Source organism: Malania oleifera, chromosome 11, assembly GCF_029873635.1.
Source record: "Malania oleifera isolate guangnan ecotype guangnan chromosome 11, ASM2987363v1, whole genome shotgun sequence".
Taxonomy (NCBI): Eukaryota; Viridiplantae; Streptophyta; class Magnoliopsida; order Santalales; family Ximeniaceae; genus Malania; species Malania oleifera.
Window position 1 is genome coordinate 20,086,888 of NC_080427.1, and position 72,089 is coordinate 20,158,976.

The 72,089-nt window shown below is 36.1% G+C and overlaps 2 protein-coding genes across 3 annotated transcripts; one reads left to right on the forward strand and one right to left on the reverse strand.

The window, feature by feature from the left end:
• The first annotated feature begins 7,281 nt into the window (after positions 1-7,281).
• LOC131167420 (pentatricopeptide repeat-containing protein At2g32630-like) lies at positions 7,282-22,994 on the forward strand. Its single transcript, XM_058126226.1, has 6 exons — positions 7,282-7,521; positions 7,813-7,916; positions 8,148-8,263; positions 22,137-22,385; positions 22,436-22,460; positions 22,541-22,994. The coding sequence occupies exons 1-6, from the start codon at positions 7,282-7,284 to the stop codon at positions 22,992-22,994; spliced, it is 1,188 nt and encodes a 395-aa protein (XP_057982209.1).
• Positions 22,995-25,016: 2,022 nt separating this feature from the next.
• Positions 25,017-47,282, reverse strand: LOC131167912 (RNA polymerase sigma factor sigF, chloroplastic). Of its 2 annotated transcripts, XM_058126980.1 has the most exons (9): positions 46,923-47,282; positions 41,893-42,041; positions 41,351-41,475; positions 40,982-41,188; positions 40,611-40,881; positions 40,284-40,514; positions 38,985-39,125; positions 38,335-38,535; positions 25,017-25,526 (listed from the first exon to the last, which is right to left on the reverse strand). In XM_058126980.1, exons 1-9 carry the CDS (start codon positions 46,996-46,998, stop codon positions 25,239-25,241), a joined length of 1,689 nt encoding a protein of 562 aa, XP_057982963.1. In that variant the 5' UTR covers positions 46,999-47,282; the 3' UTR covers positions 25,017-25,238. The 2 variants fall into 2 exon arrangements, with proteins under 2 accessions (XP_057982963.1, XP_057982964.1); XM_058126981.1 differs by lacking the exon at positions 46,923-47,282 and having other exon boundaries at positions 40,982-41,172; positions 41,893-42,026.
• Positions 47,283-72,089: the final 24,807 nt, after the last annotated feature.

Sequence of the window (72,089 nt, forward strand, 5' to 3'; positions counted from 1 at the left end):
AATTATAAGCAAAATACATTTTGGAAAGCTAAACAAAATTGAGATTAAACGACTATAACTTGAAGAATTCTAAGTCTTAATCCTAATATGTCTAACATGCTTCACATTGCTTATTCTTATGTTTATGCATATTGTGAGGAGGAGCCTTGTAAAGGTTACCTCATTTTGCTCCTTGTTTGTCATCATCAAAAGGGGGAGATTGTTGGCTTTTCTAGGTTTCATCCCGTTTTGATAATGACAAACAAATGCATCTAATTGTGCTACTAAGTGTGTTCAAAGGTATTAAGGTATTAAACACAATAATATATGGAAATTGGAAAGTCATAAAGTATACAAGATGATGTTATTTAGCTATGAACATGGATATTATTAAGACCAAACATGAAGACTATGGATATGATTATGAAGCACATGAAGTCCAAGCTTGAAGAATTAAAAGAGATTATGTCATGTATTTTGCAAATAGAACCTATGTGAGTACACTATCATTGATTATGTGAAAAAACTCATAGGTGACCTTAGTTGGATCCTAGGTAATCTATATTTCATTTAAAATCATTTTATAAATTTACAAAAAAATATTTAAAAATGTTAAAATCATTTTTGAAATTAAAAACCCCAAAACAAGATTCTCCAAATCTTCTTATTTTTTCTACTATCGCATTGATGTGTGATTTTCTCTATCAATAACTTCGCATCTTCAATAATCTTCAACACAAAAGTTGTGGGATTTGTTCTTAGCTTTCTGTTGATACTAAGATCGTCCTATTTGGAGTTCTCTATCAAAAGTTATGTCATAAATACTAAAAGGTATTTTAGGAAAATCGCGGCTGAAATCTCCAGGCTATTCGGGCGACCGAGTCCCCAATTTGATCGACCGACCCAAGCAGCAAAAGCCGCAATGGCTAGAAAACGACTAGTTTTCAAAATAATTAATTACTTTCAAAGTCCAATGACCATAAAACGGCTAGTAGACCATCTTGCCTATAAATATAAGGTTTCTAACTTGTTTTAGCAAGAAGCAAAGAGAGATATACATCCATTACGCACTTCAAAGTTTTTTTATCTTGATTGAAAATCATTTTCAAGCACTTTGCTTTTATAGTTCATTTTTCATGTGCACACTTACTCTCTTGCTCAAAATCATTCATGAAATTCATTGATTGAAGAGAGACCTTCTAGTTACTCCTTGAGTTTCATTTATAATTATTTGAGTGTATTAGCTTGCTATATTTATTGTACTTATTTGCTCAAGTTCAGAGCATTTTTTGTACATCTACTTCTTTGATTTCACATTGTAAAGGCATCTCCGCCGATTGAAGGAGAGAGGCGACTCTACCTAGTGAAGAAAAGAGGCATCTCTGCCTATTGAAGGAGAGAGGCTACTTCGCCTAAGTAAAGGAGAGAAGCGACTCCGCCTAGTAAAGGAGAGAGGTAACTCCGTCTATTAAAAGAGGGATTGTAAAGGCTTCTTCGCCTACTAAAAGAGAGAGGCTTTCTCCACCTATTGAAGGAGCACATAGTGGAATCCTCAAGTGTATTACTTGAGGCAAGGACGTATGCAAGGATTGCCAAACCTTGTAAAAATACGGAGTTATTCTCTCTTCCCTAATATCTTTAAATTAGCACATTTACATTTGTTCATATTTGTTGTGAATATTGATTGTATTTGCTCACTTAGATCATGTGCTTAAATTGTGGTTATAATTGTTGAAGCATTAGCATAAAGTTTTTAAATACCCAATTCACCCCCTCCCCCCTCTTGGGACTACACCTTTTCTAACATAAATACCCCGGAAGGGTGAAAATAAGATTATATGATTATCTCAGTTTTATTTCAGTTTTCACATTTGCCTTATTATTGTTAATTTATTTAGATATCAAACCTAATCAAAGTTGAATTTGTTCCCCTTGATATCAAAGACAATAATTATTTATCATGTATTCTTGATGTTATATCCATCTAAATGCAATGAACTTGAGAAACTGCATCCCTCCAAAATTGTGCAAAAGCTATGAACTTCCTTCGTCATCATTTAGATGAAGAATTAAAGACTAAATCCCTCACTGTTAAAGACCCACTTATCCTATGGAAATATTTATAGGATAGATTTGACCACCAAAAAACTGTGATTTTACCAAAATCTCAATATGAATGGTTGCACCTGAGGTTGCAAGACTTTAAAACAGTTAGCGAATATAACTCAAATCTGCATAAGATTAGCTCGAAACTAAAAATATGTGGTGAAAATATTACCGATGAAGACATGCTAGAAAAAACTTTTACTACTTTCCATCCCACTAATGTGTTCCTACAACATCAATATAAAGGGAGGAAATTTACTAAATTTTTTGCAGTTATATCATGTCTTCTTGTCACCGATCAAAATAATGAGTTTTTGATGAAAAATCGCCAAACTCGATCAACTTGAAAGTTAGGAGTTGTCCCAAGAGGGGGTAAATTGGATTATTAAAATTTCTTTTAATTTCCTTTTGCGAATTCTTAACCTTTTGTTAATCTAGCAATCACACAACCAAACCTTATTTGGACAATCAATCCACAAACCAATACTTCAACACAACACAAACAAAATTGGTTTATAATCACAAGTTCAGCGGAAAATTAATTAAGTTATAAACCTTTATAAATAAGTGTAAGAATGGTAACTTGAATACTTTGTAGATTTTCAGATATTCTTCCAACAATTCAATTCAACCAAAATGATCAAAACAAGATACACAAGTTAGATTGATTCCAGCAATGCTTTCAAGATTCAGTATTTTAATAACTCAAAGTAATCAATCACAAAATACAATATGCAGCACTTTAGTAATTTTTAGCTTTGTTTGTAGATTTGTGTATATGATTGATTTAAGCCCTGCATTGATGGATTTAATTTCTCAATATGATGCTCAATATGTAATCCAACACTCTTTCCAAAAACTTAGACCTTCAATAAACTTTCAGTTAATAAGTCTTGGGTGTTGAACCAATCAACGCACTCCCTTACGGTTTCCACAATTTGTATTGATCAACTAACGTACTTCCTTTCGGTTTCCGCAAATTCCCAAAAACAAATTAAGCTTTAGTTTATTTAATGTCTAATCCACATAGTATATATGATCAGAAATTAAAATACAACCACACAGTTAATATTTGCAGGAAATTAAAGAAAATAGGGAAAAAGAGTGACACCATGTTTTTTACGAGGTTTGGCTTATCCCCAGCCTACGTTCTCGCATTTGGCCAATACTACCAAAGGATTCCACTATACCGTTCCTTTTCGGGCGGAACAAACCTTTTACAAGTGATACCCCATACTTAAACACTCATTAAGTAGGCTAGAGCAACACCTCTCCAAGCGATAACCCACACTCGATCAACGATCCAACAACTTGGAATCGTCAAGAAACAAGAAAGAAGTAGAAGAGAACTTGTGTACAAGAGACACTCTTAGATAGAGTAGGTTAGTACAATAATTAGCACAATATACTTCAATGTAAATTCAATGTAAATAAATTGAAGCTCAATGAAATTCTATCACTGGATTAATCTTCCTTTGATCAAAAGATCCAGACTTTAAAGCACAATTTCGTGTAAGATGGTCAATAAGAACTCAGTTGAGTAAGCAGCAAGATGTATTCAAGAAAGCCTTTGAGAGTTGAAAACACTTAAGAGTATTAGTTTACTGGAAATATTTCTTGGTAATTAAAATCCTTGTCTTGAGGGTTATTTATAAAGTTCAAAAAGTTAATTCCTTACTTCCCAAGTTTACTTGGAGTGTTGGTCAAGTTTAAAAAAAGATTGGAGCCCAAGAAACTAATTTTAAAAATTTTCCCATTGGCAGTTTTTAAAATTCCCTCGAGTGGCAATCGCCTGGCACAACTAGTCAGGCGCCTGTCATAGTTATTTCTGAAAGTCAGAATACTGGTAGTCGCCTATCAAAACACAGGAAGGCGCCTCAAATGACAAGGCAGACACCTGTTAGACACCCATCAGGCGCCTAGCACCTTTCTATCTGTCAGTTCTTAAAAAACCAAATATAAGTAGTCGCCTGGGAGTTTTGGGCAGGCGCCTGGGCTTTCAAAAACATTGTTTTTTAAGGTTTTGACTTTGAAAACTCTTTTCATTTGAGACCTTCATTATTTTTAACTTTAAGGTCTTTGAAAAATGGTTTCTTAAGATTTTAATTTATCCTAAAGAGCTTCAATCCATTTTATATTAAGCTTTACTTGAAGTACTTACATAAAGACTTCCTTAAGACTCTAAATTCTTCAGCACTTGGAGTTTTCATGCATGTCCTTGCTTTGAGACCTTTTTTTGAGCTTTAAACATACTTTGAACTTCCATAATCTTTCAAACTTTAAGCTTTCATGCTTTTTGCCAATCTTTGAGCTTTAACATCCTTTTTGCTTGAATAACTTCTTTGTACATTTCCATTGAGCTTTCTAACATTTGGTCCCTAAAACATTTCAACTTGGAAACACATTAAATTCCTTTGATTTGTTATCATCAAAATAAGAGTCGTAAGCCTTGTTAGGCCAACACAACTGGTTCGACACCATTCGCTGAAGTGAATATAAACACATATCGTGGTCGAGGACAGGGCCGCAGGTATGGTCATGGCTGTGGTCGAAATTATCACTAGCATCAATGTGAGGTTACAATCCCCCGGAAGAGGAATGACCCCCAGAAGAGGGATGGCCCCCAGAAGCATGTTAATGATCAAAATCAGCGACCCAGACATCATGAATGTAGAGACTCGGTGAATTATAACAATTAAATAATAAAGAGAGGAAAGAAAGGAAATTTTAAAGGGGGAATTCAGCAGGGTCTCATCGACGAATGCAGCGCGTTCATCAACAAACAAGCTTCTTGGGCTCATCGACGTGGACTTACCGAGAGATTGTTTCCCAGGTTCTGAATTCTATCCACGAGGGGTAAGCGTTCGTTGAAGAAACTCCTTTTTGGACTCGTCAACAAGGTGACGTGGCTTGTCGACGAGGCCACGTGGACAAGCACTCTATAAAAGGCCAAAAATCACTTTTTGGAAAGAAACATGCAGAATTTACCTTTCTCTCTCTAAAAACCCGTTTTCTCTACCTTCTCTCTATAAATCTAGCCTCATTTCACACCGGTTCGACGATCTGATTCCGCCATACTACTCCTAAGAAGTTTCTCTTCATATTTGCAGGAGTAGATCGTTGGTTAGGCCAACTTGGGCACCATCCCAAAATTTGGGTAAGTTAATTATTTTAAGTTTTATAAGGTATTTAGTATTTCTGGACTGAGGAGATGAAATAATTCTAAAGTTTTGCTAGGGAAAAATGTGAATTTTAGGGTGTTGTGCTAGGAACACCACATGTGCAGATTTAGTTAGATTTGTGGGTTTTTCAGTAGCCAAGTAAGGGGATAAATTAAGTCAGTTTATTTTTATGAAAATTTATTATTTTAAAACAACATGTATTTACAGTAATTATGTATGTTATATCAGAATATTTGGGAATACTGCTGTTGAACAAGAAAATAATTTTAAAATATTTAATTAGAAATATATTCAGCTTAGGTATTCAGTTTTAATACTATTTAAAACTATATGGCATGAGTATCATTTAACAAATATTACGTTATGTCAGATTTCTAGTAAAAGCATGTTTACAACAATTTTTTCAAAAAAAACCATAAATAGTACTGGAAATTATGGTTTCAGAATTTTATGATAAACAGTACAAATTTTAGTTCAGTATGTTATAATATGCTCGGCACAAGGTCATGATTGATAGCCGGCGTAAGATCGTGATTATGTATGTTATTTAGCGCAAGGCCGTGATTATATATGATATGTCAGAATTCAGTAAAATGCTATCAATCTAGTTTCATGTTAAATCAGTATATGTAAACATGCTATATGTTATCAGAACCCGCATGGTTTAGTTTAGATCGGTATTCAGGGCTTGATACTGTAGCTATTTAGTTCAGTTCAGATTAGTGCTACCACACTTGCCAGTAGAGAGTGTGGGAGACGGATAGTCGATGTGACTTCAGTGTAGTGTTGTAGACATCCCCCTAGTAGCCCGGACCAGGGTGGGGTGGGTCCATCGTACTTACACACATTTGACTTGGTAGTGGTCGGTCAACCATTGTCAAGTCCCACCTTCGAGTTGCACAATCCAGTCATAGAGGGTAATACATGACATCAGCTAGCTATCCATCCTGGGTAATATTTCAGTACTATTGGTTATAACATATGACTTTATAATAACTGAAATTCAGTATAATTTAACATGGTCATGATTGTGTATTTTTTATCCAATATTATATCACCAGTTTTTATCCAGACATGTGTTATATATTGTTTAACTATTATGGTACGAATATACTCATACCGCCACACTACTGATATTAGTTTATTTCCCTTACTGAGAGGTTTCTCACCCCAGCTCATATAACATTTCAAGGAATCTAGATAGACAGGCGGACCGAGCTCTACATCAGTAGAGGCAGTTCATACTACCCCGATAGGAGGGTGAGTTACTGAGCTAGGGTTAGAGGGTTTTTTTTGGATTATGATCCTAGTCCCTTTTGGTCTTTTGGAGGTTGTATATTTATATTTACAGAAATATTATGGATTGTAGTAAAACTCTGGTACTGTTTGTTGTGAATGTAATCTATATTTTCCGCTGCTTAGGTGTCCACTGTGTATAACAGGTGCAACTCTGGCACCCACGGATTCGGGTTGATTTTACTATATTGGTATGAGGGTTATTATTAAGAATGATATTTATGTATGTGAGGGGAAAAAAATTTTGGTAAAATAAGCAAGTCAATATAGTTTGGTATTAGAGCCTAGGTTGTTAGGTTTTGTAGACTCTAAAATGCAGTGGAAACATTACCAGAGTATAGAACAAAGGAATTTGAGGTTTTTTTTTTTTTTTTTTGTATTCTAGATGCAGGACTTCCATGATGGTTTGTGTGTCTTTCCTTGGGTGACGATTTCAGAAAAGTCGTAGCAAACTATTGTCTAGTTGGGTGTCTAGGTTGTAAGATTGAACCTTGAATTAAGAATAGAGATGACAAATTAATTATGGATATGATATACTAGTTAGATGAAATGTGTTGGACATGTTATGGTAATAGGGTCTTAAAGCCAAGTTTACTGTCTTTTCAAAATGGACCCAGGAGGTGGTAGCGCGCATGCAAGTGGTAGTGAGGGTGTTGGACCCTCGGGTGCAGCTAGTGGCGACTCAGACGTAGTATTACGCAACATGGCTCAGTAAGTCATGGCTAAAATTGCCAGAAACTCCATGGAGCAAGGAGGTCTATCTGCAGGCCACGGATGTACAATTGAGAAGTTTACAAAGATGAATCCTCCGGCTTTCTCGAGAGGAACTGATCCTATAGTTGCTAAGAATTGGATGCAGGAGATTGAAAAGGTGTTGGCAGTGTTGCAATGTATAAAGGAGCTTAGGGTTCTATTTTCCACGTATAAACTGACAGAAGAGGCTAAGAGATGGTGGATGGTAGTGAAACTCCTGAAATGGTAGAGGTCAGTGCCTATAAAGATGACATGGGACCAATTCAAAGAAATATTTTTCAACAGATACTTTCCAACCTCGTCTAAAGAAGCCAAGGTAAATGAGTTCCTGAATCTGAAGCAGGGACAACAATAGTGCAGCAGTACGCAGCAAGGTTCATTGAATTATCTCGCTTTGCCCTGTACATTATCCCGGTCAAGATGAAGAAAGCAAAGAAAGTTTGAAAGAGGCCTGAGGCGAGAATTATATAAACATGTGGCAATACTAAAACTGTAGGACTTTGTCAAGCTGGTAAATAGAGCAGCTGTGGCAGAAGCCGGAGAGCGGATGGATGTTAAGGAACAAAAACAGAAAAAGAGATCTACACCTTCAGGTTTCCAGTAAGGATCCAGTCGAGGTTCGTGGAAGAAGGGTGGCTACTATAAGGATCGAAAGTAGGTGTCGGGGAGCCGTGGGATTCATGGTACGTAGTCATACCCAGCCTGTCAGATTTGTGGAAAGAAACACTCGAAAGAGTGTCGTGCCAGGCGAGGCGTCTGCTACCAATGCGGGGAGCCAGGGCATATAATAAGAGACTGTCAAACTCATACTAGAGTTGCTCTCGCTCCCAGACCTGCTCGGGGAGGTTATCAAGCGTCCCGTGGAGGTCAGAAGAGAAATACGGCTCTGGCGAGAATTTACACCCTAAGGCCAGGTGGTGCTAAGACAGCCAACGATGTGGTGACAGGTATGATTAACATACTTCATTTAAATTATGTGGGGCAGAAACACAATTGTTAGACATCGAACTGTTAGTAACTACACCAACAGGGTCAGTAGTGAGGTGTAGTAGAGTGCTCCGAGGTTGTCCAGTTGATATTAAGGAGAAAGTCTTGCCAGCTGACTTGATAGTGTTGGACATGCATGGGTTCGATGTAATATTTAGTATGGACTGGCTGGCAGTTAACTACGCCAGTATAGACTATCGTTTGAAAGAAGTGATATTCAGACCTCCGGGAGGACCAGAATTCAGGTTCATGGGGTCACAAGTGCAATCCCCGCCTCAGTTAGTACCAGTCATATATGCGAGGAGATTACTCCTAGACGGTTGTCAAGGGTTTATGGCCTTTGTAAAGGAAATATCAGAAAATGAATTAAAGCTTCCTAATACGCCAGTGGTGAAGGAGTTTTCATATGTCTTCCCAGACGAGCAATCCGGGTTGCCTTCTGATCGCGAGGTAGATTTTTCTATTGATCTATTTTTGGGGATGACTCCAATTTCTAAAGCTCCTTATAGAATGGCTTTAGCAAAGTTGGAAGAACTAAAGAATTAGTTGCAAGACTTGCTGGATAAGGGTTTTATTAGGCCCAGTGTATCACTATAGGGAGCTCCAATGTTATTTGTAAAGAAGAAAGATGGGTCCATGAGGATGTCCATAGATTACAGGGAAATTAATAAGGTGACAATCAAGAACAGGTATCCTCTACCCAGTATAGACGATTTATTTGATCAGCATCAAGGTACACGAATCTATTCCAAGATTGACCTTAGATCAAGTTACCACCAGGTGAAAGTTAAAGCAAAATACATCTCGAAGACAACCTTCAGGATTAGGTATGGGCATTATGAATTCCTCGTTATGCCTTTTGGTCTGACGAATGCTCCTACTGTATTCATGGATTTAATGAATAGAATTTTTCACCATTATTTAAACCAGTTCATTTTAGTTTTCATTGATGACATATTGGTTTACTCGAGGATATTTGAGGAGCATGAGACGCATCTACGGCTGGTACTTCAGATGCTCAGGGAAAAGAAATTGTATGTCAAGTTTAGAAAATGTGAATTCTGACTAAAGAAAGTTGTGTTTCTGGGGCATGTTATATTAGGGGATGGAATTTCAGTGAATCTAGCAAGATTGAGGTAGTGGTAAATTGGGAAAGGTCGAGGAACGTTCAGGAGATCAAGAGTTTCTTGGGACTGGCAGGATATTACCGTTGGTTTGTAGACGGATTCTTGGAACTATTAGGGCCTTTGACACGATTGACCAGGAAGAATTCCAGATTTGTATGGGATAATGAATGCGAGCAGAGCTTCCAGGAATTAAAGCAGCGGCTCGTCACTACACCAGTACTGACAATTCCATCGAGGGGTGATGGTTATGTAATTTACAGTAACGCGTCTTTGAAAGGGCTAGGTTGTGTATTGATGTAGCATGGTAGGGTTGTAGCTTATGCCTCCCGGCAGTTAAAAGAGTATGAAAAGAACTACTCTACCCACGATCTGAAATTGGTTGCAGTGGTACACGCGTTAAAGATTTGGAGGCATTACTTGTACGGTGAGAGATGCGAGATATTCTCCGATCACAAAAGTTTGAAGTACTTTTTCACTCAAAAGGAGCTGAACATGAAATAGATGAGGTGATTGGAGCTCATTAAAGATTATGAATACACTATCAGTTACCACCCAGGGAAAGCAAACGTGGTAGCTGATGCTTTAAGAAGGAAATTAGTGGGACCAATACTGGTGGCCATGGAGGTTTAGCATCCAATCCGGATGGATCTGGCGAGACTTGGTATAGAGTTGATAGAGAGTGATCCTTAGGCATTTACTACCAACTTAGTGGTGCAGCCTACATTATAGGAAAGGATTAAAACTGCTCAGAAAGAGGACCCAGAATTAGCAGAGGTAATAGCTAGAGTACGGGGTGGTTAGGGAGAGGAGTTCAATATTTCGGATGACGGAATTCTGAGGTTTCGCACCAAATTATGTGTGCCTGCAGATACTGATATCAAGAGAACGATTTTAGAGGAGGCTCACAGATCTCTATATACGGTTTATCTTGGCAGTACGAAAATGTATAGGAACCTTCGAGAATTTTTTTAAGGGAGATTGCTGTGTTTGTAGCTCAGTGCTTGACATGCCAACCGGTTAAGGTTGAACACCAGAAACTGGTGGGTCAGTTGCAGCCACTTTTCATTCGGGAGTGGAAGTGGAATCACATAACTATGGATTTTATTACGAGGCTGCCATCGGCATTGCATGGTCAAAATGCAATTTGGATTATCGTGGATCGTCTAATGAAGATTGTCCATTTTCTTTCCATTAAAATCAACCACTCCATGGACAGACTAGCAGAGATTTATGTCAAGGAGATAGTCCATTCTCATGGTGTGCCAGTGTCTATAGTATAAGACCGAGACCCATGTTTCACATCACGATTTGAGAAGAGCTTGTAGGAGGCTCTGGGGTCTCAGTTATCTTTCAACACTGCCTTTCATCCTCAGACAGATAGGCAAACTGAGAGGATGATCTAGATTCTTGAAGATATGCTACGGGCTTACGTGCTAGAGTTTGGGGGTAGTTGGACCCAGTATATGCCATTGATGGAGTTTGTGTACGATAACAGCTATCAGACCAACATCGACATGGCACCTTACGAGGCGCTATATGGTAGGAGATGTCGTTCCCTATTATACTGGGACGAGATGGGTGAGTGGCGAGTTGTGGAGTCAAAGCTAGTGCAGCAGACATGTGATAAAATTTGGCTCATCAGAGATAGAATCAGTACAGCTCAGAGTCGGCGGAAGAGTTACGTTGATACTCGCTGCAGGAAATTGGAATTTGATATAAGAGATCATGTGTTTCTAAAAATAGCTCCATTAAAAGGAGTTATGAGATTTGGAAGGAATGGTAAGTTTAACCCTAGGTTTATTGGCCCGTTTAAGATCCTTGAGAGAGTGGGGTCGGTTGCTTACATGCTAGCCTTACCGCCCATTTTTTCCATAATACACAATGTATTTAATATTTCCATGTTGAGGAAATACGTCTCAGACCCCTCTCATGTGATCAGTTATGGTGTGTTAGAGTTCAGGGATACTTTGGCGTGTGAGGAGGTACCAGTGTAGATTCTGGACAGAAAAGATCAGGAATTGCCCAATAAGACGATTCCTTTAATAAAAGTCTTGTGGGGAAATCATACGGTAGAGGAAATTTCATGGGAGCTCGAGGAGCATATACGACAAAAATACCCGCATTTATTTAAGGGGGTTCAATAGTAATTAGGAAAAGATGCAAATAAGTATGTAATGTCCCTTTTGCAGGTAAATCAATACATGTAATAATCTTTTGGTAGTAGGTAGTATTTTGATTTTAGGAGAATTTTAGTTTATATATTTGTAATCTCCTAGGACCCTAAATGTAACCACGGTATTCCTCCACCACAAGTGAGGGTAAGTACTAAAATAAGTAGTCCATTTTTCTTTAAAGAATGGTGTCAATACAGACAGGGCCGGCTCTTCACAATATGGGGCCCTAGGCGTATGATTTAATCAAGGACCCTTAATATTTTTTTTAATTTTTATTTTTATTTAAAATTAATTTTTCTAACTTTTTGAGATGCAAAATCACTAATTAAAGTTTTATATTCAAGATTTTTAAGTATTTCTTTTTCTATTGATAACATAGCCAATCCATTTAATCTTTCTTGTGACATAGTTTCGTAAGGGGACTAGAGCAGGTTCATTTATATTTTGCTTAGAATTAAAAATAAATTTATCAAGAGCTCCCTTTTGAGATGACACTAATTCTTTTATTTTATTTTATTTTCTTCATTTTTCATATTCGGATTCATATTTTTTCGTTGACATAGTTAAATTTCAAAATTAACACTATAAATTGACAAATTATGTAAACAAATAAAAATAAATTTAATAAATCTATAGAAATAGTAGATTGAAATAATATAATCTGATTATTATTATTATTACAAATCGATCGGTGAGCGAGACTTTAGAGATATCGGATTCTTACCGGATACAGCGTTCTAACCTCAAAGCTTCCAAAATCTAAGAAAAAATAGAAAAAAAAAAAAAAAATTTAGAGTGAAAATAATATACAAAATTGAAATCAAAATTAGAGTTGAATAAAATTATAGAGAATCGGAGGCCTGAAGATGATGAACACAATAGTTGGAGCAAAAATCATAGAGAGACCAAGAGATGAGAGTGAGAGAGTGTGAGAGATGAAAAAAAATTTTTAGAGAGACTAAGAGAGAGAGATGGGAGTAATAGATAATTTGAAATACAATAAAGTTGTTAGTTGGGAAGTGTAAGACTTGAAAAAAAAAAGAATTAAATTGTATTTATTTTATATTTTAAAATATAATTTCATTTATATGTTAGTTGGGAAGTCAATTATGGGAATAGAGCATAATAAATAAAATTAATATTATTTAATTAAAAAAATTTTGGGGCCTAAAAAGTATATTATATATTAAAAAAAAATTGAGGGGTCCCAAAAATTTGGGGGCCCTAGGCGGGTGCCTCAATGGCCTAAAGGCAGAGCCGCCCCTGAATACAGATAGTAAATTTCGAGGACAAAATTTTTATAAGGAGGGGAGAATGTGGAGTCCTGGTGAATTATAACAATTAATTAATAAAGGAGAGGAAAGAAAGGAAAATTTAAAGGAGAAATTCAGCAGGATCTCGTCAACGAACGCACTGCGTTCGTCAAAAGAAATGCTTCTTGGACTTGTCGACGTGGACATGCGTCTCATCGACGAGAACTTACCGAGAGACTGTTTTCCAGGCCCTGAATTTCGTTGACGAGGGGTAAGCGTTCGTCAACAAAGCTCCTTTTTGGACTCATCGACGAGGTAACGTGGCTCATCGACGAGGCCACGTGGACAGACACTCTATAAAAGGCCAAAAATCACTTTCTGCGAGAGAAACATGCAAAATTTCCCTTTCGCTCCCTAAAAACCCATTTTCTCTACCTTCTCTCTAGAAATCTGGCCTCATTTCACGTCGGTTCAACGATCTGAAGCTACTACACTGCTCCTGAGAAGTTTCTCTTCATATTTGCAGGAGTAGATCATTGGTCAGGCCAACTTGGGTACCATCCCAAAATTTGGGTAAGTTAATTATTGTAAGTTTTATAAGGTATTCGATATTTCTGGACTAAGGAGATGAAATAATTCTAAAGTTTTGCTGGGAAAAAATGTGAATTTCAGTGTGTTGAGTTAGGAACACCACAAGTGCAAATTTAGTTAGATTTGTGGGTTTCTCAGTAGCCAGGTAAGTGAATAAATTAAGTCAGTTTATTTTTATGAAGATTTATTATTTTAAAACAACATGTATTTACAGTAATTACATATGTTATATCAGAATATTTGAGAATACTACTGTTGAACAGGAAAATAATTTTAAAATATTTAATCAGAAATATATTCAGCTTAGGTATTCAGTTTGAATACTATTTAAAACTGTATGGCATGAGTATCATTTTACGAATATTACGTTATGTCAGATTTCTAGTAAAAGCATGTTTACAACAATTTTTTCAGGAAAACCATAAATAATACAGGAAATTGTGGTTTTAGAATTTTATGATAAACAATACAAATTTCAGTTCAGTATGTTATATATGCTCGGTACAAGGTCGTGATTGATAGCCGGCGTAAGGCCGTAATTATGTATGTTATTCGGCGCAAGGCCGTGATTATATATGATATGTTAGAATTCAGTAAAATGCTATCAATCTAGTTTCATGTTAAATCAGTATATATAAACATATTATATGTTATCAGAACCCGGATGGTTTAGTTTAGATCAGTATTTAGGGCTCGATACCATAGCTATTCAGTTCAGTTCAGATTAGTGCTACTACACTTGTCAGTAGAGAATGTGGGAGATGGACAGTCGATGTGGTTTCAATGTAGTGTTGTAGATGTCCCCTGGCAGTCCGGACCAAGGTGGGGCGGATCCATTGTACTTACATACACATTTGACTAGGCAGTGGTCGACCAACCATTGTCAAGTCCTGCCTTTGGGCTGCACAACTCAATCATGGGGGGTAATACATGACATCAGTTAGCTACCCATTCTAGGTAATATTTCAGTACTATCAGTTATAGCAGATGATTTTATAATAATTAAAATTCACTATGATTTAACATGATCATGATTATGTATGTTATATCCAGTATTATATTACCAGTTTTTATCCAGACATATGTTATGTATTGTTTAACTATTATGGTACGAATATACTCATACCACCACACAACTGATATTAGTTTATTTCCCTTATTGAGAGGTGTCTCACCCCAACTCACATAACATTTCAGGAAATCCAGATAGACAGGCGAATCGAGGTCTGCATCAGTAAAGGCAGTTCATAGTACCCTAGTAGGAGGGTGAGTTACTGAGTTAGGGTCAGAGGGTGTTTTTTGGATTATGATCCTAGTCCCTTTTGGTCTTTTGGAGGTTGTATATTTATATTTACAGAAATGTTATGGATTGTAGTAAAACTCTAGTACTGTTTGTTGTGAATGTAATCTATATTTTTCGCTGCTTAGGTGTCCGCTGTGCATAATAGGTGCATCCCCGACACCCATTGGTTCGGGTTGATTTTGCTATATTGGTATCAGGGTTATTATTAAGAATGATATTTATGTATGTGAGGAAATTTTTTTTTGTAAAATAGGCAAGTCGTTACAATGAAACTGAATATTACAGATGCGGAAGAAAAGGTCATTGATCGCATATCTGTCGTACGCCCATGCACTTGGTAGATCTATACCAAGCCTCTCTATAAAGAAAAGAAAAACAGTAAAGAAGTTGAAATAAATTTTGATGATAATGTTAATCCAATAAATCTTAATGTTGGACCATCCAACTCTGTTTATCTTGATGTTGCTGATTTCCTTGTAAATCAAGATGAAAATAATGATATAATATTTTAAGATATAAAGTTAGCAATATTGTATTTTGATTTTATTAAATAAATTATCATATTAATCGTTGCTATGATTAATTATAATAATGGGTTTTTAAAATATGTGTTGTTGTGTGAATTGACTTCAAACTTTGATCGATTCTAAGATATCTTTGGAAGAAATTTGTTTAACTGGCAGTACTATAACACACAATTCTTCAAGATAGGAAATATTTCCATTACTTGAATATATCTTCAACAAATGTTAATACAATATTTGATTCTTCAAATTTGATTAAAGGCTTCGGAAGAGCTAATATAAAGTTGCTCAATGGTATTTTATTACAAATTGATGAAGTTTTATATTCCAGTAGATCCAAAAGAAATTTGTTAAGCTATAAAGATTTAAGACTCAATAAATATCACCTTGAAGCTACAAATGAAGACAGTATAGAATTTCTTTATATTACTTTTATTGTTTTAGGGAAGAAACAAATTTTAGAAAAATTGTGAACTTTATCTTCTGGATTGTATTATACAAATATTAAAGCAGTTAAATCATATAATGTCTTGCACTATAAGTGTAATGACTCAAAGTTATTTACACTTTGGCATGATCGTCTTTGACATCCTGACGATGTAATGATGTGAAGAGTCATTGAGAATTCACATGGTTATCTACTAAAGAACCAGAAGATTCTTTTATTGAATGATTTCATGAATATTGCTTGCACTCAAGAGAAAATAGTTATCAAATCATCTGCTTCAAAAGTAAGTCTTGAATATCCTAATTTCTTATAGAGAATTCATGGTAATATATGTGGACCAATACATCCACCATCTGGACCATTTAGGTGTTTCATGATTTTAATTTATGTATTTACTAGATGATCACATGTTCTCTACTTTCTAATCATAATATTACATTTTCTAGACTTCTTTCTCAATTGATTAGATTATGAGCTCATTTTCCCGATTATTCAATTAAATCAATTTGTTTGGGTAATGTTAGTGAATTTATATCCCAAACTTTTGATAACTAGTGCATGCCACTTAGAATAGATGTTGAACATCTTGTTACTCATACCCATACACAAAATGGTTTAACTGAATCTTTTATTAAGAGACTTCAACTCATTACTAGACCTATGATTATGAGAACCAAGTTGCCTTTATCTTTTTTGGCATATGCTATTTTTCATGTCGTATGTTTAGTTCGTATAAGGCCAACTACTTATAATAATCTTTCACCCATGCTATTAGTTTCTAGGCAATAACCTAATATTTCTTATTTAAGAACTTTTGGTTGTGATATATATGTTTCTCTTGCCCCTCCTCAAAGAACTAAAATGGGTCTTCAACGTAATTTTGGTATCTATGTTGGTTTTGATTCCCCTTCTATTATTAGATATCTTGAACCTTTAACAGGTGATTTTCTTAAAGCACGGTTTCAAGATTGTCATTTTGATGAAGCAATATTCCTTACATTAGGGGGAGCAAAATAAATGCTTAAAGCATAACATGAAATCACATGGAATGTCATGAATTTATCATATTTAGATTCTTGCACAAATCAAAGTGAATCTGAAGTTGAGAAGATTATACATTTGCAAGAGGTTACAAATCAATTACCAGATTCTTTTGTAGATACGAAGGTCATATTAAAATCTTATATACTTACTGCAAATATTCCAACATGTATTGATGTCCGTAAAGGACAATAGTCAGCTAATGAACCTAAACCGCAAGTTAAGCCTGGAAGGTTTGTTGATGCAAAATATAAAACTCCCAGAAGGAGAAAATTGAAATATGAAAACACTCTAAAAAATGTTATAGAGGTGGATATTCCATTCGACATTCACAAACTCGATTCTCCTGAAAATGAAATCCCTATTATGGAACCTCTTGAAAAGGAATCTCCTGAAGAGAAAACTCTTGAAGAGACATCCCTTAAAAAAGGACAAGTATCTAGAAATAATAATGAGATCTCAATTCATTACATAGTAGAAATGTGGGATAGAAATAAAGTTGTTGTCAACAACACATTTGCATATGTAGAAGCTACCAACATTACCAGAAGTAATGAGGATCCTGAACCTAAATCTTTTAATGAATGTCGATATAGAATTGATTGGTCAAAATGAAAAGAGACTATCACATCATAATTAAACTCTCTATCAAAAAGAGAAGTTTTTGGACATGTAGTCTAGACACTAGAAGATGTCTAGCCTATTGGATACAAATGGGTATTTATGCGTAAGCGAAATGAAAATAATGAAATTACTCGATATAAAGCAAAGTTTGTGGCACAAAATTTCTCACAAAAACCCGAAATTGATTATAAGGAGACATATTCTTCCGTAATGGATGAAATTTGTTGTAACTCGAACCCAGAAAATAAAATAAAAATAAATAAAAGAAGAAGAAATAAAATTTGAAAGAGCAGCACAGTAGGGACTCGCCGATGAGTGTCATATGCTCGTCAATGAGGAGATCTCAAGAGCAGGAAATCTCATACTTAAGGATTCGTCGACGAACCTCTTGTTCTAGTCGACGAACCTTTTATACTCATCGACGAGTACTAGCCTATAAATAGGCCTTGGATCATTGTAATCCGCAAAAAATTCCTCTCTTCACTCTCTCTCTCTCTCTCTCTTTCTCTCTCTCGGGCTGCGGCCTCTTTACCTTCTCTCTTTGATTTTGGCCAAGTTGCAGCCCAATTTAATGATTAGAAGTTACCACGAGGTTCTAGGGGCGATTCTCTCCAAGTTAATCAGAGCGGAATCGTGATTTGGGATTCGTGGGCACCACCTCAAAACTAGGGTAAGGGAGTTATTTTTAAGAATAATTAGTTATTTAACTGTGTGAACTTGAAAATGTTAGAATATTGGGCATTCTGAGGTTGAACTGATTAAGTTAGGTTGAACAGAGTTTCGTTTTTCCGTTTGTTTTGGGCAGAACTTTGAGGAACGGGTAAGAGGAATAGATTAAGCCAGTTGTTTTGTAAATTTTATTGGTTAAAATAGAAATTATATATATATGATTATAACGCAAGTTTTGAAAGCCAACCATTTAAACTGAGGGTTTTGATCTTAGGGTTGAGTTAATAGCTATTATTTTAAAGAATGAACTGATTAAAGTAAAGAAAATGGTTACAGGATTTAAGTAATGGATTCTCTAGATAATTTGACTAGTTGAAATGATTGGTTGGAATTATTTTACATTTTCTAAAATTCGTCAAGGTGAGTAAAGTTAATTATCTTCGTTTTTCTTATTAACACTTATTTTGAGTATTAGATAAATTGTGGAGATAATTTAACCTATATTTTCAATAAAGTAGATAATGAACATGAATTGACTTATTATTTCAGTAGTTATATATGTGTATTATTCAAATTGTGTGGCATGAGGAAAAATGAAAATACTGTGTTGAGTAATGAAATATGTATAATATGTTGAAATATTGAAATGCGTTGGGATTATATTGTATTTAGAATTGTTTAATCAAAGCAGAATATTATTAATGTTAAATTGTAATGTATGGTTTGAGAACTCTGATGGACCATAGTACTTATGGTACTGTTGCGAGAGTTATGGAAAGCTTAGTGCAGCTACACGTCTTAGAGAGAGTGTTGGTATTGAATAGTCGATTGAGTTGTGAAGGGTAGAGTTCCTCCTGGAGTCTAGACCAGCATGGGAAGTCAATCGGACTAGCAGACTGAAGAGTTGGGAATTGATTTAACTCTAATGGGCCGACCAGGGTTAAGTCCAGCCTACGGGCCGCACAACCCGTCATGGAGGGAAGCATGTTAGTTTTTTATCCATCTGGCAATGAGTTCTAAATTTATATTTGTAGATTTAACTAGAGTATAATAGAACAGTGCATGTAAATACAGAACAGTGTATGTGGATACAGAACATGTGAAGACAGAGGATGTGAAATGTGAAAACTGAGTATGTGATAGGAGAACAGAGCAGATGAAAATAAAGATTATGAAGAGTTGAGTTTTATAGAGATAACAACATACAGAGTAAAGTAACAAAGTATTAAATGTATTAAATATAGTAGTATTATATGTATTTGGGACGAAGTAAACTCTCCGCCTGAGGGTTTGCTAAGAAAGGCGAGTGCCCTAATAGGTATCAGTTGTAACCATACCATGTTGCATAATGTATTAGAGTAGAGGGGAGCTACATGTATGAGCGTGTAATCTTCCCTATCCTCGAAAACTTTCGCTTATAAATAATTGTGTGTGTGAGTGGGTATGGTTTGAGAATGGTTTTATAATTGTGGTTAATTAACAACTGATGATATTTTGTATACACTAAACTCATGATAGACACACATTGGCATTAATCTATTCCAACTTACTGAGATGTGTCTCCCCCATTATACAATTCATCTTTTTCAGGACCTCCGCGTGATCGAACTTAGCGAGCTAGGGGCTGGGTTTATTGGCATAACATTTTTGTGAGAAGGTACAAATCTTGGTGTTTTTGGGTTTATGTTTTTGATTTTCTGAGATGTATATATATGGATACTGGATGTTGGGGAAATTTTTTTTTTTTTTTATGTTTATATAAAACTATGGTATATTATTAAGGATGCTTATTTATTTTTCTGCTACATGATTGAGGTTTTGGTATCAGACACAAGTGATTGGATCACATCACACCTTGGGCCACACTTAACGGTTCGGGGCATGACAGAATCACTTTCAGATTCTTTTTTCTTAATTGGGCTAATTTTTTTACTAAGCATACGTCTTATGGGTGTAGTAACAACATACTTATATGGATCATTGGATAATGAAATTTATATGAAAATCCTTGAAGGATTTAAATTGCCTTAAACAAAATCCAAAAAATTTTATTCAATTAAACTCCAATGTTCTTTATATGGATTAAAGCAATATGGACGCATGTGATACAATCAATTAAGTGAGTATCTTGTATAAAATTATTCATAAATGATCTAATTTGTCCATGTCTTTTTTATTAAAAGATCAGAATTCAAATTTGCTATAATTGTTATTTATGTTGATCATTTGAATTTAATTGGGACTCCTAAAGAGCTTACTAAAACTACTAATTATTTAATGGCAAAATTTAAGATGAAAGATTTAGGAAAGACAAAATATTATTTTGACCTACACATTGAACATGTAAATGGCGGAATTCTTGTTCATCAATCTAAATATACCAAAAAGATATTAAGGTAATTCTATATGGACAAAGTTCATCCTTTGGGATCTCCAATGATGATATGATCACTTGATGTTAAGAAGAATCCATTTTGACCTCATGATGCAAGGGAGGAATTACTTGATCCTGAAGTACCATATTTAAGTGTTATCGGCTCTTCAATATATCTGACCAATTGTACAAGACCCGACATTGTATTTGCTTTAAATATACTAGCAAGATATAGCTCTGCTCCTCAACGACATTGGAATGGGATTTAACACATTCTATGCTATTTGAGAGGTACATCTGATTTTGGTCTATTATACTTATTTGATTCCAAATCTCAACTAGTAGGATATGCAGATGATGGATATCTATCTGATCCTTATAATGCTAAATCTCAAATTGGACAAGCATTTTTTTACGAAAAAATTGTTGTATCTTGAAAATTAGTAAAGCAGACGATTACAGTAATATCCTCCAATCATTTTGAAATACTAGCTATCCATGAATTTAGTAGAGAATGCATGAGGCTTAGATTAATGATTTCTCATATCCAAGCAAATTGTAGTCTTCAATCAATTAAAGATATTCCAACAATTTTATATGAAGACAACGTTGCATGTATAGCTCAATTAAGAGGAGGATATATAAAGGGTGACAGAATAAAGCATATCTCTCCAAAATTCTTCTATGCACATGAACTCCAAAAGAATGGTGATATAGATGTTCAACAGATCCGATCAAGTGAGACATCTTAAAGATCTTAGCGGGAAAAGTTAATATATGGGAGAAATCAAAGGGGAAGTGTTATGAAAATCATAAGGGTTTAATGGTTGTCAACCCATCGTTTTTTCACCCTAATAAATATTTTGTTATCCTTATTGCCCTATAAAAGGGCACCCTCTCCCTCTCATTTATATATACACATTGCATATTTGTATACACATTTACATGCTTAAAGTAAGTATATATAAAGAAGATGAGAGATAAAAAAAAATTTTAAAAAAATATATCTTGTACAAGGCCGAAGATATTTTATACAACATCGGTTCCGATATTTTCTGCAAGGCAGGTTTCGAATCATCTTATAATTCCTCTCTAGATAGTGAAATTTTTTATCTCATTCACCCGTGAGGTAAGCATAGCTGAACCACTTAAATTTCTATCTCATCTCTATTTATTTTCTCGCATCTTTTATAATATATATCACATTTACAATTTTGTTTTGGTTGAATAAATTTACTTAATGGAGGCGAAGGTGGTGTGTTTGAGATTTCGCTCTTCCATTTTTGCAGGAGGGGTTGACTGCGGAGCAGGAGTGTCGTCTCTCTCACCGCTCCACCAATGTCGACCCATAAAGTTTTCAAAACCCCAAGAAGAGCTATCCTTCCCGAACCCAATCAAGAAGCAATAGAAAAGATCTTCAAAACCTTAAATCACCTCAGGCTTCAAGCCCCTCCAAGCCACACCATCTTTGCTCTCCAACCTCAATGCCCGCGTCACTCAACTTGTTCAGACAAACCCATGTCTACTAATCCAATCTTGCTTGGACTTCCACAAATTTTTGCTGGCAAACCAGAGCCTCACCTCCCACCAACCCGACATTGGCACCTATATAACCCTATATTGCAAGCTATACAGAGCTCAAAAATTGGTCAAGGCCAAGAATCTCTTGAATTATCTTGCTATTGATGATATATTAGATTCCCAGTTTCGGATATAGACACTTTTGTGGAGGATTTCTGCAATGAGCCTAAGATCACCACCAAGTTGTTTGATATGCTCTTCGAGGTTTATGCAGATATTAAATTGTTGGAAGAGGTTTCTGGGGTTTTTGAGCGTATGGTGAGAAAAGGGATTGAGATTGATGAGAGGTCTTGTGTTGTTTACTTACTTGCTCTTAAGAAATCCGGTGAGGGGAAACCATTGTTGGGGATCTTACATAGAATGGTTGATGCAGGTGTTCGAGTTTCGATTTATTCAATGACTTGTGATTGATGGATTGTGTAGGAAAGGATAGATCAAAAGAGCGAAGGTATTGATGGATGAAATAGTTGCTAGGGGTGTAAAATCCAACTTTTTTACATATAATACATTGATTGATGCATATATCAGAGCTTTGGATTTTAAGGAAGTCGATGAGATCTTGAGGTTGATGGAGGAAGATGCAGTGGATTACAAAATGTCAACATATACAATCCTTATTAAAGGGTACTCGAGCAATGGGAAGATTGAGGAAGTAGGGACGCTCTTTGAGGGGGTGCATGAGAAAGGTATAGAACCAAATCTCCTTGTATACACTGTAGTTACTAGCTTGAATTGTAGATTAGGAAAAATGATGAAAGCATATGCGTTGTTTGATGAATTGATTGAGAGAGACCTTGTTCTAAATGCCCACGCCTATGGGGCTTTGATTAATGGCCTGTGCAAGGCACGGAAGATGGAGGCAGCAAAAATCTTCGTAGATGAAATGCAAAGCAAAGGAATTGATGTAAATCACATCATATTTACTATTTTAATGGATGGGTATTGCAAAAGAGGGACGATAGATGAAACTCAAGGGCTTTAGGGAGAAAAAGGGATTTGAGATTGATGTGTTTGCTTATAACACTATTGCTAGTGCATTGTGCAAATTAAATCAGCATTCTAAAGCATATAAGGCGTACTCAATAAAACTTACAAGTAAACTAGATAATTGTTGTTTCTATTATTATAAAATTTTAAGACAAAGAAATTATTGTTCTTAGTAGAAAGAGATGTGGCTCCAAGCAAATTTAGTTTTACAACTTTGATTGACATACACTGCAAAGAGGATAACTTTGTTGAAGCAAAGCGGGTGCTTCAAGAGATGGAAACGAAGGGAGATAGGCCCAGCACTGTTACTTTCAATGCTTTAATATATGTTTATTGCAAAAAAGGGATGATTAAGGAAGCTCATAAGCTAAGAGATGAGATGGAAGAAAAGGGTTTGATACATACACATCCCTAATACATGGAGAATGTGTAGCTGGAAAAGTGGATGTTGCAATGAAGCTTTTCAATGAAATGCCTAGGAAGGGTTTAGCTAGGAACATAGTCAATTACACAGCAATGATTTCAGGCTTATCTAAGGACGGAAGATCAGATGAAGCTTCTAAATTGTAAGATGAGATGACAGACACAGGCCTAACACCTGATGATATAGTATATTCTGCACTTGTGGGCAGTCTCCATGCAGCAAGATCTTAGATTGAGATGGTTTCTGATGTCAGTTTCCACGTGATTTTTTGAATAGGAACGGATCAGATATCCATGACTTGGCCATATGAACTCTCACAGCAACTTTTAAATTATCATAGCGAGTACCATAACTGAACAGTTAATATAGGGGTAAAGACAACATTTCTGTGAGTTTATCTGTTCTCCTTTAAAGAAAAAGTTTTGATCAGCCGTGATTTGTGTCGCAATGTTCTTTTCAGTCTGGAGGTAACAATGACTGCCACAGAAAATGCTTAATTTTCAAAAACCAAAATGTCGGTGGAAAATTCTCGCGCTTTTAATGCAACCGCTCATCACTGGCAAGAATGGACAAATCTCTAAAGGAGATGCAGCTGCTAGTAATGTAATTTCCCGGAATTTGATTGTACTTTGACAGCCAGAACAATTGACAAGGGGATGATGCCTTGGTTTCACTGGGAACCAATTCTGCTCTGCCTAGCAGTTTTGATGATTGAAACATTATGTTGGATTTTTTTAATGACATGGCAAGTTTTTTTTCCTGACAATGGGAATTAGTACTTGTCAGAAATACATATGCTCTACCACTAAACCAATCTCATCCTTGTGATTTCACAGTTGACTGGAAAGATTTGAAAAGGTGTTCTTTAAAACGATCCCATAACCAGTGTCTTAGCCCAAGAAATTTTTCTCAAACCTTTATTTGGATAAATATTGTATTTACTTGATGTCATCAAGTATCATTGCACTGCCTACTTTTGGTATCCTGTAGCAAATTATTTGACAATTTGTTGTGCAGCTTGATGTTATCTTTGTTGGGCCTTTGAAACACTGTCAATGACTCAATGGCCATTTTGTCCATCAGCAGCCGGATAAAATCCAAAAACAACAAACGCCAGCAGAAGATTCTGGCCATACAGCCGTTGTCATCTACTACAAATGGTGCATCTTTATGACCAGAGACAAATTAGAACGCTATTTGATGTATTCATTAACATCAGAGGAGTCCATAGGTGTGTTTGATATGCATGAGTGAACACCAACTTGACTCAAAAGCTTAAACTTATTAGATATTGGACCCAACCATGTATATAAGCACCATCATCCACTAACTTTTTTCAATGTGTGACAAATTCATGAGTGTAATTCTCAACAATCTTCTCCTCACTTGTGATTTCCAACCGCTCCCCCTTGAACAGAAGCTTATGGGTGAGCATCCATAGCAATGTTGAGCGGTTTTGGACTTCTCAACCCCAAAAGCTAGCTCATGGGATAAGGTTTTCCCTCACACTTAATAACTAACCACCAAATCTCTTCCACAACTGATGTGGAACAAACCCCAACAGTAATTGATATCAACATAATGGCAATTGTCTTCATATCAATCATCACAACGTCCTCATTAAGGTTATCTTCTTTCATTAGGAGAAAATCTCCCCATCATCATTCAAGCTCAGTGTTCACAAATTCATGTCAATTGAAGTTGCATCTTTCAAGATAATGCACATGTACAGATTCACATTGTAAAGCCACAAACGCTTATGAGCTTATTTTCTCTCCTAGCTAAACAGCTAAACCATGTCTTACTCTACTAGGTCTAAATAAGCAAATCTGTATATGCCCCAAGTCCATGGCTGCCAAGGCATTTCCTAAGCTTGTCCATTGCTCTGTTCTCCAACTGTCGGATCCTTTCTTTTGAAAACCCGAGCATACCCCCAACTTCAGACAAGGTTTTCTGTTTGCCATCTAAAATGCCATACCTCAGTCTGATGATCTGCCTCTCTCTAGTAGGGAGAACGCCAAGGAGGTTCCTCACATGCTGCCTCATCAACTCCTTGGCCACACTCACACCTGGGATCTCAACCTTGTTGTCTGCTGTGATTTCCTGAAAGCAACAAGAGACTGCTATGAGCCATAATCATAACAGCAAGCAGCAGCAGCCAAAAAAAAAATGCATTCTATAGCAATATTTGTCTAGTTCTGCCTCTGTTAACTTTGCTCCGCTAACTTGAAAAGTGGGAGATGATCTCAGCTAAAACAAGGGCCAACAAAGCACATCTAGTGACAATATAGAAAACCATGCATCAACTGCAGAAGCAGTAGCCAAAAACCAGGGTAGTGGGTGGGTGTGAATGAATCACAGGCATCTGCCATAACTTTCATTCTAATTTTGTCTTTAATTTATTTCATGTCTAAAAAAATGGATAATAGGAGGGGGGGAAATCAAATGAAAATAAGGAACTAACTGAAAACAGGTATCTTGGTCTGCCCATACAGGCTATTGCATTGAAAAGGCCTTCTTGTATAAAATAGAATTTTATTTTTAAAAATTAAATATTCAATTCATGAAAATAAGTTTGTGTAACACAATTATTGCGAATGCATGCTAGCAATGAGTCGTCAACTCCCATGGTAACCTTTACCTCAAACAACAGCTTGGCCAGAAATTAAGTATTTAAATACATGTCTTTAGAAGGGACAAGGAGAGGGATTGAGTAGGAAACTTATGACATGTTTGGCATATAGGAGTGGAATGGAACCTAAAGAAATAAAATTGAATTTATCCCTTGATTTTGTCATCTTTACCATTCAATTTTTCATTTCATTCAATTTCTATCTCATTTCATTCCACACACCCATTCCACAAACCAAACATGATGTTCGAATATATGAGATATTGAATGTTATTTTAGTGTTTTATGCAAATAGGGTAGGTAAGAAATAGTAAATTCTATACATGCAAGACCAAATCACCAATCCATTAAGTGAAACATTAACATTGTTCTTAGAATATAATTATGCCCTCATTTAAAAAGCCCAAATGATGAAATAGGAGTAGAAGCCTAAGATTTGCTTCTATTTCCATCATATTTTCATGAGCCAAACACTATTTATACGTCCCAACTCTTATTCTTTTTTTTTATAATTTTTCTAATGTAAAATGCCTCATGTTTTTACCACTTATTGATTACAACTTTGAATTAGAACAAATCCTTAAAAACAAAACAAAACAAAAAAAACAAAGAATGATAGGGATTGTATCACCAGATCTCCCTCCTATTTAGAAATCATTAGCATCCTTTAGTTCATTTCAGTTCCATTGGTACAGGCAAGAAACTCAAATCTTGTGGGTCAATAATAATTGATGGGAAAAAACAATACCTATACAAGGATATGAAGGGTTCCCTTGAAGTGTAACCAAAGAGCTTAATTAAGCAGGGAAGTAACTCCAAAATTATGGAGGGAGTGTAAAGGATTGTACACTTAACAATTAAGACCTCGTAGCTACCTCCATCTTAAAGGCATTTGGTATTAAATTTCATATGCATATGCTAAAGTTCATATATCTTGGCAAAGCTGCACTCAAATATCGTGCAACAATTCAACAGAGGGTGAACAAGAAATTAGTATAAAAACTACTTTACTAACAATATGCAGCAGCTCCCTTAAGGCACACAGAATTAAAAATTCAAACTAATCGAATTGTCAGTATGACTATAAAATAAGGGAAGCCCACATTCAGCTCTAAAAATAAGGATAAGTTTGGGATTTGTATGTGAGCAACACTATTTTTGTTTGTGTGTGTGTGTGTGTGTGGTGTGTGTGTGTGTGTGTGTGTGTTGTAGAGAAGCATAAGGTTGAAGCATAGACAGTTTATTCAGAGTGATGTAGACAACAAATGTGTGTGTGTGTGTGTGTGTGTTGTAGAGAAGCATAAGGTTGAAACATAGACAGTTTATTCAGAGTGATGTAGACAACAAAATCATACATTTATTTCCCATTAAAGCCTATGAGGAACATATGCCTAGGGGAAGCACGGTTGGCATTCGTCTTAGTTGCATTATGATGTATTTATTGTTGATAGTTCTCTTAGAAGTAAAATATAATAATAAGATAATTAAATATTGTTAGTATCTTTGTAAGTAAATTACTCATAGCAGCTACTAAAGAAATTTTGGTTTGGTTCTCCTTATATTAAGGGTAGTAGCCACACCAACAATTCTAGCCGCAATAGCCACAGCAGCTACAATTTTAGTAGGGTGAGGATAATGTACCTAATTAATTTCCTTGTTCTTGGGACACCATAACAAAATAAAGATCAGCTACAAGCATCAATTTTTAACTTGCAAGGTTCAGTGAAAAAACAGATAAACAAAATTACAGAACCAACACTTCCCTGGGGGAAAGGGGAAAACATGGCAATATTTTAGAAGTTTGAAGCCTATAAAAAAATAAGAAACTTGACAAGTCAGATTTGTAGAAATTAAATTAATAAGATGAAGCATTAGATGATCATAGAACCATACAAAGTATAAAATTTGAGAGAGAGAGAGAGAGAAAGAGAGTCTAAATACAACAACTAAGATACCACACCCAAAATTTCAGTCACACACATCTTTATCAAATAAAAACAATGAATTCTAGTTGGTAATATTTCAATCTCTCAACAATAATGAACTGATTTTATGGGTCATGGACAACAGCATGAATGAAACTGAGACTATACTTAGATAAAAGAGCAAGGAAAACAAGTGCTAAAGTTATTGCTTTCTTACCAAACACATACCATAATTCCAGCTTAATTCCATCATAAATGCAAGGTGTAACAGTCCTGGGCCCAACTCCAATGAGGTATTGTCCGCTTTGACCCACTAGTCTCACGGGCTTGTCCTATAAAAGGTGCCTCATTTAGTTGGAACCCAAACCCTTCTTATAAGCCCAAGATCTCCCAAATACACATCCGATGTGGGACCATGATAGGCTCTCCCATCCAATCTCTGACATCCTCGTCAACGTGATTTCCCTAGCACACATCTGATGTGAGACCGTGATAGGCCTTCTCGTCCGATCTCTAACATCCCCATCAAAGTCGCTTACACCTTTTTTGTAGAATCATCTCACATAATAATATCCGAAGGATGGATCCATTAACATGATAGTACTCCCAGGGAGGCTCTAATATCAAATGTAACAGTCCTAGATCCCACTCCGGTGAGGCATTGTCTGCTTTGGCCCACTGGTCTCACAGTCACAGGTTTGTCCTACAAAAGGTACCTCGTTTAATTGGAACCCAAACCCTCCTTATAAGTCCAAGATCTCCCTAATACACATCCGATGTGGGACCGTAACGCAAGGGTATGCAATTACGGGAAAATGGTTCCAAAGTGATTTGAAACAAAAGGAATAAACACAAGGAGTAAGCACTAAAAGGCCAAAATTCTAACTATAAATTTAAATATCAATAGATCCTTTGAAACAATGAAAAGTATTGAACATAGTGTATAGTTTTTTAGTCCCACATCGGAATGTTAGGATAACCTCACTCTCTTGTATAGCTATATATACATCTCAAAATTGTAAGCTAAGTACACCAAGTGATATTCACCTCCTCTTGTATACTTCTCTCTCTTTTACTTTCTTCTTGGTATCAGAGCAAGGTTGGGTTCCTTGTTTAAGGTCCGAGTTCTCAATTGAGCCATATGTTCTGCACTCGCCACGTATGTAGAGCTTGTGCATCAGAAAGCTTTATTGGTAGTAGGTTGAGTGGACCTTATACATCAAAAAACTCAGTCTACTATTTTCCCGATACATTTCAGCGGCTTCTTCTGGTGACTTTCGACAACTTTCCGACGACTTTCCCAACGACTCCGGTGACTTTCCCGACGACTCTAGCAGCTTTTTCAGCGACTCTGGCTACCTTTTTTCGGCCCCTTTCCTAGACACTCCGGACTTAGATTTTGAACACATCCCCGGTCCCCTCTTTGTAAGAGGCATTTGCAATGATTGATGGTAATGATCGACGACGACATCTTCTCCCTAGATTTGCTTCTTCCAATGTGCTGGAGCAAGTTGCCCTTGCAGCCCCTACTGGTGCTAAGTTTGTGACTGCAAGACTCGATTCTACCAACACTACCAACAAAATAATCACACCATTGAGCGTTGCTTCATTCTCCACCCTGAGCTGCAGGAGCTTTACTCCAAACAGGCCTCTCATGGTCGTGGTCATGGCAAAGGTCAGGGACCTTCTAACATTGGAGCTGTTTCAGAATCTCTTCCTGCACCTCCGGCTTCTCTTACTTCTACACCTGCTGCTGCTCCATATTTCTCTCAGCTCTAGGCTCAACTTACTCAGCTTCAGTCTCAAGTTAGCCTCATTGCCTCTGTAGCACCAACTGCATCCTCCTCTACAGCCACCTTTGTTGTACGTAACCCTACTGCCCTTTTAAGTAAATCTAGCACGCTCGGTGGCACACCCGTTTGGATGCTGAACTCAGGGGCAAAAAACCATTTGACTGATGAGGCATCTCTCATTACACCCCCTGTCCCTTCGTTGGTTCGTACTGTCCACATTGCCAATGGTACCTCTCGTTCTATTCATACCCTAGACACTGCTTATTTATCCTCAACTCCATCTTTATTCCCTATTTATTATTTTCCACAATTTTCCTATAACTTGTTATCAGTTAGCCGTATTGCCAAACAATATAACTGTGCTGTGGTTTTCTTACCCAACTCTTATTACTTGCAGGACCTAAGTTCAAGGAAGATTTTTGGCAGGGGCTTTGAAAGGGATGGGCTCCACTACTTTGGCAATCCGCCTTCCTATCCTGCATCCTCTTCTAGCTTTCAGGCATCTATATTGCCTTCTGATGTTTCCGCTGTTTTCTCTTTAAAAACCTTGGATTTGTGGCATGCCCCAAATTTTAAATATTTGTGTTGGTTGCTTCCAGAATTTAATAAAGCTTGCAAGAATTTTAATTTCAGTGTGCTACTTGCGAATTATCTAAGCATGTTCATTCATCTTATCCATCTCGTATGCACCATTCTCTTGCAGCTTTTGATATTGTTCATAGTGATGTCTAGGGTCCCTCCCCTGTCTCCTCACTCACTCAACATCGATATTATGTCATCTTTATTGGCGATTACTCCCGTTGTTCCTAGGTCTACCTCATGAAAAATAAATCTGAAGTTTTCACTCATTTTTAGGCTCTCCTGCGAATGATAAAGACTCAATACAATACTGTGGTTCGTATCTTGAGGTCTGACAATGGTCGTGAGTACCTTAGTAATGAGTTTCGTGCTGACTTGTGTCAATAGGGTATTCTCCAATAGCTGACTTGTCCCTACACTCCTGAATAGAATGGTATGGTTGAACAAAAAAATCGCCACATCATGTCTATTGTCCATTGTCTTCTTTAGGGAATGCAAGTCCCCAAGTCTTATTGACCTCACATCGTTCTCACTGCAGCCAATCTTCTCAATCGTACCTCAAGTCGTGCATTGGAGAATTTTACTCCACTTCATCTTCTGCATCCTAACAAGTCCCTTTTCTCCCTTCTTCCTAGAGTGTTTGGATGCACCTACTTTGTTCATGACCGGAGTCTTTCTTGGACCAAGCTTGATGATAAGGCCATCTAATGCATTTTTCTAGGGTAATTCTCTACGTCTAAGGGATATCGCTGTTATGATCCTATTGGTCGGCACACTTATCACTCTCTCGATGTCACGTTCCATGAATCTACCCCCTTCTACACTAACTCCTCTCCTTCTATATCTCAGCCAGTGCCATCTCCACTTCCTCGACCTGAGCCTATCTTTCTCCCATCTATACTAATGCCCTCTTCTCCGATGTTGTCTTCCTCCTCTGAGCCTCCTACCTCTGCCCCCACTGGGCAGGACCATATCTCTCTCATTCCACGGGTTTACACTCGCCGACCGCGCCCTTTGGAGCCTCTGCGAGCATCTTCACCAAGCTCAGGTATGTCTCTTATAGTCCCTGATCCCTTTGCTCCCTCCTCACGGTATCCTTCTCGAATCCGTCGAGCTCCTGATAGACTTTCTTTGGCCTATTCTACTGACCACCCTATCTCCCAATATCTTTCTTATCAGGATATTTCCTCAAATTATCAAGCCTTTTTGGGACAGGTTGATGCTATTATCGTACCTCGCTCAGTTCATGAGGCCCTCCAAGACCCCAAATGGGTTGCAGCCATGCGTACTGAGATGGAAGCTCTACATTAGCAGCATACTTGGGATATTGTTCCCCTTCCTTCAGATGCACGCACGATGGGCTGTAAATGGGTTTTCACAGTTAAGCACCTTGCAGATGGTACTGTTGACAGGTATAAAGCCCACTTGGTGGCCAAGGGTTTTACACAGATTCCCAGTAAGGATTTTCATGCTACATTTGCTCCTGCGGCGAAGCTTACTATTGTTCGCCTCCTGATCTCTTTGGCGGCTTCTTTCACTTGGCCTTTATATCAACTTGATGTCAAGAACGCCTTCTTGAATGGTGATCTTACTAATATTATTTACATGAATCCCCCTCCCAGTTTTTCTACTCAAGTGGAGTATTCTGGAAAGGTGTGTAAATTGTGCAAGTCCTTATATGGGCTTAAGCAATCACCTAGTGCATGGTTTAGAAGATTCAGTGATGTGGTTTTCTCTATGGAATTTATTCAGTTCCAATCAGACCACACTTGCTTTATTAGGTGTCTCTCCCATGGTCCTTGCACCATTATCTCTATCTATGTGGATGATATTATTGTTATAAGTAATGACTTGTCTGGAATTGCTCAAATTAGAAAGGACTTGGAGGACACCTTAGACATCAAGGATCTGAGACCCCTCAAGTATTTCTTGGGCATTGAGATAGCACGCTCCTGCAAGGGCATTTCCCTCTCTCAGCGGAAATATGACCTAGATCTCCTTATGGACACCAGTATGTTGGGATGTCGGCTTGCTTCTACGCCCGTGGATCCTATCTCCCTTTCTGCAGAATCTGGTGATCTATTGATAGACCCTTCGGTTTATCAAAGACTTGTTGGTCACCTCATCTATTTGACCAACACTCGGCCTGATTTGGCCTATGTAGTGAGCCTAGTAAGTCAGTTCATGCATTCTCCTCGAACTTCACATCTTGATGTCGTCTATCACATCTTATGGTATGTGAAGACCTCACCTGGACTGGGATTATTCTATTCATCTGGAATACAACTAGGTCTTTCCGTGTTTACTAATGCTGACTATACTGGGTCCAAGACTGATAGACGATCTACCTCAGGTATTTGTACTTTCAAGGGTGATCATCTTCTTTCTTGGAAGAGTAAAAAGCACACAGTGGTTTCACGTTCTTCTGCTGAGGCTGAGTACCGTGCTATGGCACAAGGTACCTATGAGATCCTGTGGCTACACTCTCTCCTATTTGAGATTGGCTTTCCTGTGACAAACTTTTTGACAAGAAGTCTGCTAGATCTCTTTCTTCTGATTCAGTTCTACATGAGAGGACCAAGCATATTGAGGTGGATATTCACTTCATCAGGAAAAAAGTTCATTAAGGGATTATCTTTCCCCATTTTATCTCCTCCAAAGGCCAGGTTATTGATGTCTTCACCAAGTCTGTTGGCCTAGGTTTGTTACAGATTGCTATCTCCAAGCTTCGACTTGTCAACATCTTCGTTTCAACTTGAGGGGGAGTATTGAACATAGTGTATAGTTTTTTAATCCCACATCGAAATGTTAGGATAAACTCACTCTCTTGTATAGCTATATATACATCTCAAAGTTGTACGCTAAGTACACCAAGTGATATTCACTTCCTCTTGTATAGTTCTCTCTCTTTTACTTTCTTCTTCTCTCTCTTTTACTTTCTTCTAAAAATTTCATGGTAAGACCAAACCAAGACCCTATAGCATATGTAAAAATATTACTAATCAAAGACAAAATACTGCCAAACATCCATTTTTTCACAAAAAATTCTAATTATCTCTCATAAATTTCAAATGAAAAAAAAAAAAAAAAATCTCACACAAAAAAGTTTACAATTGACAATTGATACATTCCGTCAATCAGTCCTCAAATCTTGTCAATCAATATATACCAAATACTCAAGATTGGATTTCTCTAGAGCTGCCAAAAAAATAGCAAAATGGAAACTAGCAACCTATTTGGTTAAGGATTCAAAATCGAGTTTCTATATTGTTGTTTTTGAAAATGAAAACAAGGGATTATATCATGTATTTTTTGTACTCAAAAAAGCATTTGATTAGCTCAACTCGAAATTGTTCTCAAACATGAAAAGTGTGGAACAACATTTGGTTAAGTTTGACCCAAGTGACAATTAATTAACAAAATAGTAATAAAAAAATATTACAAATAATCATTATTAGTATTATTAATTTATTATTATCATCATTACTATGATTATTTTTAAAATGGGTTATATCACATACTCTTTGTCCTCATTGCATCCGGAAAACTAAATCCAAAAACATGGAAAACAACTTAACATTATTTCATAAAAAACTGTATTTTTTGGGGTGTGTTTGGATACCATTCCAAAAAATAGTTACCTTAAACACTTAATCAAATACAAATTTTGCATATTTTTTGTATCCAGAATTTTCAGATACAAAAAACTGCATTTGAAACCTTGACCCCCTAATTTATCGTAAAAGTTATGCTAAAGAAAATACAATAAAGATTCAATACCTCGATATCTTATATAGGTCAAAATATACAGGCTCGTTTGCTTATGGATTAAAAAACGAGTTTCCATATTGCTTTTGAAAATAGAAGGAATTGTGTCATGCATTTTTTATAATCAAAAACACATTTGGTTAACTTTTTTCAAAAATTGTTCATGCAAATGAAAATAGTGGAACTACTTTTATTAAGGTTGATCCAAGGGAAAATTTGTTAAATAATAATAATAATCATTATTAGCATCATTATTATCATTATTAGTATCATTATCAAAAAACTGATTTTACCCCACACCCATGTTTTCATTACACCAAGAAAATTGTATCTAAAACACGAAAAAACACCTTAAAATTGTTTCCTAAAGACTAGTATTTTCTAGGGTGCTTCTATATATGTTTCCAAAAACAATTTTTTGAAAAAATGTCCAACCAAAGACGAATTTTGTGTATTATTTGAATCCCGCATCATCAGATACAGAAAATTGAATCCAAACCTTAACCAAAAGGGCCCTTACAAATCTCAACACCATTTTAGCAAGGCCCTATTTGGCAAATTCATGACATATATAAGAAATAAAGTCAAATTGAACTCACTGTAAATTTTTTTAAAAATAATTGTAACGCGAAATTAGAGTAATTACCAATTTATAAATCAAGTTAGAGAATTCAAATAAATTCATTAAAATGCAAAAAAAAAAAATTAAAAATGAAAAAAATAAACCACTCAAGCACATAGAGCATGTATAAAACATAAGTTCTTCCCCTGGGTCTCGCCAATGCTAGGGGTGTACGGACACTCCTCTTCGCCAATTTTCTTAAAGCTTATCAAGGGATAACCAAACATGGCCTTGAAAAAACATTGAGAAAAAAACAAGTATAGAGTTTACCCATGGTGCTCCCAAGGAATTACTAGAGATAGAAGCACCATGGGCTAATTAGGGGAAAGAAAAATGATATTTTGATGACAAAAGAATCTAAGCATGGGCCAATTGAGAATGATGCAGCGAATTTTTTATAGAATTTTGAGCTTAAAATCAACATGTCTAAGAGTGGCCTAATGGGTATTGGTTTATGTACCAAAGATTTGGAGAATCTTCGATATTTAGCAAGTTGTGTATCCCTTTCTTGGCCATTTTCTTATCTTGGTCTTCCTAATGGTGGAAATCCTCTATATGATGCTTCTTGGGATTTTGTGATAAGAGAAAGTGGGCAATAGATTGGAAGGTTGGAAGAACGCTGGTCTCTCATTAGGAGGTAGAATTGTGCTTATTAATGCTTCCCTAGACAGCATTCCCATTTATTACCTTTCTTGTTTTGAATTACCTCCCAAGGTGAAGGAAATTGGAAAAAGGTCTTTTAAGGTTTTTTTTTTATGGGCTGGTAGTGGGGAGAATAAAAGCAATCGCCTAGTTAGTTGGGTCTTGGAAATGTGGTTTCTAAAAATATTTGTTTAACTAGAAAACAGTTATGAAGGTTTCCTTTAGAACCTAATTCCTTATGCACAAAGTAATAGAGTAAATACAGGTTGCACAGGAATGGTTCGGATTCAAAAGGAAGTGGCAATGCTACTCATTCAAGTGCTTGGAAGTTTGTTTCACAGGTAGCTTGTCTTTTCTTTCCTTTTACTCGTTTCAAAGTGGGGAATGGGGGCAAAATTCGCTTCTGGGAGGATACTTGGGTTGGTGACTCTTCATTGGATCTGTTGGTGCAGCACTTGTTTAGACTTTCCTCTGTCCATTAGGCACCAATTTCAGATTTTTATTTCAATTGGAAGGGGGGTGGGTGCTCTTTTCCTGGGATTTCCATTTTTTTACAAGAGTCTCAATAAGAGAGAGGTTGATGAGTTAACTCGTTTGCTGAGCGTGTTGGATTCTTTCCTGCCAAATTTGAGGGAGGACACAAGGCTTTGGATTGAGATGCTTTGGGATCCTGTTCTTCAAAGCCTTTTTTCTCAAATCTTAGTAAATCCACAAACCATAAACCTTTCTTGTTAAATAAAGTTGTGGAAAGCAAAGTTTCCAATTAAAGTCCAGGCATTCGTTTAGACTCCCACACTAAACAAGATTAATATGAATGATGTGTTACAGATCAGGAGACCCAACAAAGCACTTAGTCCAGATATTTGTATGTTGTGCAACGGTTCAAATGGGAGTTCTAGCCATCTATTTCTTCATTGTAAGGTGGCGAGAAACACATGAAATAATCTGTTTTTGTTTTTTGGAGAAGAGTGAGTGACTACAGAATCTATATTTAATTTTTTCATGGTAAAGTTTTGCGCTTTGGAAAGAAAAAACAGGGAAGAATTTTTGGGTCAGCACAGTTTTTTTCAGTGCTGTGGGTGATGTATATTGAAAGGAATGCCAGAATTTTCAGAGATAAAAAGACCCCTCCTCTACTTTGGGAGGAAGTCATTTTTAACGCCTCTTTTTGAGCACATTCTTTTGGGATTTTTAAGTGTTTGTCACTGTCTGGTGTCCAAAGAGATTGGAAGGCAGCTTTAATGTAACTGTGCTTCTTTGTTACTTTTCAGTTGTCCTACAGGATTTCTTATCCTCCATTCTTCATAATTATTCTTTTCATTAGTAGATCTTTCCAAAAATTTATATATATATATATATATATATATATATATTATGTAGCTATATATCGAATCAAATTTTAATAGCCTCGTATGTTTTTGGGCATTGTATTTTTTTTTTTTAACATACAAAGTTACATTTGGTGACAAAATAACTATTCTTAGGAATAAAACGTAATACAATGAGAAATTTGTGATTAGGAGTATTAGTTATTTCTTATCTATTCATTATCATTCCATCCAACATAGAACATGAAACTGCAGTAAAATTTGGGTATAGTTATTCCTCATCTATTCCTTGTTATGAATTCATAAAAAGTTTTACAATGTAATTCACTTTATGATAAGATATTTTTTAATATAAAGTATCAAATTTTCTATTGTAACTACCTCTATTTCTAAGAATAAGCATTCTGCAAACCAAGGTCTTAAATTTCGATTTCGACTCAAATTTTGAAGCTCCAAAAGTATGGACATTTCGACGGAAAATTCTATTTCGATGACAATTTTGATTTCAATTTGAAAAAATAACGGAATTTAGTAGTAAAGTATGAAATTCTTTGTGAAACTTTAGAAATGGTTAACAAACATAATGAGGTAGAAAAGTAGTAAAATATTGTGTGTATCAAACATATTTGTGAGATAATGTACATTAAACATATTCAGTTAATACAAATGAAATTCATAAATCATTTAAATATCATTTATTATACAAATAATGATAATTTAGACATGAATGGTTAAATAAAATATTACTGTAAGCTTATTTTTTCATATAATTTTAAAAGAACTTGTAATAATCTTTTATTTTGATAAAATATATTAAAAGAGAAATTTCACTTCACTCCTTAATCTCTCATTTGAATTTCGACGAAATTTCATTGTATAGTTAAAATTTCGACAAGTTTAACTAAAATTTCGAGATTTCGATAAATTTCGGATGATCCCTTGAGATTTCGATGGAAATTATGCAAGATGGAAATCCACTGCCATTTCGATTTCAAGGGTGACGGAAATCATAAATTTTGACAATTTCGTGGAAATTTAAGACCATGCTGCAAACCAAACATTACCAAAGAGTATGCTCTAATCAGTCAACTTCCATCCAAAATTGTGACACTCGAATTAAAATTTAAAAAAAATAATTACCAATAATTTTTGAAACAATCATTACTGAAATTACTAAATTATTATAATAATAAAGTAGTTAAATTATTGGCTCATAGACACTACTAAGCCCAACTATTATGAGCGAAAGAGCCCAAAGCATCTCATAATTTCATCTCAGAGAGTAAAACTACGAGTAACAATTTGGTGATTCATGTTATGTGAAACAAGACATGCAAATAATGGTGGGGTGCAACTTGCCTCATTCTCGTTTACCTATTGCCAAGATGCATTCTCACGCTCATGGGCACCTTATCTTTAAGGTAGTATTTGGGAGCATGAATTTCAAGTTATGGATTTGGTTTTGTGTGGGTTTGGAAGAAAGTTAATACAATTTTATACTATGTTTTGTCCAAACCCACATAAATCCAAATCCAAGGCTTGAGATCAGGTAGGGCAATTGAATGTCCTACTCTAGGATCAGAAAAATAGAAAAGGGAAATCAAATGAAAATAAGGAATTACCTGAAAAGTGGTATCTTGGTCTGCCCACACAAGCTGTTGCATTGAAAGAGGCCTTCTTGTATAAAATAGCAATCTTTGCAACTTCTCAACTGTGATCCCAGCACGTGCTGCAATTTCCTCACTAGTTGGATTATGATGTCCTTCCTGAATGTAAGATCTCTCTGCCTCCTTTACCTTGCCTAAGAGGCCGTATACATTTTCCTGCAAAGCATATATTATTATTTTTTTTGACACAACTCTTAGAGCTTGGATTTATTCAACATGGTCAGATGGAGTCATTAAAAAACTTATAATTGAAAATAACATCAATAATGCTTTGAGTTTTTAAATTGTTAATAACTAAAAAACTTCTGAATCTATGTGAAATATGGTATAAATATTAGAAATTTTTCAAAGTGAAGAATCTATCTTAAATCATTAAGAAAATTAAAAAAAAAAAAAAGGACATTATAGAAATTGCAGCACCCAGTGCACAAAGATGTCATGCAATATTCAGAGGGCATTATGGCTACAGCCTTGCCTCCACATCCAGAGAGTACTTCTGACTTGGCTCTAAGACCTTTCAACTAGGTGCAATACCTTTGCCACTGAAGTTCCAAAATTTGTTCAAAATGAAACTTTTTCATTAAAGAAGCTGAGAGGGTCATTACCGGCAAACGTATCATCCTAGAATGTTGAAGTATGGCCTTCCTTACAGCTTGCCTTATCCACCAGTATGCATACGTAGGAAATCGGCAACCAGCTTGAGGCTTGAACTTCTCAACACTCTTCATAAGACCCATACTTCCCTCCTGCAATAGGCTGCCAATGAATCAAAAATGAAGCACGAAGTCATGGGGAGTGTCTTAGGGAACATCCCAATAGTCGAGCTTGGACCTCACATGTTTGAGGTCTTCAAGTTGTAAGGGGTGTGGGATTGGAAATGGTGTACTCCCCCATTGCATAGCCAGGTATAGCGGGACTCCAATGGATCCACACAAAAAAAAAAGAAAAAAAAATTGAAGCAGGGAAAAAGAAATCCTCAAATCATCACTTCCTTTCATCAATCCACACAAGGTAAAATTCAGCCCGTTTGTAGTTAACGTATGTCAGCCATTGGAAAAAATAAATAAATATGGGAAGACAAGGAAAGTTGGAATCTCATTCTCAACAAAATATATGGTAAGACAAGTAAATGTTATCCAACATAACTACAAAATGGGTGTAGAACAGCAAAGATGTGCATGTGACACATTCAATGGAATTAAACCAAGAATTAAAAATTTTCCCCATAGCAGCACTTTTTGGGTTTTCATGCCCGTGCTTTGTGCATTCATGTGTTAAATAAATTATCAAGCTTCAAAGGCCCTGTGTAATTGTCAAAGATCCATTTCACCAAAAACTTAAGCTATCAGCCAGCAAGTCAACCAACAAATATCAAGGTATTCAACACTTAACCACACACACACCCCTCTGCCCCTACCCACACATGCAACCCCATCTTGCACATGAAGAGGCAAATAGGTCTAATTTGAATGGACGCAAAAAACACAAAAAGAACAAAATTCAATACAATAGAAATAACAGGGGAAACACAGATAACAACTTGAAGCTAAGACCTCCTGGGCCAGAGCTTTGATAATGTTTTGTAGAGCAAGTCAACCTAAAAGCTCAAGCAATTAGGTGGATACCTGCAACGCATACCAAGCAATTCTACAATAATTATCTTGTGTATAAACCAGCAGGCAACCCTCAAAAAAGCCTTTTTTCTGCTTTTCTGACAAGGTCTCAAAAATCCATTTACATTTGAGGCCCTTCAACAAGGTGCATCAACATGACACTAAAATGGATGTCCCACCATACATAAACGAAGCATTATAGATGCCATCTCCCTCCCTGGTCACCTAGAAAAGAAAAGGCATACAAGTAAATAAAATTAAAAAACACTGACATCGAATGTTTTTAGGTACCTGCAATAAATCCTGAAGGCCGAGGCCACGCCCCTGATATTGTTTAGCAATGTGAACCACCAAACGTAAATTTGCATTGATCAACTTTTCCCGGCTGTTGTTACCAGAACGCACTTGAGACTGCAAGACAGGACAGCTAATCCCAACAGCCCCAGCCCATTCAATCAGTGTTGGTTCCCGGTCAAATTGAGATTGAAGCCTACTCTTTACCTCTTCCAGTCTCATTAAATTCTGTTATATGAATTAATAACAAGTACATGAAGTCTCCTTACAAACCAAAAATCACCTATTTGGAAAATAGATGGAACTTGCAAGTAAAATACATACTTGTATCTGAACAATCAGTTTGGATTCTTCTTTAATGGTCAAAAGTTGTTTTGTTTCAGGACCCCACAGAAACAACCGAAGGGGATCATCATGGTCAAATCTTTCATTTAGCTTTTTTTTTAAATCTGCCCTCCTAGAACTGGAAGTCTTTAAGACCATAACTCTTGGTTTTGGTACCCCCCTTTTCTTAGATTTCCTCTCAAGACGCCGTGTTGACCTCACTGTTTTCTTCTCCTCAAACGGAAAATCAGGTGAACTTGTGCGCCCCAAACTGAAGAAATGTTCTAGACAACAGTGTATATATAATAAAAATAAAAATAAAAAATAGAACATGATAACATGGAATGATTAGTGGTTAACATAAAACTAACCTAGGAGAGACAGATTCACAAACATCAGCCCCCAATTCTTCGAATACCTGTTCTAATGAGGCTGCTTGTTTTGAGGCTAACAAAGCTTTCTCAGCAAAGCTGACCACATCTCGTGGTTCAGAATCCAAAAATTTCTCTGTATTAACTGTAGGATATTGCATAGTCAAGTATGTAGATGAATTTTCATGTGGCTGTAAAGATGGCAATCTGTGAGGAGAGATACGACATGAAAATTTCATAAGAATCAAAGTTATGATAAAATTGTAATAAAACAGAAACAGGTGTAAACAAATTTGAACCTCATTTTAAAACAGACTCAAACAATAAACTGATGCATGTGGCTGGAGAAAAAAAATTTATTCCTCTTACAAATATGATAATACAGGCCAGTGAAGCAACCGGCGTCCCAGATCCTTCATGCATTCGTCAGAATCATCAGTTTTATTCTCAAGGACTGAAATCCTCATCTCCATCCGTCCTCTATCTAATGAAGCCTACAGTGGAAGGGGAAACTCATAATTGAAGAAACATTTGAAAGGAGTTACTATAGAGAAACACAAGAAACAATAGAAAAAAAATGTGAGGTATAACTCTGATCAATGATACATGTGTCAGACGTGTCATCAGCATTACACTTGAAGACAGCTAAATAGTAGAGGAATTGATAAAAGGAAACAGCAGTGGGGTTGAACAAAAATAATAGATTGCAGTATCTGAAAAACATAGAACCCCTTTAACTTTGGATAAGGTTTTTATGTTTGCACATGTGTAGTAAAGTTTTCACATAACAGATTTACTCAAAAGGGAGTTAGTGAAATATAGGGGGAAATTGGCATAACTAAATGTACTTTAAGACTGAATTTCCCAAGTATGAGCTGTAATAATATACCACAATACTACAATACTCCAACCTGTGATGGTCTCTCTTCCTTCCTCATGTACATGATAGATCTATACTCATCACGATGCTCTTGTAAAAGAACTGAGGCAGGAAAATGTTGAGCTACACCAGTAGGCATAGAAGTAACAGCAGGAGCAACTTGCTCATGAAGCATCAAAACTGCAAAATTATATGTAACTATTTTTTTAAATAATAATAATAGTAATAATATTAATAACAATAATAATAATATAATAATCTCCACAACAGTAAGTCAAATAAAGCTAAAACATAGCAGCAAAATGTACAAGGAAAGACAATACTAACAAGAGAACATCTGAATTAGCACAAAGACTTGGAAGTGTGCATAACTGATGAAAACAAATAATATCCCATATACAAGCAATCAAACTCTAGAAAGCAACATAGGCATTGTGAATTAACATAAGTAGCAAACATTCAATATAAGGCTTAGGGCTTAAATCTCTTTCTATTTTCAACAAAGCCCTCCTAGGAAAATGGCTCTCGAGATTCATGAAGGAGAAGGATCATTTTTTGGAAGGACAGTGGGACATCATTGCTTCAAAATATGGTCTTCTACATAATGATTGGGCCATTAAAGATGTGTGAGGACGCCGAGGAGCATATGGCGTTGGAGTTTGGAAATTCATCAATAGGGTTAAGATAACTTGTTCTCCCTTAGCAGTTTCTAAATGGGAAATGGAGATAATGCTTTCTTTTGGCACAATGTATAGTCCAGCCATTCTCCCCTTAGCACAAAATTCCCTTCCATTTTCCATTTGGCACGAGACAAAGATGCCCAAATCAGCAATCACCTTCAAATTAAAGATCATGGGATTTCCTGGAGCATTCCTTTGGTTAGAAATGTCTTTGATTGGGAAATTGATCATCTTACAACACTTTATGGTAGCTTGTGCAAAATCCAATTTTCAAACACCACTAATAATTCTAAGTGGATCCTGGATAAAAATTATAGATTTATGGTCAGATCCTACTACAGAAATCTCGCTCCTCTGGCAACAACCAGCAGCAACTTCCCCTGGAAGTCCAAGTGGAGAACAAAAGACCCCACAAAGGTTGCTTTCTTTGCCTGAGAAGCAGCTCTTGTAAGGATTCTTGTGAGAACACATTAAGGACAACCTTGTCAAAGATCGAATTGCCCAAAACTTCATAAAGCTGGTGGAAGATGGCAAAGCACACAATCCTAGATTGAGGATGAATTGTTGTTGTTGACACATGGTAACCAGCTCTTAGTGCCCAAGTCAGTGACCTAAGGAAGACACTATTCAAAGTGTCACAACACCATGCAGGCATACCACCCAAGATGGCATTGCACTTTGGCATTTTTGAGTAGATGTACTACTGGCCACACATGCCTCATAAGATGGTTGAGTATACTAGAACTTGTCTCACCTTCCAACAAGACAAGGTCAAGCAAAAGAAGATTAAAGGGTTGTTGGAGCCTCTTCAAGTACCAACAAGATTGTGGGGGAGTGTCTCACTAGACTTTTATCATCAACTTGCCCAAAATCAAGAACGCATGGTATACACTCATGGTTATAGACAAGTTTCAAAGTATGGTACTTCCATACCAGCACCACAGCACCATTCAACAAAGGAGATAGCCACTTGTTTTTCAAACATGTGGTGAAGTATTGGGGTGTTCCCCGAGACATCGCCAATGACTGAGATACAAGATTCACAAGGAACTTGTGAATAGAACTTTTCAAAATCCTCAGTTCATAGCTAGACATATCTTCGAGCGACGACCCACAAATAGATGGACAGATGGAGAGATTCAACAGGATACTTGAAGAGTATTCACACCATTTTGTCACTACCAATTAGAAGAACCAGATGCAACTACTCAATGTGGCTCAATTTAGTTTCAACTCCCATAAGAGCTCAACAACCAACAAGATTCCTTTTGAGTTTGTAATAGGCCACGGCCACTATTACCTCATAAAGTGGACAAGCCAAATAGAGGAAAGAGTTTGAGATCATACATCTTCACCAAATAATGGAGAAAGAACACAAAGACTACTCGGGCTTACCTAGAGAAAACTTCTAAGCAAATGAAGTAAGCATATCAAAGAAGAAGACCGTTGCACTTTAATGCGAGTGATTTGGTGCTTGTTAAGCTTCAACCAGAATAAATCGATTCACTACAAAGTTAAGATAGGAGACTAGCTCATAAATATGAAGAACCAATCCCCATCTTGGCCAAAGTCCAAACCTCTTACAAGGTTGACCCTCTAGCTCGGATGAAGGTGCATCCAATGTTTCATATCATCTAGCTCAATCTATTCATAGCCAACACTGAAGATCCAACCAAAGCACTACTAAAGACATTGCCACATAATAGAAAAGAAGTTGAAGTCATCGTTGCAAACAAAAAGCTCAAATCATCAACAAAGAAGCGGTATAAGTACTTACTAAAGTGGAAACGAGAAGAAATCAGTTGGATGTCATCAAAAGACATGGAACTATTCCTCAAAATAGTTGGAAAGTACCTAGTGTCAAATTCTATGAGAGTATTGACCGCATAACTAGAGAAGAATGTCACGAGCCAAGCTTACTCAAGGCATTATACTTGCTTGTGACCACTTGTTTTGCATACATGGGATGGGTAACCATCATGTAAATAGTAATGTAGGTTTTGTTCTTTCAGAAGGATAATGACTTAGTGTAAAATGGAGTCCAACTCCTCAATTAGTTTGATGTTTCCTAGGGTTGATCCAAAATAGCATACGAAGCTCTCTACGGGAGGAGGAGTGCTCCTTAGTCATTGTAAAACTCACTAATTTTTGTAAACATGTTTAGCTTACTTGCTCCCTTGCTAAGCACTTGTTTCCTACTAAGTTGTTAATGATGAATGGTGCTACTTTACAGTTTACTACATGACTTTTGCCTACTTTATGCTTGTTTACTATTTCAGTTTAACTTTGCATTTGATGGTTGAGAATTTGTTCATTTGGATGAAACTGCAGTGTACTTCTAGTTGATTGGTTGAGCAAGAGGCAATAACTAGTGTCACATGGTGCAAAGCACTAGCACTAAACCTAATAGCAACAAAGCACTAAGACTTGCAAGGCACATAATAGCCTATGATTAGATGCAATAAAAATCCATGAACAGCTAACCTTAGGAAAGGCAATGGTTGAACTGTAAGCAAAGGCTTTGGTAAATTAAATGGGAGCATTAAGTTGAAGGGAGGCATATGGGTACAAAGCTCCATTGTTAAGTCAATCATGTTGGGGGGAACATATAAAAACATCTATCCAGATTATTTTTCTTTGTTCCAAAACTTGTCAATAGAAGCCATCATTTTGTGCTATTGTAAAGGTCAGAATTTCTTATAATCGTAGTACTAATAAATTTATAGAACTTGTTTAATTTATTGTACATTTTATGTGTCTAGTAGATTAAAGGCGCATATCATACTAAAAACTAATGTATTTTGTTTCGTTAATTCATTTATCACATATGTGATAAATGAAAGTAAATATATATCTATAATTTTTCTACCAAATGCAATTCAAAAACGACGTAAAATTTATTGCCCTTACTAAATGAACTATGGGATCTGAAATAAGTTTAAAATCTTTTTTTTACAGGGTTACAGGGGATTAAATCATGCAAATATATCAATATAAAGAAGGCCATGCGTGCTTTGAAAAAATTCACAACCATTACATCCGCTTCATGCTATGCAAGATCCTCCTCTCTTGCTTCCCACTACATTTGTTACTATATGCTATGCTACGGTTGCTACCCACTACCGCTGTTTAAAACCATGGCAACAACCCTTTTATTTTAAAATATGTCACTATTTATAATATTAGCTTGCATCTTTCCAGTTTGTCAAATTTTGATTGGTCTATAACTCTTCTTATGCAAGAGTGTCTCATTTGAACATGTGCAAAATATAATTAGTCTAGTCTATACTCCTATGAGGGCAGACATTGGATCAATGGAAAGGTTACTCCTTTGTGACTGGTTGGTCACGAGTTCGAGTCCAAGGAAACAACTTCAGTACAAAAGTAAGGGTAAGGCTGTGTACACCATGATGACCCTCCCCCAATCCTCGCCAAGTGGGGAACCTTGTGGCCAATGGACGCGCTTTTTCTAGTCTATACCCTTATATTGAACCCCAAAATAATAAAAAATAAAATAAAATAAAGGCATCCTAAGGCCACAAGGCTCCCCACTTTGCAAGGATAGGGGGATGGTCGTCACAGTGTATGTAGTCTTTGTAGAGAGATTGTTTCCTTGGACTCGAACCTGTGAACAACAAATCACAAAAGAATAACCTAACCATTTACCCAAGGTCCGCCCCTAATAAAAAATAAAAATAAGAACTTAATTTTATTTTTAATTTTTGCTTTTGGGTGTTTCTTTATGCAATATGGAGATTTAACAAGCTAAATACAAGAAATGAAACTATAAGAACCTTGATTACAACATTTTAAGGGTGCTTCTTTAGGCAGTATGGAGATTTAACAAAGCCAATACGTGAACTGAAACTAATCTCATCAAAAACAAACCTCAAAAAAATCTTAGCACATGGAACCACTCCTCTGAAATACATATTCAACCTATAAAGGATAATTAGCCCTTAATTGAACTCCAAAAGATATTACAACATACACCTTAAATCCCAGTTTTCCTTATAAAAACTCTTACCCTGCCTTCGGAAGCATGGATTTTGGATCTTGGGCTTAGATTTGTAGAGATTTGGACAAAAAACAATATAAAATTGTATTGGTTCCTTCCCGAGCTATACAAATCGAAATCCAGCACCCAAAATTCATGCTCCCAAACACTACCATAAGATACACTTTAATGCTTCTATTCCTCCCAAACTACTGCTCATACTTCACTAAAGCACCCAACGAGCACACCCATTTCATTTTCCAGCTAAACGTACAGATATTTATCATTTAACATGTAAAAAAATATCAAAAACCAAAAAAAAAATATCAAAAAACAGAACAAACAAAGAAAGGAAAAAAATAATAATAAAGGTTACCCTTTTACCAGAAAGAGGATAATTTCGATGAATTCTCGGAGGAAATGACTGAGACGAAGAAATCAAGTTCCTTCCGACCTCCATAGATAAGTATTGCAGTAAAAAGCCCTTTCTTTGTCTCTCTTACCTCACTTGCCTACTCTCTCTCTCTCTCTCTCTCTCTGGGGAAGACGCCTCACTTGTCTGCTCTATTCCATGTGCTTTTCTTCCCATGGGATTATATATATACACAAATTTGCAGAAAATGCAGCAGATAAGACTAAAGAGAGAGAGAGAGAGAGAGAGAGAGAGCGACACAAGTTCATGAAAGAGCATGAGGCTGCAGTTGTTCCACACCTGCTGATTAACTCCTCAGCTTTGCTTCCCCATAAATACCGGTGAATGTCTACTATTATTAGTTGGAGTTTCATACAAAAATAATATTCTTTATTAAAAAAATATAATTGTATAATAAGTGGTTAAATATTAACATAATTATATTACAACGTTATCAACTTTTCAAAAGTCATGACAAAAACGTAATCAACTTTTGGGAAGGCCATTATTGTGAGACTCAATTATCACACCATGCATAGATTATGCACTTGTACAGTCACCTTAAAATCAACTTTTAGAAGTTTGTTATAAATAAATTCCACCTCCTTTGCTCCTTTGTACACTTTATTTAATTAATATGTTTTTCACAAGTTTGGGTCAGCTTAGTCATACGTGAATGACATGCATCCTTAATACTTGTTTCATGTAAATGTTACTGGTTTGATAACTGACCATCAGCCCTTTCCACAATCATTATGGGATAACTCCAACAATCTCTCACATATCGGGTTCCAAATCAGTGGCCCCACGTACCCGACATCCCGGGAAGAATGTTGAATCATGGCTCTGATACTCGTGTTATGTGGTCTTGGGCCTTCGTAACCCCAAAAGATAGTTCATGGGATGAGGTTTCCCCTTATACTTAATAATTGATCACCAGCCCCCATTGTGGAATAACCCCAACAAATGTGGAATAGCCCCAACAATCTCCCCCTCACACATCGGGTTCCAAATCAACAGCCACACATACTCTGCATCCCGGGGAGAATGTTGAACCATGGCTCAGATACCAGTGTTAGGTGGTCTTAGGCCTTCTTAACCCCAAAAGTTAGCTCAAGGGGTGAGACTTTTTCTCACACTTAATAATTGACCACCAGCCCCTTCCACAACCGATGTGAGATAACCTCAACATATATAACAATAATTAATTAATAAAAGAGGAAAGGAATTAGTTCCAGCCTAGTCACTATCTTGTCCTAGTGTGATAATTGCATGATAAACAATCAAACATCACATCCACCCATGGCATGGTAAGGTGCAAGTCATCTTTGTTAGCCTTAGAGGCTACACGTAAGCTTAATTGTCTTATTTTGATGATAACAACTCATTAATGATTCTAGGTTAGCTTATCTTTGCATATCAAGTCATAGTAAGTATAAATACAAATGCAAAGATTAAGTAGACTCTTAATAGGTTAGACATCATCAAAAAGGGGGAGAATGTTAGCCTTGATGGTCATACTATCATGACTTATTGTGTTTTGATGATATTAAACCTACTTGTTGTTCCTAATGTCTTCCATCTTTGCAGATTATGCTTAGTACAGGTACAAGTGACACATTCATAAAGTACTGGATTGAAGGCAAAGATCGAACCGAGTAGATGTCAAGAAGGAAAGATCAAATGGACACATACTCGGAAGGATGCAAGCACAACCGAAAGCTTAATTATAGAATTATTTGTAATAAGGGTTGTGTGTATGGTAGAAACTTTTTGTAACTCTTGCGTTTTGTTTCTGCATGATTTCTAAGTAAGAGTTGAGTAATGTACATGCATATTAGGACACATGAGTTGCACTAAAATCACAAACTCAACATTCATGACTTTGAAGAGTTTGTCAAAACAATCCTAAACTCAAGCATGTTTTCAAAGGGATAAGTTTTCAAACATCATGGTTTTATAAACATTTTCAAACTTGGTCCCATTTGTGTCTAAATGAGCTTTATGTCCTAAAGTGTTAAGAAAGTCAAAAAAAAAAAAAAGAAATTATAAAGAACATATTAAGCATATAAGATATCTAAACGATCTTTCAAATATGTTTTCATAATTCAAGATATCTTATAATCAAGGGAAAACTCACTTTGACAAGTTTTAATCTTTAATAAACTTAATAGCTTTTATATACTTTTTTCCAAGTATGTCTTAAGTCTTTAAAAGACTCATTAGCAAGGAAAAACAGGCAATCATCGTCTAATGTAGTGCAGCCTCGAGTCCTAAACACTTTTTGGTATTTTGGGCATAACTTTTGTTAGAAAAGTCCAAAAAGGATGATCTTTGTGTCCCTAGAAAGTTAAGACAAAATTCCATGACTTTTATGTTGGTGACTTTTTCTGATTTAAGGTAATGGTTGACCATATTTGGGGAATAGTCAACCAAAGTAGGGGAATGGTTGACCAGCAATTCCAGTAGCCATTTTTCCTCACGGACCAGGTGAATGGTCGACCAGTGCAGGGCAATGGTCGACCATTGGGGGAATGGTCGACTAAAGGCCTCGAGTCTAGTGTCCCAATAGGCAGAAAACGACTATTTTTGTTTGGGAATTGCTCCCAACGACTAGTTAACAACTAGTTGAGTCTTTGGGCTATTTATACAAGTTCCTAAACTTGTTTAGCATGGTTTTGAAGGTCTTTGATCATTCTTAGTGAAAAACATCATTTTATACAAAGCCTAACACATTGCATATTAGTTCTTCCTTACATGTGCTCATTCTGTCTTGCTCACTTATTGTGTTTGATTCAATTCTTGAGAGAATAGTGTGAAATTTGAGTTGTAAATCATATTTGCTCATTATAAGGAGCATTCTTTGTAATTTTTCATCCTCTTATGAAAGGTTCTTTGTGAACCAAGTTGTAAGGTTCTTTGTGAACCGAATCAGTAAAGGCTCTTTGAGAGTAGTAGGGATTTGTTCCCAAGTTTGTAAGACTTGCTCAACCAGGGAAGGAGTGATTATAGTGGATTGTGGAATCCTTGGCTTGGTACTAAGGCGTGAACGTAGGTTAAGTGCCAAACCACGTTAAAAACTTGGTGTTAAACTTTTCTCTCCCTACTTTTTATTTTAAGTCTTGTGCATGATTTACTTTTACTTATATTGTGATATAATTACTTGAAATATTGCTAAGAGTTTTATTTTGTAGAGAATTTTTAAATACGCTAAAATAGTCATTCACACCCCCCCCCTCTAACTCTATTATATATCAGTTGTGGGGCATATTGTATATACTCCCAGGCTACAACGACTAACAATCATGTTGGCCTAACTAGGTTTTTCAATCCTGTTTTGATAATAACAAATAAAGGATATTTTAACGTGTGTTGTTGAGTGACTTTATTTCGAGATTACATAAAACTACACTCATATTTGTCATGGAAGCAAGCTGGAAATCAAAGTTAATCAAGTAAAAGCTTCTTAGAGTATTGAAGCAAAAAAAGACAAATGAAAAACTTAAAGACTAAGTGGGACTTGAAGTTACGATGAACCTCAAGAGACTTGAAGACTTAGTACTTAAAAAGTCATATTCAATGAATTCGTTTGTAAGTACTTCAAATCGAATATAATTTAGAAATATGAAGCTCATTAGGGTGCAAAGATTTAGAGACCAATTTTTGAATACATTTGAGTCTTTTAAATTACAAGGGTTTACAAATCAAAATTGAAAGTTTTTGGAAAAAAGAATGAACTGGTCAGCCGACTGACCAAATTACACTGGGTTTACTCAATCGATTGACAGGAATACAATGGTTAAATAAATTGCCCAGCCGACTGACAAAATGAATAGATCTTACTCAGCCGACTGACAATGTCCAACCGACTGACATTTTTGTACGTGATTCAGTCAGCCAATTAACAATTTACTGAATTTGTTTTTTGGCAAACAGAAGGGTCTCAGCCGCCTGTCTAGCCGACTAACCCTGTGAAATACACTACCTAGTCGCTTGTCCAGCCTACTGATTCCACGAGATTTCAAATTTTTAAACTTCAACGGAAAATTTTAAAAATTAGTTTTTCAAGTATAAACATTATAAAAACTTGGTAGACACTCCAAGTAACTTGAGGAACAAGGAAACTAATCTTAAAAAGCCTATAAATACTCATTTAGTCCCAAGAAATTAATCACCAAGCAGTCACATAACATTCTTGCATTCAAGCCTTCAATCTCTCTCAAAGTTCTCTATTGCTCACACTCCATCTGGGAGATAACTTCTAAAATTGCTGCTGAATCATCAACCTATGGTTCTAACACTGAGTTTTCTTAATCACTAAAAGAACCCTTGGGGATCTCTATACTTGAACTTCATACTCTCTATATTATTATTTGAGTGAAGTATATTCTATGCTCTAACTTGTACAAATTTGCTCTATTTTGAGAGTTTCATTATACTCAGATTCCTATAGCCTTCTCGTTGTATTTTGACGGTTCAAAGATGATTTGGATCGTTGTACCAAGTGTGGATTGATCGCTTGGAGAGGTTTCTCTTCCTGAAAAATAGGGATTATTGTAAAAGGCTTGCTCTGCCCAAAAATGAGCATACATAGTGGAATCCTTTAATGGAATTGACCAAAGGCGAGGATGTAGGCTGGGGATAAACTGAACCTTGTAAAACTTGGTGTTCTTCTCAACCTTACTCTTTTTAATTTTTGCATTGTGTATATTCTTGTGTATGCTAAGTGCAAGTTGTTGGGCTTAAACACTAAACTCAAAGAAGACTCGTAATTCATAGAAAGTACGTTTCAATTGACCGTTTGCGGAAACCCACAAGGGAGTAAGTTGGTTAATTTGCGGAAATCTTAATTAAGTGAAACACAATAATTATCAATCCAAAGCAGGGCTTGCACATAAATTACAGGGCTAATTACAAAAGCTAAAAGCAATTCAAAGAGTTGCAACTTCTTGGTTATTTTGGTTGTTGGTATTGTGTGGTTGATTGGATTGTTTAAGTTTTCAGCAAATTGTTGTGTGTTTTGGTTTTGATTGATAATTGATTAATTTACTTAAGTTTTATTGTGAGTACTAAACAAGTAAAAGAATTTAAAAAGAACTTAATTTTTTTAAATAATCCAATCCACCCCCCCCCCTTCGGGATCACTATTCTACTTTCAATTGGTATCAAAGCCTAGTTATAGTAAATCTTAACAATAAGCTATATAAAGATCAAAATGGCACACATAGGAATAGCTCCCTTCGAAGAGGGTCAATCCTCAACACGACCACCATTCTTTTGTGGAATGAACTATACTTTTTGGAAACATCGTATGAGAATATATTTTCAAACTATGGATTGGAAAGTTTGGGAGGTTATCACGGATGGTGACCTAATACCCTTCAACTAGTTGATGGAAAACAAGTTCCTAAGGAAAAAAAGGACATGACTGACTTAGATCACAAAATGCTGCAAGTTAATTCAAGAGTTATAAATGCTTTATATTGTGTTCTAGATATTAATGAATTCAATAGAGTCATAGCCTGCAAAATAGCCAAAGAAATTTGGGATAAGCTAGAGGTAACCTGTGAAGGAACAATCGATGTTAGAGATAATAGGATTGATATGCTAACTAGTGAATATGAAGTTTTCAAAATGAACTCAGGTGAATCTATTACTAGTATTTATACAAGGTTCACTCATATAATCAATTCTCTCAATGCCTTAGGAAAAACCTACAGTACCTATGAGATGATTCGAAAAATACTTAGAGGTCTTCCACCCATATGGGAACCAAAGGTCACAGCAATAACGGAAGGTAGGAACCTTAAAACCACATCACTAGATGAACTTATAGGTTCACTACTTACTTATGAAATGACCTTAAAGGAAAGAAATCCTGAACCTAAGCACAAGAAATCTATTGCTTTAAAAACAGCTAACGAAAGCTCAAGTAATGACGATAGTGAATCAAGTGATCTAGACCAAGATGAATTAGCATTCATTACCAAAAGACTTGGCAAGTTCTATAGAAGACACAAAAGGTTCCCTAGAAAATTTACTAAAACAAAATCTAAAAAAGGAGAAACAAGTAAGAAAGAAAACAAAAATAAAAATGAACTACCTACGTGTTATCATTGCAAAAAGCCAGGTCATATCAAGCCAGACTGCCCTTAACTCAAGAAGGGGAAGAAGAAAAAGAAAATAGCCATGAAGGCAACGTAGGATGACACAAGTTCAAGCAAAACGGAAAACGAGTCAAGCGGGCAAGAGATGGCTAACATGTGCTTCATGGCACATGATGAAGAGGTAAATTCTTACTACTCCTCATCAGAAGAATCTAGTAGTGAATCGTGTGATGAATCTTGTGATAGCATGCCCTCTTACAAAGAACTTCAAGCCGAGTTGTTTTCTCTACATAAACGATTTATCAAAGTTTCTAAAAGAAATATAACTTTGAAAGAACAAAATGAAAATCTAATGAAACAACTTGAATCCTCTAAATCTATTGAAAAAGAGAAAGAATCCCAAATTGAAAATCTAAAAGATAAAATAAATGATATGTCACAAGAAATTGTAAAAATACAAGTAGATGATCAAAGTAAGAAGAAATTAGAAATAATTGATTTTAAGAAGACACTTGAGGAAAAAGTGAAAAGTATCTACAACTTCACAAAAGGAAAAGAAAACTTTGAGAAAATGATTGGACAACTAAGAATGCATGGAAATAAAGAAGGAATCGGTTATAATGGAATAACAAATAAAAGAAAGAAGAAGTTGTTCATGGAGTACTTTGTGAAAGAAGCTAAACACTATGCTAGTACTTCTTTAACTAATGTACATGAACATACCACTTGCTACATGTGCAAGAACAAAGGACATATCGTGTTTAACTAGCCTCTTAAAAAGAAGTATGTTAAAGTTAAAAATGAATGGGAAGAAACAATGGAACTAGATATAATTTAAAGAAAATTGAGAAAGTTTGGATTCCAAAAGTAACATCTTAAATCTTTTATTGTATGTATGCTTTAGGACAACGCCATCAAAGGAAATGGGGTACTTGGACAGTGGGTGTTCAAGAAACATGACCGGAGATAGAACCAAGTTCATCACATTAACTCAAAAAGATGGGGGATACGTAACCTTCGGTGACAATGCCAAAGATAAAATTGTTGGAATTGGTAAAATAGGTATAAAAAAAAAACCCTCTTTAACTATTGATGATGTGTTGTTAGTAGATGGTGTAAAACATAATCTCTTGAGTATTAGTCAATTTAGTGATAAAGAGTTTGAAATTATCTTTAAGAAAGACAAGTGTATAATACAAGACCCTAAGAATAATGAAATTCTATTCATAGCACATAAAACAAATAATGTGTATTGCATAAAACTTGATAATTTAATATCTCAAGATGTAACTTACTTAATTGCCCTAAATGAAAATAGATGACTTTGGCATAGAAGATTAGGTCATACTAACATGGGCATTCTATCTAAACTATCAAAGAAAAATTTAGTGAAAGACTTACCAAATACTAAGTTTATCAAAGATAAAATTTGTGATGCTTGCCAACTAGGAAAACAAGTCAAGACAAGTTTTAAAAAGAAGAAACATATATCAACTAGTAGACCCTTAGAAGTCATGCACTTAGACTTGTTTGGACCTACTAGAACTCAAAGTTTAGGTGGAAAACAATATGCTTTTGTAATTGTTGATGACTATTCTAGATATACATGGGTATTGTTTTTAGCCAACAAAAATGAAACTTGTGATATGTTGATAACTCTTTGAAAGAAACTTCAAAATGAGAAAGGGTATAAAGTCACTAACTTTAGAAGTGATCAAGGTAGAGAATTTAAAAATAATGATGTCAGAAAATTTTGTAATGATCATGGCATAAACCATAATTTCTTAGCAATTAGAACTCCACAACAAAATGGAGTTATGGAAAGGAAAAATAGAACCGTTCAAGAAATGGTTAGAACTATGTTAAAAGAAAACAATTTACCTAAGCATTTTTGGGTTGAAGTTGTAAATACAGCTTGTTATGTAATAAATAGGGTTTTTATTAGATCAAATGTAAAGAAGACACCTTATGAATTATGGAGATGGAGAAGGCCTAACATAGCTTACTTCCATGTATTTGGGTGTAAATGCTTTGTTCTAAACAATAAAGATAACTTAGGGAAATTTGATGCCAAATCAGATGAAGGAATTTTCTTAGGATATTCTACAAATAGTAAAGCCTATAGGATCTATAATAAAAGAACACTTACTATTGTTGAATCAATGTATGTAACTTTTGATGAATCAAATCCCTTTGTAAATGAAATCAAGAATGATGAAAATGAGGATATCTCACAAAAAGTTGAAAATCTTGAAATTGAGGAAGAAAAAGAAGAAAACAATGAAGAAACTTCAAAAGAAAAACCCATAGAAAATCAAGAATTACCAAAAGAATGGAAATACATAAGAAACCATCCTCAAGATCAAATTATTGGAGAACCTTCAAGAGGAATAACCACTAGATCATCACTAAAGAATATGCAACCATTATGCCTTCCTATCTTAGGATGAACTAAAAAGTGTAGAAGAAGCATTAAATAATGATTCATGGATTATGGCTAGCAAGAAGAGCTTAATCAATTTGAAAGAAGTCAAGTATGGAAATTAGTTCCCAAACCTAAAGATCATTCAATCATGGGAACTAAATGGGTCTTTAGAAATAAGAAAGATGAAAATGGGATAGTGGTTAGAAACAAGGCTAGGCTAATAGCTCAAGGATACAATCAAGAAGAAGGTATTGACTATAATGAAACCTTTGCCCCCGTAACAAGAATGGAAGCAATTAAAATGCTCCTAGCCTATGCACATAAGGAATTCAAGCTATATCAAATGGATGTAAAAAGTGCTTTCTTAAATTGGTATATAAATGAAGAGGTTTATGTAAAACAATCACCAGGTTGTGAAGATCTAAAACATCCCGATCACGTATTTAGATTAAATAAAGCCTCATATGGTTTAAAACAAGCTCCTAGAGCTTGGTATGAGAGACTAAGTAAATTTTTACTCAAAAATGATTTTTCAAGAGGAATGGTAGACAACACACTTTTTATAAAGACCAAAAACAAAGATATGTTAATAATTCAAATCTATGTTAATGATATCATATTTGGTGCTACAAATGAAGAACTATGTAAAAATTTTTCCACATATATGCAAAAAGAGTTTGAAATGAGTATGATGAGAGAGTTAAATTATTTCCTAGGGATACAAATCAAACAAGCCAAAAATGGAACATTTAGAAATTAAACTAAATATATTAAAGATATGCTTAAAAAGATTTGATATGGAAGAAAGTAAACTCATAGGAACCCCTATAAGTACCTTAACAAGCCTTGTTAAAGATGAAAAGGGAAAACCAGTAAATACAAAACATTATCGAGGAATAATAGGTAGTTTACTAAATTTAACAGCTAGTAGATCCGATATCATGTTTAGTGTATGCATGTACGCTAGATTTCAATCAGCACCTAAGGAATCTCATCAAGTTGCAGTCAAAAGAATTCTAAGATACTTGATAGGAACCCTTGATCTAGGCTTGTGGTATCCAAAGGACACTGATTTTGAAATGATAAACTATTCAGATGCGGATTATGTTGGATGCAAAATTGATAGAAAGAGTACAAGTGGCACACGTCACTTCTTAGGAAGATCATTAGTATCTTGAGATTATGCGTTTAAACTGCATAATTAGACGTTTTAATTCGTGCATTGAAGCGCATATTTTTAATATTATACCTAATTACTCTCAATATTTTAACGTTGTGTCTTATTTATAATCTCTCGGTTTTATTGAGCAATTTATGAATTTTTGGTATATTTTTATTGTAGGAAAATTATCGAGAGCTAAAATCGGCATTAGTTCATAACTCGCCCATAATTCTTCCATCTGAACTCCGATTGAGATGATTTGAAATTATGGAGAAAGGTGAAAAGATTATCTACGACTTTCATGTTTCGAGCTTTGAGAGATACGAGTTCTAGGATGGTCAATTTAAGCCTTGTTCGCGGAAAGTAAGAAGAAGGAAACAAGAAGCAAAGAAAAAAATAAAAAAAAGTAAAAAAATAATAATAAAAAATGGGTGATTTGACCTGGCCATGCAGTCGGGTCCTCTCCAACCCATGCATTGTAGGGTAGCTTCCCCTCTCCCCATATATTTTCTTCTTTTTTTCTTCTAACTCCAGAGGCCGCACCCCTCTTCTCTCCTTGCTCCATCTATCCCTCCTTCTCTCTTTTCCTAACCCTCCTCTCATTCCTCCTCTTCTTCCTTCTCCTTCTCTCCCCTTCTTTCCTTCCCTTCCTCTTTCTCCCTTTCTCTTCTTCTCCTTCCTACTGTGTGCAACAAACCAAGAGCCACCTCTCCCCTGCTACCGTGAATCTCCTGCCCATAGCTGCATTTTCTAGTTGTTCCACGGTGGTTGTTGCTGCTGCCACAACAACCCGAGAGCCCTGTTGTTCCCCTACTGTAGCTGAGCTGAAAGGCACTTCCACTGCCAAGCTGCTGGCTGCTACCATTGTCGCTGCTGCTGCGGTAGCTGAAGGACCTGAGAACCCAGTCTAAAGCCGGTGCTTCCCTGCTGTGTGTCACCGCTGCCAACCCACGAGCACAACATCTTTTGCTGCCCATCGAAGCACTCCAACATGACCAGCTCTTCTTATTCTCTCTCCCCTTCCTTTATTTCTCTCTCTTTCGCTCTTTGCAATTTAAATCTTTGTTTTAATACTACTACTCTTAGTTTATTTAAAAGTTTATATTTGGAGTTTCTCATTGAGTGGTTATTATTTAAGTCAAATTGCTATTTTATTATTCAAGGTTATTATTGTATAATTCAGAGTATCTTTATTATTATGGTTGGTTCGTTCTTCTTTTCTAATTATTTCTTTAGAAGTTGAATAGTATTTGGAGTACCCAGATTTTGTGTTCGAATTTATTGTTAAATTTGGGTTAAATTATGTTCAGTTATTGCTTGGGTTAAGTTAACTCTAAAATTAGTGTTTAGTTAAAATATTAATAGCAGTTGACTGTGCCGTTCTTGATTGTTGATTTCATGCATGTCTTATTCGTAGTTATATTTTGTTTCACTTTAAGTTTTACTGCAAAAAAAAAAAAAAAAGCAAAAAAAAATCTCAAACATCCGAGAAAACCCGAATCTGGAATGTGTTCAGTGACTTTTATTTTCTATTGGAAATAAGTAAAATTTGGAATTTAACTGCATTCCCTGAGGAGATGATCTAGCCCTTGGGTTATTTATTATACGACGTAACTCTTATACTTGGGATAGCTTTCGAGCTGCTCATTTTCCAATTGAGTCAAGTTTTTGGTGCCGTTGTCAGGGAGTGCCATTTGTGTTGTTCCAATTATTTTAGATTTTTCATTAAATAAAAATATAAATAAAATAAAATTGAAAATTTTGAAAAATAAATAAATAAATTTTGAACATGCTTGTTTGGTGTTGTGTTGGTGAGTTTCTGCTATTTGCATTAATGTTTGATGCCCTGGGTCCGAGATAATTCGAATAGATTGTCTAAAATTTCACTTAGTACCAGTAGTGACACACAAAGCATAAAATCTTTCCGTTCTTCTGTTAGTTTTACGAGTAATTTTGAAATTGAAGAATTCTTTGAGGAAGTTATGGCTGCACTTGCACCATGTATACTTCAGGATTTTCTACATCCGACATGCACTTCCATACCATCTTGCATTGTGTTACCACAAGATGCACCGAACTTCAATATTAAGCATGGTATGTTATCTGTGATACCCCAATTTCACGAGATGGATTCTAAGAGTCCATACCAACACTTGATAGATTTTGAGTTGGTCTGCATCACTTTCATTAATAGGGCTCAAACCGATGAGTATATCAAACTTCGCTTGTTTCCCTTTTCTTTGAAAGATAAGACAAAATTTTGGTTTAATTCCCTACGAACTAACTCTATTACTAGTTGGGCTGAAATGCAGCATGAGTTTTTACATAAGTTCTTTCCTTTCCAGAGAACTCAGTACCTATAGGAGCAAATCAGTCAGTTCATGCAAAAAAGGTGACAAGACATTCCAGGCTTGCTGGGAGAAATTCAAGGACCTGATGAACATATGTCCACATCACGAATTCGAATCTTGGAGGTTAGTGAATTATTTTTATATTGCTCTAACCCTTGTCTGTAAATAGTTTGTCCACACTATGTGCAACGGGGAGTTCTTCAGCAAGGAACCAGATGAGGCTCTATCATTCTTCAATTATTTAGCTAAGAGTGCCTAATAATGGAACACACATCATGAATGGGTACCAATAGTAGCACAACCTCTCAGAGCGATCAGTGGTTGAGGCAGATACGAGGTCAAAAAGAAACCTAGTTTATGGGCTCTTGTTGCTGCGTTGTCTAAAAAACTAGAGGTTATGGAATCATAAAAAGTGAAAGTTGAGGATTGCTTTATCTCTGAGACCTTAGACCATAGACTTCAGGATTTTCATTTACTACCAGCATGGCAGGAGAGTAGATCTGATCAGGTGCCATCGGAAAATTGGGTCAACAAAACTTAGAATCAGCCATTCTTGAACACTTATAATCCAGGATGGAGGAATCATCCGAACCTCTCATGGAGGAATGATCAGCCCAATCCATTAACCTCACGATATAAGGAAGTTCCTCAATCTTATGCACCGCCTCCGCAACCGATATATCACCTAGTTGTAGCTCCTTAACAACAGTATTAGCCGTAATAGATTTCTTAGAGCTATGCACCATTGGGATTCCAACCAACTCTAGCTCCTATTCCAGCAAAGGAATCTCCTAATGATAGCATGACGCAGATGGTGAACATATTCCAACAATTCATGCAGCTTCATGCCACGACCACTGGAGAATTGAGAGATACCATGAATAAGATAAGTACACAGCTGAATACCCTGAAAAAAAGGGAAATTTCCTACACAGCCCCAGCCTAATTCCCAGGTATATCAACAGCAATAGCAACCGGTGCACAATGTTTCAGGGGATGCTTTTGAGTCAGCTAAGGCAGTTATTACGTTGAGAAGCAGAAAGGAAGTTTCCCATCCTAAAATGCCTACTGATCGACAAACAGTTACTCCAACAGCTGAAGTGACAGCTGAGACAGATAAAGGAAAGGAAAAATCAAATGAAGCAAGCTTAAGTTCAAAGAAGTTAGATAATAAGGAGGATGAGATTGTTAAGGAGTATCAACCTGTGGTACCTTATCCTCAACGGTTGACATCTGGTCAGAAGAATAAGTATCACACTGAGATTCAAGAAATATTCAAATAGGTGAAGATCAACATTCTACTTCTAGAGGACATACAACAAATCCTTGCATATGCAAAATTTCTGAAAGATCTATGCACAGTGAAAAGGAAATTGAAAGTGAAGAAAAAAACCTTCTTGACTGAGCAAGTTAGTGCGTTGATACTACGTCAGACTTTGCAAAAACTTAGAGACCCTGATTCTCCCACTATTTCAATAATAATTGGTGAATCTTGTATCGAGATAGCTTTACTTGATTTGGGGAGTAATGTGAACTTGCTCCTCGTTAGAATTACCGTGATCCCAAGAGGGGGGGTGAATTGGTATTTTTAAATTTCTATCCCCTAAGTGTTCCTCCTAACAGCAGTATGTTCACAACCTTATAGTCAAACTAGTGCAAGTAATATCAGAAGTTAATTAATGCAGTTTAATCAATTACACATGCACTAGAAAGCAGTAATGAATAGGGTAACACACATATACGTTATTGAGGTTCGGCCAACTGCCTACGTCCCCGCCTTCACTAACCAGCACAAGGATTATCACAATAACTTGGTCACTTAAACGGGTGGAGTGACACCTATACAAACCAGGTCAAATTATCACAAGGCTGACCTCAACCTTAACTAATCCTTACCGGGCTGGATTACCGCCCCCTCAGGCTATGCCTGAAATCTCTCAGATATATAATCAAAAGGTACAATGTATGGGTGCTTTCACGTAAAGAAAATTTGTACCACAAATGCGTACAATCACAAACACCACAGATGATTTAATAATGTAAGTTCGGTGTGGTCTAAACGGTTCAACTCTCAAATATATTTTCTATCAGTGCAATATGTACGTGAGAGTGTCAAACAAGTAATTTGTGTATTTCAAAATATTTCAATCAAATGTATTCACATAGAATATCGAGCAAACCTCAAGAATATCAATCAATAGAATATCTCAATCTTATGAATATGTATATGCTTGGATTGCAAAATGAATAATCTTTGTATTTAGCAAAAGATATATACTTGAATAAATATAGCCACAAAGATTTATGTAACAAACACAAATATCTTTTCTCAAATAGTTCAATAAAGATTCCATAAGATATTTGAGTAAGTTTGAAAACATTTTTGCAAATAAAAAACAAATACAAACTTCCAAAGATATTGCAATAGGAATGCAATACTCGGAAGTTCACCTCAAGCCTTCTTAGGGTAGGCTTATTAGAAAAGCCTCGTAAAAATACTTAGGTTATGCTCTCGTAAGAAAAAATCGATTCAAAGCACTTTAAACAATGAGAGCAAACCTCTAAACAATATCACTCAATGCATTTACAAATGATACAGAAGGATAGAGAAGGTAAGTTTGAGTGGATTCTATATGAGTATGAGAAGTAGGATGTATTTAGCTTGAGAGAGAATTTTTGAGTGTATTTTCTAATCGATGCTTAATTATCCCAAATGAAGGAGTATCTATAGACATACCAAAATATTTGACCGTTGGGGACCTATTAGGAATTATTGAAAAAGTTTAATGACACTTAAACCATTTTAACCCTATTTAAAAATTATTTATTTGCGATAAAAATTATGGCAACCCGAGAGGTTTGGTCGACCAAATTAGTTTTGGTCAACCAGGACTCATATGGTTCGGTCGACCAGGGGAATTTTGAACTAAGGGTTCGGTCGACCAAGAGAGGGCGATTTCCCAAATTTCTGAGGTTCAATCGACCGGACCATTTTGAACTGCCTGGTTCGGTTGACCAGACCATTGGAAATTTTTTCGAGGACCCTTCGGTTGACCAGGTAGTTGGAGAACAAAAGTTCTCGGTCGACTAGATGGTCAAAATTTTGACCAGGGAGGGTTTCGGTCGACCAGGGCTTTTTGAACTACCTGGTTCGGTCAACTGGGACCTTGGTCAACGGTTGACCAGGACCTGGGTTCGGTCGACCGAGGCAGAATGAACTACCAAGGTCGGTTAACCAAAAGTGCACCAAGTGTGCATATCGGTTCCATTTTGAAGCATACAAACCTTAATGAAGTGCCTAACAAATATATGTGTAAATGTGTGCCCTAGGATCACTTGGGGTCCAATTTGAAGATACCAAAAAAGTTCGGTGTCGGTTGACTAGAGGGTACACCCTAAGGTCATGCTAAGGTCATTTTGCATTATGATTTGGTTTGAGCTTACAAGATAAACCATGCATGTGTTGTGTGTGCTTATTACAAACCAAAAGTCCTAATTACTACTATAGACCAAATAGACCACTAAATATATTACAACTGAAAATACAAACTGGTCTTCAAGCTTTAAGCTTTTCACATGCCATTAATGATCTGCTAATATGGACCTACACATGAATTAGATATTTATTAAATACCGAAGTATTTGTCATTATCAAAACCGGGCGTGACCTATAAGGTCAACACTCCCATTTTCGATATATGAATAGCTGGGTTTAGTTGAGTTGAAGCAACCTACTATAATGCTATAGTTGGCAGATAAATCTATAAAAGCTCCATGAGGCGTTGTTGAGGATGTATTGGTTCAAGTTGACAAATTTTACTACCCCGTGGACTTCGTTGTTTGGGACATACTGCAGCCTGTCTCCACCATATATTAGGCCTTAGTTATTCTTGGGCGACCATTCCTTGCTACCTCTAATGCCTTGATTAGTTGTCAAATCGGAGTACTTAAGCTCACGTTTGGGAACATGACATTGGAAATGAACGTGTTCAATGCTCATAAGATGTCAAGTGGGTGCGATGATGCAGAAACACATGCAGTTGATGTAATAGATAATTTGGATATTTCAGAGTTACTGTCAATACTTGATGTTGATGACGCGTTTGAAAATGACTCTTCTGAACAGCTTAAGGTATTTGATGAAAAATTGCTAGAATCAGATGGGCAGCTTCCAAAGATAGATGGTTCCCCTCACCTGTTGGATGCAAGTTACAGGAGTAGTTGGCGTAAGCCAATGTTTGAGGCTATTTACTTGCTCGAAATTATAAAGTCATCAAAAGAAGAAATTCCGACACTTGAGCTAAAACCATTGCCTGAAGAGCTAAAATATGTTTTCTTGGGTCCAACAGAAGGCACATTCCCTATAGTAATTTCTTCTCACCTTACTCTTAAACAAGAAATTGAGTTATTGCAGGTACTAAGGAAGCATCGCGGAGCGATATGATGGACCATTGCAGACATCAAGGGTATCGAACCCACGATTTGCACTCACAACATCTTCCTTGAAGGAGATGCTAAACTAGTTCAAGATGCACAATGGAGGCTAAATCCAACCATGAAGGAGGTGGTAAAGAATGAAGTGTTGAAATTATTAGCTGCTGACATCATATATCCGATCTCCGACAGCAAATGGGTAAGCCTGACACAATTAGTTCCAAAAAAATTTGGTTTGACTATCATTGAAAATGCTAATGGAGAATTGATCCCATTTAGGAAAGTAACGGGTTGGAGAATGTGCATTGATTATCGTAAATTGAATTCGGTTAGCAAAAAAAGATCACTTCTTGTTACCTTTCCTAGATCAGATACTCGAAAAAGTAGCTGGTAATTCCTTTTATTATTTCTTGGATGGATTTTCTTATTATTATCAAATTTCTATAGCACCTGAGGATCAAGAGAAGACTACTTTCACTTGTCCCTTCGGTACTTTCGCCTTTCGTAGAATGTCATTTGGTCTATGTAATGCACTTGCTACTTTCTAGCGCTGCATGATGAGTATTTTCTCTGATATGTTAGATGATATGTGTGAAATTTTTATAGATGATTTTTCTGTGTTTGGTAAGTCCTTTGATATTTATTTGAAAAATTTGACTGCTATTTTGAAAAGATGTGAGGAAAAGAATTTGCTTTTGAATTAGGAAAAATGTCAATTTATGGTAAGTAGTGGTTTAGTACTTGGTCATTTGGTTTTTGAGCGTGGTATAGAGGTTGACAGGGCCAAGGTAGAGCCGATTTCCTAGTTTCCTGTCCCTAATACAATTAGGGATATCCATTCTTTCCTTGGTCATGCCAGCTTCTATAGGCGTTTCATTCAGGGCTTTAGTAGTATTGCTAAACCATTATGTACGTTATTGTAGACTAAGACTGAATTCTTGTGGACTGATGAATGTCAACAAGCTTTTGAAACGCTAAAAAAACATTTGACTATTGCGCCCATCATACAACCTCCTCAGTGGGACTTGTCATTTGAAATCATGACTAATGCTAGTGACTACGCCCTTGGGGCCGTTCCGGGTCCAAGAATTGATAACAAGCCGTCTGTCATTTATTATACGAGTCGAACTTTGAATGATGCTTGGAAAAATTATACCACCACTGAGAAGGAATTGTTAGCTATTGTATTGACTTTAGAAAAATTTTGTTCTTATGTCCTTAGATCACCTGTTATTATTTTTACTGATTACTCTGCTCTAAAATATTTATTAGCCAAGAAGGATGCTAAACCCAGGTTGATCAGATGGATTCTACTTCTCCAGGAATTTGGCATCACTATTCGAGATAAAAATGGCGTGGAAAATATTGTAGCTGACCATCTCTCTCATTTGCAGCTACCTAATGTGTCTGTATCTCCCTTTCCCTTAAATGATGATTTTCCTGATGAGTATCTTTTTGCAGTGTCATGCGTTCCATGGTTTGCTGATATTGTGAATTACCTTGTCACCGACCGAATGCCAGAACATTGGTTTACTCGAGATAAGCGTAAGTTCCTTACGGAGGTACGACATTATTATTTTGACAATCCATATTTATTTAAATACTGCTCTAACTAGTTGGTTCGCAGATGTGTGCCTGATGATCAATTCACTTCTGTGATGCATTTTTGTCATTGTGGAGCATGTGGAGGTCACTTTGCCGCAAAGAAAACCATTTCAAAAATTTTGCAAAGTGGACTCTACTAGCCTATTATGTTCAAAGATGTTGAGAATTTTTGTAAAACCTGTGAGGTTTGTCAGAAATTAGGAAAAATTACAATGAAGAATAAAATGCCCATGTCTCCTATATTGACTCTTGAAAATTTTGACTATCGGGGCATTGACTTTATGGGACCATTTCCAAACTCTTTTGGGCATTCTTACATTTTATTTGTTGTGAACTATGTTTCAAAATGGGTGAAGGCTATACCTTGTAGAACTAATGACCACATGGTTGTCATCCACTTTCTTAAGGAGTTATTTGCATGTTTTGGCATGCCCAAGGTGATCATTAGTGATGGAGGGTTGCATTTTTGTAACAAGCCTTTTGAAAAACTCATGCAAAAGTATGGTGTGACCCATAAGATCTCTGCTCCATACCACCCTCAAACTAATGGTCAAGCTGAGTTGGCTAACAAAGAGATCAAAGTCATACTTAAGAAAACCATGCATCCTAATCGAAAAGACTGGTTTAAAAAACTTGTTGATGCACTCTAGGCCTACCGAACTGCTTTCAAGACAAACTTAGAAATGTCTCCCTACAGGTTAGTTTATGGTAAGGCATGTCATTTACCTGTTGAAATTCAGCATCATGCTTTATGAGCTATAAAACAGATTAACTTTTCACTTGATGATGCCAAAGGTTGAAGGAAATTGCAGGTATGTGAGCTTGAAAAGTCTAGGAGGCAAGCTTATGATAATTTTCGATTGGCCAAGGAGCAGATGAAGTTGCTACTTGACAGGAAAATCAAAGACAAACAACTTTTCCCTTCTCAGTAAGTGCTTCTCTATGACTCCAGATTGCATGTGTTTCCTGGGAAATTGAAGTCCCTATAAGGTGGCCCCTACATCGTTGAAAAGTTCATTCTCATGGTGCGGTAGAGATTGTATATCCAAAGAGTGGCAGCCACTTCACAGTCAATGGACGGCGTCTAAAACCCTTAATGACTCCATTCGATCCAAATGAAGAGGTCTTGCAGAAGCAAGACCCTAGGGGAGTCCTCTGAACTTTCTATTTTACTGCTTTTCTTTTTTATTTTTTTTTATTTTTGTTTTATTTGTTTTTATTTGCATCTTTCTTTTCTTTTTCTGTTGCATTAGTTAGTAGTGATTTTCTATTAGTTTGTTCACCCGTGCACAGTTTTTCTATTTCCCCTATGCTTTCACATTGAGGACAGTGTTCCACTTTAGTTTGGGGGGGGGGGTGAGCATTTGCATGTGACATTGTGCACGTCTACTTGTTGAGTTTTATATATTAATTTTTTAAAAAAAAAGAAGAAAGAAAGAAAGAGTATTGAGGAATTACACAATTATGTCATGATGAACACTGACTTATACCCTTCACATACTTGTATATAACCTAAGAATTACACACTTAAGTCATTTATGCATAGTTTCTCTTTATATGATTTTGTAACTCCATGAAGAATTGATTGGTAGTACACTCGTGTTAATTTGGCTATATAAACTCTTGTATTTACATGGTATCTCATGAGGCTGAAAATACATGTTCACGTGATTCATTGCACTTGGGGACCTTGTGAACACTAAGAGAACACCCATGACGACTATGACACCTTGTGAGATATTCTTGAGCTATTTATCGTCCTTTTGAGTATTACTATTAAATTAGAGTTCATGAAACTCAGTTCTCTTTTCTTCTGGATGATTCTTTGTACACTAGTCTCTTTTTTTGACTTGCTAGCCTAGAGGTGACATCAAGTGGGGAGATAGAAACCTAGGTCTTGTAGCCTACTCAAGATGTGAAGGCTGAGCCACTCCTAGAGATAAACTTAGTTCCTGGACTACTGTTTGAGCTTAATTCCCATTGGTGGTATGAAGATAATAAAAGAAGTGTAATGATTGTCCTAATTGACCAAAAAAAGACAAAAATTGAAGAATGATCCGAATAAAGAACACACATCACACATTCCTCGAGATTTCACCTGTTTATACTCGAATTTATATGACCGCATTAACTTTGAATTGTATTGCTGGGTAACTTCATGAGAGTATACTGTTCTTAATTGCTATATAATTATGAAACTCGCATGAATGACTTACTAAAGAGTTGTGTGCATTGTATATGATGAGCTTGTGTGAAATTTGGTTATATCCCTGTATGTGAAATGGTATGATTGTGTTGTATGTGCATTCATTCATGTTTGATGGAGTTAGTACTTGTGGATACCGCCCTGGAATTCATTTATGTTATTTGCTAGAGACTAGCAAAAAGTTAATCGGGGGGAATGATTACACGCTTAAATTGCATAATTAGGCATTTTAATTCGTGCATTGAGGCGTTGATTTTCAATTAAATACCTAATTACTCTCAATATTTTAACGTTGTGTCTTATTTATAATATCTGGGTTTTATTGAGTAATTTATGAATTTCTGGCATATGTTTATCGTAGGAAAATTGTCGGGAGCTAAAACCGACATCAATTCGTAATTCGCGCATAATCCTTCCATTCAAGCTCCGATCGAGACGATTCAAAATTTTGGAGAAAGATGAGAAGATTATCTATGACCTTCATGTTTCAAGCTTTGAGAGATACGGGCTCTAGGATGGTCGATTTTGGCCTTGTTTGCGGAAAGTAAGAAAAAGGAAACAAGAAACAAAGAAAAAAAATAAAAAAATATTATAATAAAAAAAGGGGTGATTTAACCCAGCCACGCAGCTGGGTCCTCTCCAACCCGTGCTGTAGGGCAACTTCTCCTCTCCCCATATATTTTCTTCTTTTTTTCTTCTAACTCTAGAGGCCGCACCCCTCTTCTATCCTTGCTCCATCTATCCTTCCTTCTCTTTTTCCCTAACCCTCCTCTTCTTCCTTCTCCCTCTCTCCCCTTCTCTCCTTCCTTTCCTCTTTCTCCTTTTCTCTTCTTCTCCTTCCTACTGTGTGCAGAAAACCGAGAGCCACCTCTCCCCTGCTACCGTGAATCTCCTGCCCATAGCCGCATCTTCTTGCTGTTCCATGGTGGTTGCTACTGCTGCCACAAAGACCTGAGAGCCCTATTGTTCCCCTGCTGTAGCTGAGCCGAGAGCCACCTCCACTACCGAGCTACTGGTTGTTACCATTACTGCTGCTGTTGTGGTTCCTGAAGGACCCGAGAACCCAGTCCAAAGCCGCTGCTTCCCTGCTATGTGTCATCGCTGCCAACCCATGAGCACAACATTTGTTGCTGCTTGTGGAAGCACTCCAACATGACTAACTCTTCTTATTCTCTCTCTCCTTTTTTTATTTCTCTCTCTTTCTCTCTTTGCAATTTAAATCTTTATTTTAATACTACTACTCTTAGTTTATTTAAAAGTTTATATTTGAAATTTCTCATTGAGTGGTTATTATTTAAGTCAAATTGCTATTTCATTATTCAAGTTTATTATTGGATAATTCGGAATATCTTTATTATTACAGTTGTTTCGTTCTTCCTGTTCTAATTATTTCTTTAGAAGTTGAATAGTTTTTGGAGTACCCAATTATTTGTTTTCGAATTTATTGTTAGATTTGGGTTAATTTATGTTCAGTTATTGGTTGGGTTAAGTTAACTCTAGAATCAGTGTTTAGTTAAAATATTAATTGCAATTGACCATGTCGTTCTTGATATTTGATTTCATGCATGTCTTATTCGTAGTTGTATTTTGTTTCACTTCAAGTTTTATTGCAAAAAAAGAAATCTCAAACATCCGAGAAAATCCGAATCTGAACTGTGTTCAGTGACTTTTATTTTCGATTGGAAATACGTAAAATTTGAAATTTAACCACATTCCCCGAGGAGACGATCTAGCCCTTAGGCTATTTATTACACGATGAAACTCTTATACTTGGGATAGCTTTCGAACTGCTCATTTTTCGAGTGAGTCATCTTGGTTTCCAAAGAAACAAAACTTTGTGGCCTTGTCAACCCTTGAAATTGAATATGTAGCAGCTGGGAGTTGTTGTGTGCAAATACTATACATGAAACAACAGTTAAAAGATTTCAATCTATATTATCAAACAATACCAATTAAGTGTGATAACGCAAGTGCGATAAACATATCTAAAAATCCTATTTCACACTCAAGAACCAAACACATTAACATAAGACATCATTTTCTACGAGATCATGTTCAAAAAGAAGACATAACTTTTGAATTTATAAATACAAATGATCAATGGGCTAATATATTCACTAAACCTCTCTCAGAAGATAAATTTATAAACATTAGAAGAGAGCTTGGTCCATTATAGAGTAGATAAATTGAGTAAAAGTCAAAATTTAATAAAGATTAACAGTCAGCCGACTGATCACAGGCCCAACTGACTGACTGAACAAATGCATGAGAAAAGCCTTGCAGTCAGCCGCCTGACCCAAGACCCAACTGACTGACTAAACTATTGTTTCTGAAACAGAGACTAGTCAGCCAACTAACCCTGTAGTCAACCGACTGACTAATGAAAAAACCTAGACTCGTTTATAAAAAATCGAGTCATTCGAGTGGTCAGCCAACTAACCTAGGGTTTGGTCTCACCTGTGCTCTCTTTCTCTCCCTTTCCTCAGTTCCTCCTCTTCCAAAAATCACCAAAATCTTGTTTTCCATTTCCAAAATCTAACACGACCTTATCAAAACCACCTTTATTTTTCCATAAAAAAGTTCCACAATGCCGATTCTCAAGTCTATAAGAAGTAAGAAACCCTCCACCTCATCTCAACCCACTGAAGATTCTTTGATCGAGCAATGGCTCATAGCCCCACATGCCAAAAGCTTTTATCGAAATCATCTAAGCATGGCAGATATGATCCTAGGTAAAGTCCTTGATGTTTCATTGTTCACATATGATTTCCCACATATACTTTCCTTATTTGAGGCCCTAGGTTGGAAAATTTTTGTTCTCTATCAAGCTAAGGGACATTTCCCAAAATTTGTTAAAGTTTTCTACGCAAATCTTGTTAAGGAAGAAAACGGACTTTCTACCAAAGTGATGGGAAAATTTATCTCTTAAACTTCCGAATCCCTTGCAAAAATTTTTAAAATCACCAATGGAGATTTTGAATGTCCTACTTTTGGTACTTCTTGGATTCTAGAACAGGACTTAACTCCAGAAGAATTCCTTCCCTTGATATTGGATACCGAGCCTGTTTCTTTTGACAATCCTCTGCTATACAAACATTTGAATCTTCAAGGTCAAATTTTACAAAAAATCATCACATATAATATACTCCCTCAAGCTGGATCACACACATATATCTCCTATGTAGACTGCTTTGTCCTCTAGTTCTTGCTCAAGGGCAAGAAACTAGACTTACCGAGTCTTATGCTTAAATGGATGATATCATGTGTAGAAGCACGACGAGTCACCCTTCCTTATAGAGGAATCCTAAACATGCTTTTTACAAAACTCCAAGTATCCTCCTCTTTTGATTTCTTTGTGAAACACACCCATTATGACATTTTCAATTCCACAACTCTCAAATTAATGGGTTATGAAAAATATGAAGATGGATGGATTCTAAAGGGAAGTGGAGGTCAAGTACGTCGACCCCCTATTACGTTCCTCCTACATGGTTTAATCCATTTTACCAGCAATTCACCACCTTCAGCCAAACCATGCAAACAGGGCTCTAATCCCTTCAAACCAACTTTTCTTCCCTTCAAGTTAATTACTCCTCACTTAATGAATATGTGAGTCGCATTAAGAAACACTTAGTTAGTTCCTCTCGTACCACTGATCCTACGAATATCAGTTCCGCTCCTGCCAGTGATGATGGAAGTGATGATGAGGACTCCAAAAATGGAAGTGATGATGATGATAAGGAAAACACGTTCTGAAGAAAAAGAAGATGAAGACTCAAAAGAAGAAGAAAGGAATGCAACAGAAGAAGAACATCATTCTGATGATGAAAACTGATGTTGTTTCTTAAAAATCTAAAACTTGTAACTTTTTTATTGTATTTTGGCACGTTGTATGACAAAACACTTAGCTTGGTTGCTTTGCTTATTTCTTATGACCTATTTCTTTCCCTTTGTTTTTTGAATAATGTCCAAAGGGGGAGAGATTATGAAAAGCATAGATCTTATATTAAATATATGGAATATTTATGATGAACATGTTTAACAATGAGCCTTATGATAAGCTATGATGAGCTATGATTAAATATATGGAATATTTATGATGAACATGTTGAACAATGAGCCTTATGATAAGCTACGATGAGCTATGATTGAGTCCATTATTTGCATATTGAATATCTAATCTTTGACTTTGAGCATATTGAACATTTCCACATGCTATACATATTTGATGTCATATGTTAAAGAATGCTTATAGTAAGGGGGAGTTTGTTTGTTTTTTAAAGGAACCCTTATCTTTACTCCTCGTCTGTCATTACCAAAAAGGGAGAGATTGTTGACATAACTAGGTTTTTCAATCTTGTTTTGATGATAACAAATGAAGGATATTTTAACTTGTGTTGTTGAGTGACTTTATTTCAAGATTACATAAAACTACACTCATGTTTGTCATGGAAGCAAGCTAGAAATCAAAGTCAATCAAGTGAAAGCTTCTCAGAGTATTGAAGCAATAAAAGACAAATGAAAATCTTAAAGGCTAAGTGGGATTTGAAGTCAAGATGAACCTCAAGAGACTTGAAGACTTAGTACTTAAAAAGTCATATTCAGTAAAGTCGTTTGTAAGTACTTCAAATCGAATATAATTTAGAAATATGAAGCGCATTAGGGTGCAAAGACTTAGAGACCAGTTTTTGAAAACCTTGGAAAATGATTTTGCAAAATTACATTTGAGTCTTTTAAATTACAAGGGTTTAGAAATTAAAATTGGAAGTTTTTGGAAAAAGAATGGACTGGTTAGCCGACTAACCAAATTACACTAGGTTTACTTAGTCGTCTGATAGGAATACAACAG

Coding starts and splice junctions, on each gene's coding strand:
- LOC131167420 (XM_058126226.1), top strand. CDS start 7,282: ATGGCTAAAATTGCCAGAAACTCCATGGAGCAAGGAGGTCTATCTGCA. Junction 7,522..7,812: donor AGGCTAAGAGATGGTGGATG/GTAGTGAAACTC, acceptor CTAAAACTGTAG/GACTTTGTCAAGCTGGTAAA. Junction 22,461..22,540: donor GATAGATCAAAAGAGCGAAG/GTATTGATGGAT, acceptor TGCATATATCAG/AGCTTTGGATTTTAAGGAAG.
- LOC131167912 (XM_058126980.1), bottom strand. CDS start 46,998: ATGGAGGTCGGAAGGAACTTGATTTCTTCGTCTCAGTCATTTCCTCCG. Junction 40,515..40,610: donor AACTGATTGTTCAGATACAA/GTATGTATTTTA, acceptor TTCATATAACAG/AATTTAATGAGACTGGAAGA. Junction 38,536..38,984: donor CTAGGATGATACGTTTGCCG/GTAATGACCCTC, acceptor TATGCTTTGCAG/GAAAATGTATACGGCCTCTT.